The sequence below is a fragment of the Primulina huaijiensis genome, chromosome 14 (assembly GCF_012295235.1).
Source record: "Primulina huaijiensis isolate GDHJ02 chromosome 14, ASM1229523v2, whole genome shotgun sequence".
Taxonomy (NCBI): domain Eukaryota; kingdom Viridiplantae; phylum Streptophyta; class Magnoliopsida; order Lamiales; family Gesneriaceae; genus Primulina; species Primulina huaijiensis.
In genome coordinates, this window is record NC_133319.1 from 16,024,902 (window position 1) to 16,096,990 (window position 72,089).

General features: G+C 37.4%; 3 protein-coding genes and 1 long non-coding RNA gene across 6 annotated transcripts; 2 read left to right on the plus strand and 2 right to left on the minus strand.

The window, feature by feature from the left end:
• The first annotated feature begins 9,839 nt into the window (after positions 1-9,839).
• Positions 9,840-10,210, plus strand: LOC140957627 (uncharacterized). Its single transcript, XR_012171656.1, has 2 exons — positions 9,840-9,922; positions 10,008-10,210. It is a non-coding gene; the product is annotated as an uncharacterized lncRNA (long non-coding RNA).
• A 205-nt stretch (positions 10,211-10,415) lies between these two features.
• On the plus strand, positions 10,416-21,956 carry LOC140957626 (uncharacterized; the record flags this gene model as incomplete). The annotated part of the gene is made up of 2 exons (XM_073414957.1): positions 10,416-10,616; positions 21,616-21,956. Coding segments are annotated over 2 exons (279 nt in total), but the record flags the coding sequence as incomplete, so codon positions are not given.
• Positions 21,957-22,424: 468 nt separating this feature from the next.
• Positions 22,425-26,595, minus strand: LOC140956437 (uncharacterized). Of its 3 annotated transcripts, none has more exons than XM_073413158.1 (4): positions 26,413-26,595; positions 25,152-25,856; positions 23,808-23,861; positions 22,425-22,787 (listed from the first exon to the last, which is right to left on the minus strand). In XM_073413158.1, the coding sequence occupies exons 2-3, from the start codon at positions 25,687-25,689 to the stop codon at positions 23,839-23,841; spliced, it is 561 nt and encodes a 186-aa protein (XP_073269259.1). In that variant the 5' UTR covers positions 25,690-25,856; positions 26,413-26,595; the 3' UTR covers positions 22,425-22,787; positions 23,808-23,838. The 3 variants fall into 3 exon arrangements, with proteins under 3 accessions (XP_073269259.1, XP_073269260.1, XP_073269258.1); XM_073413159.1 differs by lacking the exon at positions 26,413-26,595 and adding an exon at positions 26,279-26,402 and having other exon boundaries at positions 22,426-22,769; XM_073413157.1 differs by having other exon boundaries at positions 22,427-22,769; positions 26,413-26,593.
• A 1,387-nt stretch (positions 26,596-27,982) lies between these two features.
• On the minus strand, positions 27,983-36,119 carry LOC140957834 (uncharacterized). Its single transcript, XM_073415229.1, has 2 exons — positions 34,940-36,119; positions 27,983-28,302 (listed from the first exon to the last, which is right to left on the minus strand). Exons 1-2 carry the CDS (start codon positions 36,108-36,110, stop codon positions 28,274-28,276), a joined length of 1,200 nt encoding a protein of 399 aa, XP_073271330.1. The 5' UTR covers positions 36,111-36,119; the 3' UTR covers positions 27,983-28,273.
• Between the last annotated feature and the right edge of the window lie 35,970 nt (positions 36,120-72,089).

Here is a 72,089-nt window from a genome sequence, read left to right on the forward strand (position 1 = left end):
TATCTTTGAGTAATGGTGTCATGGTATGCGCAAATGAAGAAACACATTTCCAAACTGCACATGTCTTACTCTGGCCAGAGATTCCTTGCAATATTAACTCATCTGACAACATACGATATCTTTACCTTTAGGCAAACGGTGAATCCCCGACTACAATGCATTTGTTCCTATGTATTTCGAAACTACACCCAACCTCGCCACCTAATGACCGTCAATGGAGTCGATAAACGGATCAAAATGAATCCTAGTACGTATAGCCCCTACATTGTCTTGGGTCAAAGGGTTAATGGTGTACAACCATAACTGCGAACTATTCCACTCCATAAATGAGAACCGCTTGGACAGTCCGAGGGAGAGTTGTTCAGTGCATCATCATATGATCACACATCTTTGTGAATGGACATCTCCATGCCATTGCCAATGAAACATGACGTTACATTACATATGCTAGTCTCGAGCTCGAGCGAACTCTATCCTTGTTTTAGACGGCTGATTCGACTAGAAACTTGTTTAGAATATACGGTACACTTTCTAATGAGTTTCAAGATCTTACGTTGCGAGGCAGACCTCATGGTAACTATTGTAGATTCAAGAACTTCATTTATGCAGCTTGCATGGTTATACAGATAAAGTATAATGTCATAATCGAATAGAATCATAAATTTTATTAAAATAAAGATTATTTTACATTAGAGTCAATAAAAGCCTAAGCCACAAGTTGGCTTGCTGGACACCTACTCTAACAATCTCTCACTTGTCCTATAGACAATTACCCATAGATCTTAGACACATTGCTTCACGATGCTTATCAAACAATGATCTTGGCAGGGGCTTCGTTAGTGGATCAACAACATTGCATGCGGAGGCGACTCTATCTACCGATATGTCTCCTCTTCTCACAGTCTCCCAAATAATGCAGAACTTCCTCAGTATATGTTTGGATCGCTGATGAGACTTCGGTTCCTTCGCTTGCGCAAAGGCACCGGTGTTGTCACAGTAGACCAGAACTAGATCAACTGTTTGAGGAATGACGCCCAACTCTTGGACGAAATTCCTCATTCAAACACCCTCTTTTGCTGCAGCCGATGCATCTATGTATTCGGCCTCAGTGGTTGAATCCACTGTGGTGTCTTGTTTGGAACTATTCCAATAGACAACACCACCATTGAGCTTGAATACAAATCCAGAAGTCGATTTCGAGTCGTTCACATCTGATTGGAAGCTAGAATCAGTATAGCCTTCCAATTTCAGTTCTTCACTCCCGTTTACCAAGAACAAATTCTTAGTTTTCCTCAAGTACTTAAGAATGTCCTTCACTGCTTTCCAATGCAATGGACCAAGATTCGACTGATATCTGCTTGCAACATTCGGTGCATATGCAACATCAGGTCGAGTAGATATCATACCAAATGTAAAGTAATCTATGGCAGACGCATATGAAATGCGACTCATGGTTTCTATCTCGTCATCAGTCTTAGGGCACATAGACTTAGAGTCACACCATGAGACATTGAGGGATATCCTCTCTTGGACTTCTCCATAGAGAATCTCCTCAGTATGGTATCAATATATGTGGATTAGGTGAGCCCTAGTATGTTCTTTGATCTATCCCTATAGATCTGTATTCTTAATACATATGATGCCTCACCCATATCCTTCATGGATAACTTACCAGCTAACCATACTTTAGTTGACTGCAACATCCCTATATCATTTCCAATTAATAGTATGTCATCAACATAAAGTACCAGGAATGTTACTGTACTCCCACTAACCTTCTTGTACACACAAGTATGTAGAAAAATATATTTTATATTGAAACGTCTGCTATTCGTTTTGCTTAAAAAGTACTAGAAATTTTTTTTNTAAAAACAATAGACTTGAAAAGTATAAACCTCTCAAAAACCACTCAAAAGCATAAATAAATAGTCTTAAAATATTTTAACGTAAATCATAAACTTAAATCATAAATGCGGAAAAGTATAAGCGCTGGTCCTCGGGTTATGTGCAACTCCAGTCCAGTCAATTCAGACATCCAAGCCTCCCTCAACATTATTATACTCACTTGCATCAATCACACCTAGTGAGTCTAAAGACTCAACACATCATATTCTTGATACCAAATAATACGTATAAAATTAAAACCAACAGTGAAAAATACTTATACGTAAAAATAACTTTTTCATGTCATGCATAAACTTCAACATAATCTTTTCATAAACATTATCATATCATCTTCAACATATTCATATACATATTATCATTAACATATACGTATTCTTTTTTCCTTTTCGTTGAATTCCGATCGTTAATTGTGACGTTCATGTTCATCTATGTCTACGTGTTGGGCGATGGATCCATCTACATGTAACCACAGTATTGGACGGCAGGGACATCAGCAATACTCTCACCGGTCAATTGAGCCTTGGCCTTACATATTAACATATCATCGTATACATATTCGTATCCGTATCCAAGGAAACACGATCGTCGGGCTCCCACTGGGACCATAACCCTCAAGATATCTCCAACATATCATCGTATTAGTCACAATTACTTCACTTCCTTCAACGTTTCATATTCTAATCACTTTATAAAATTTAAACATGCATGTAAAGTATTTCTTTTAAACCAAGCATGCAACATGTATTTTAAATGTCCACGTTAAGTCATAAGATCCATAAACGTTTTTAAAAACAACATTTTAACATATACATATCCATGAACATTTAAAATAATCATAATTTGGCATATAAAAATTCATAAACATTTGAAATAATCATATCAGCATATAAAACAGCATTCAGAACACTGCCATGATGTTTACTAATTTCTAGGTGTAAAATGATCGTTTTACCCCTACACGTAAAATTTCACGTTTTTCACATTTTCTTAATTTCTTCGACTCTAGACCATCCCAAATAATAATTTAAGCTTACATTAATTTTCTCATATTTTTATTTAGCTTAAATTGAGAACTTTTAAATTAATCTTTAAATATAAAATATTACTGCGTTTTAATCCTGAATTAAACCAAACCTTAATATAAAATTCTTAAATTCAAAACTTAGACTTTTTATATTATAGCCCTCGTGAACCACGACTCGACCCCCGTGAGCCGCGTTTTGATTAATTTAACAAAGGAAAGCCCGAACTTGACCCTTATGTTACAACCCCGAGCCACGGTCCGATTTTCTCGAGCCACCCTCGAACCATGCTAGACCAAACCCTGACTAACCCTCTTGGAAACCCTCCTGGACCCTTGGAACCCACAGATTATACCCTTAGCTCAAAACCAAAGACATAACAGCAGCTCATGAACTCGGCCGAGAACTCCCTATGGACAAGGACTCTTGTTTATGTTGCTAGGGCCTAGCCGACCCAACCAGCACTGAACAAGCCTCTCGTGCACCTTCCCAGGACGCTAATGATTCACCCTAGCCCAGCCTTAAGCCCCTAGGCCGAGCCACCTATCCCTTGCAAGCCTGCGCAGCCCTGCGCGTGCTTGATGACTCTCGGGTAGAAGTCCTTGTTGGCTAGGACTCCTCCCAGTCCCTGGTGTTCGAGTCCTAGCACCACCCTCAAATCAACCACGGCCATGGCTAGCCCTGGCCCCAAGCCAAGACCCATCCGATCCCCCATGATCATCACCGAACCCCCATGATATCTTATGACAGAAAGTGGTTCCAACTTGAATCGGTTCTGATGTGCGACGTTGTGTGCATGTTTTAGGACTCTAAACTCACGTGAAAACAAGCTTGATCAATTCCTAACTCATGGCAGCCCCTTAAACATCATGCAAACATGAATTTGGAAATCAAAATCACAAGTTTAGAACACATATGCATGTAGTTACGAAAATTCAACTCGAGTGTCATGTTTTTCCTTTAAAAATATGCTTAAACAATTATTATGGTGTAATGATGTTTGAAGGAAAGAAATATTAGTGCCTTTGCGTATTTAACGCACGATTAATTGTTGACGATTGCGAAGAACGACGACGACAACCTTGGCTTGAATTCCTCCTTGAAACTTTCGAAATTTTCTTCCAAATTGTGGTGTATGTGTGCCGTGTTTTGATGGAGAGAATTTTGGGTGAGAAATTCTGAAAAGTTGCGTGTATAATGTGGGTTAATGGGGAAGGTTTTGAGTATTTTATACTTAATTAATCATTAATTAAGATTAGGCCCATTAAGCATACAAATTAGGCTCATTAGTGCTTAATTAAAATATTAAAAATAGTTTTGTTTAAACAAGTTTGTGAATTTATTAGCCGGGTTGTCAAATGTTCGTATTTTTGTTAAAAAATCAACACCGATAAAATTCACGTCCCGACGTATAAAATCACCTAAAAACCCCTTATTTTTCAAAAATATGAAAANGTTAAAAAATCAACACCGATAAAATTTACGTCCCAGCGTATAAAATCACCTAAAAACCCCTTATTTTTCAAAAATATGAAAAAACATCAACCATATTTTAAAAACAATTATTTAATAAAAACATTTTACATTTTTCAGCCCTCTGTCTCCGTCCCTCGATCGCAACTCGAATAATCCTTAAAAATACAGTTTAATGCATAATGACAATAAAATATTATTTAACATATAATCATGCATATCACATAATCAATTAAGCAATTAAAATAATTTAATTGGTCATTTGTCATATTTCCTAGATTTTCATGCAGTTGAATTGCGTCGTCTTAATTTTGGACCTTACAATTCCTCGCCCCTTAAATAAAATTTCGTCCTCGAAATTCGCTTATCCTAATAACCCAAAGTTTAAGATTCAATTCTAGTATCCCAAAAATCCATGCTTCCGCTGTGCTACTCTGATCAAACTTAAGTTCTAGAATGTCTTTACGTCTCTTTGATCCCAAATAAATTCTAATAACCAATTTAACATTTCTTGCCATTAAAAGCAATATAAAAATGTTAAATGACTAGGTTACTCATAATAAGCGTAGTGTCTGCCTCCTTTTCAGCTTCTTTAGCATTCATAACATATGCTCTTCCAACATTAGGTGCATTCTTCTTCAGGCAATCAGCAGCCTTATGCCCTTCCTCCTTGCATATGAAACTTCGAAAAGATCCCCACATGCACTTGCTAAAATGAAAGCGATTGCACTCCTGGCATGGTTTCCTCTCAACAGGTTTCGGTAGTCCAGGTTGTTGTTGCTTCGGTGGTCCTGGCTGCTGGACTTGACCTTGGGGCTTTTGAGGCCCTTGAGGTCTAGGAGAACCCATATATGGTTTCTTGTTTGGCTGATTATTATTATGATGTTGCTACCTCTTGCGCTGTAACTCAAACTCAATGTCCTTCAAAGATTGCTCAGACTGGAATGCATAAGTAGTAGTAGTAGCATAATCCAAAGGACACATCATCATAACATTATTCCGAATGGTACGTCGTAGACCATCCATGAAATGCCTCAACTTCTCTGCATGATCCCTCGAAATAAGGGGTACAAAGTGACAACCCCTATCAAATTTCTTCACAAATTCAGCAACAGTCGAGTCTCCCTGGCGAAGGCCCATAAACTCTCTCTTCAGTCGCCCTTTAACATCGGTAGTAAAATACTTCTCATAGAATATCTCCTTGAATTGAGCCCAAGTAAGAGTAGCAATGTTAACACCATGCTCGGCTCCTTCCCACCATAAAGAAGCATCATCTCTAAATAGGTAAGTTGTAACGCCCTCGACTGATTTCATAAAATAACCGCGGAATTTAAAAATCTCTTAAAGGAAAGAAGGATTTAAAATTTTCTTGACATAAATACATTGTCAATATATACAATCAAAAGTATAAACATGATCACTAAAGTTGTCTCAAAATACAAAATGTCATTTTGATCATGCTAAACTGATAACAAAATATCTTTCTTCCTTCCATCTCTTGTACATATGACTTCGGCTCCAATCAACGTTCCGACTTGTCACTCTTATCTGCATCACATGAAATAACTGGAATGAGTATAAAACTCAGCAAATGGAACTCTTACATAACAATCTATAAATATCATACTCTGTAAAACATGCCTTTGAAATCATTAAATACCATCTAACTTTTGAAACTTGGAATGACATAGTATAACATAACCATGACGATGGTATTTCTCTTTTCTCTTGTGGATTGATATCTAAATAATATATCTGTCTCTGTACCTATATCCCATCGATATAAATCGATTACTCTGTCGGGATATAAGCCTTTGGTCGTTGATCAACTAATTGCATGTAATCTTTGACTATCTATTTATCAATCCAATAAATCATTTGAACTCTCTCTTGGACATTAAAACAAACACTTTGGATACTCTTTTCTTTTGCATTCCTTTTTTTATAATTGAGACTTATAAAAGCCTCTAATATACAACAAAGTGTATCTATACTTAACATGAATCAAATGGAAGGGAATAGCATATGAAAATCATTGAAATACAATACATATATTTCATGTGAGCACAAGGAATTAATTCCACTTACAACCAATGGAAAGCTTGAGTCTAAGCTCTTGGTATAAATCCTACAACAATAAACCATGTATTGAACCATCAACAACTTAATAATCAAATATCCATACCATCAAACCCATAAAACCAACACAATCATAAGTTCCATACTTTCCCCCAACACCACAATCCAAAATAACTAAACCCACAAGCTTACCTTAGCTCTTTAAACCCAAAATGCTCTTGCTCTCACTTCAATAATCCAACTAGAAGCTTGAATCAAAGGGATAAAAGAAAGAAATGAGAACCCTAGCTCCTACTTGGACTGAAGAACCGAGAAAATGAAGAGGAATGAGGGAAAAATGAGCCAACACTTCTATTTAAGCACATAAAAATAAAAACACGACTTTACTGTTCAAACACCGCGGGTGCGCTAGTCTTTGGACCGCGGGTGCGCTGCGAGTACTGAACCACATCCCAAAATCCAAAAGAAACGACCACGGGTGCACTGTGTTTTCTACCGCGGGTGCAATAACCCTACTGCCCAAACACCGCGGGTGCACTGCATTTTCTACCGCGGGTGCGGTGTCCCCTGAAGCCAACAATATACTTTGCAACTAGAATCGATTCGCAACGTCGCTTCTCCCCATATTTGGGCAACGCTTTCAACATGAAAGTTGCACCTCTGTATCATATCTAACCACTCCAATTGGCCTCATACCAATTGGCTCAACATACAAATTATCATGCATTTAATCGTAACAACGCTACAATATCACTACACATCACCTAACATCACAATACTATAAGTCATAAGTCGAAATTCTTAACATCAAAACTATACTTAAACTTGACTAAGTAGTCAATAAACAAATGAAATCTTAAATCATACCATTCACCAAGCTTGGATATTACATAATTGGTACCTCACACGGTCAGCATCCCCCATATTCAGATAACGAAAGTGTACTTCGAGTGAACGAATCCAACTCTCAGCAGCAAAGGGATTGGTGGTGCTAGAAAATTCCTTTGGCCCTAGCCTCCGAAACTGATCATATATGTCATGCTGTGGCCTTGGTTCCTGCCGCATCTGCTGTAACTGCTGCTGTAACTGCTGCTCAAAGAAACGAGTCATCCCCTCTAACGCACGAGTAGCAGCATCCCCAGGAGGAGGAGGTGGTGGTGGATTNACTATTTTCTTAAAGAGTACACTGTTGGTAACAAAAGCTGTTATTATTTTTTTTTAAAAAAAAACTTCTTTTATTGTGTTTTTAGAAGACAAAATTTATAATTTTTGGGCTTCTAGTTCTATTTGAATAAAAACAAAAATATTTTTTAATATTTATTCAAAGGTTAAAATCGATCATGTTTTTTTTAATAAAGCATTTTTAAAATCTGAGCATATTTAAGTGTTTTTTAAGTTCAACTTCTGTATCCAAACTAACCCCTTAAGCTGAACGATTTGCTTCTTTCTATTATAGTTTTATTTTATACAAAAGTTTATTTAGCTTGATTTTCAAAGAGTTTAAGAGTCATTAAATTTTTTATAAGCTCTAACAATTATAAGTTTCTTATGATAAATTTAAGTAGGTAAACAAGTTTGTAATGTGTCCAATACTCCAATTTTTAAATTATTTATTCATTCTTTTAATTCTCTCTTTCACTACAAAAAAACGGAAGGCTTAGCGACGGTTTTCATAAAACCGTCGCTAACTGTCGCTATTTTAGCGACGGTTTTGATTAAAACCGTCGCCTTTAAACTTAAGCGACAGTTTATTCAAAGCCGTCGCTATTATAGCGACGGTTATATCTAACTGTCGCTTTATTCGCCACGGTTTTTCATAAACCGTCGCTAAACTTGCGACAGTTCTACAAACCCGTCGCCATTTTAAGCGACGGGTTAAACAAACCGTCGCTTAATTTTAAACAAGACGGTTTTAATCAAAACCGTCGCTATATTGCGACAGTTAAAAAACATCGTCGCTAATGTTAAAAGCCACGGTTTTAATAAAACAGTCGCTATATAGCGACGGTTCAAGAAAACCGTTGCTATTGTAACAACGGTTTAAAAAACCGTCGCTATAATTGCGACAGTTTACAAACACTGTCGCTATAATAGCAACGGTTATAAATAAACCGTCGCTGATATTTGCGACGTTTTTAACAAACCGTCGCTCATAGCGACGGTTTTGGGGTTTAGGGTTTATGGTTCAGTCAATTATCTCAACACCACTTCTTTCACTCACATTGCGGGCGATAAAAATCTTCTCTCGTGGAAGATTAAATGTGTAATAAATTAGGATAAAATGGATAACGATAGAAATTGGATGTATCGTCGATTGGAGAATGGATTTCGAACGGCTGATAAAAGTACAAAATTGTTGATGTCAATCGAAAAAAGAGTCTGGGATACTACGAACCATTTGTGTTTCCTACACAAGTCTCGCAAGTTGTGTATTTGACTTATCCAACAACGAAGAGAGCAGAATCAGATTGAATGCATGTGAGTACTCTACGTATGCGAGCTTATGTCACTGATGTTGAGCCAAATACTGAGCAGAATCAAATTGATGCGAACGATGCATTTCAAAACAACGAAAGTTGACCTCGTGACATCTGAACTCAATTTTTTTTGACGTCTCAAAATCTAGTCGATGTTAATGATATGTACGACAACGAAATTGATATGAACGGCACTGAAAGTGAAACAGAAGAGGTTCAACATTCGAGCGACGATGTTCGTGACATTTCCGACGAAAGTGAATCAGGTTGAGTTTATTTATGATTGAATTGTATTTTGAAAAAAATATATTTTATTTTGTGCATATAATTAATGAATTTTTTGCATACCTCTATTTTGTACGTATATATATGGCAGAGAAGCAGCATAGCTCAACTCCGTATGATGGTCGTACTCCGATATGGGTCGCAAATAACATTATTTAAACATTATGATGTATGGTTTTAAAATATTTAACGCTATAGTAACAATAAAACTAAAATGTTGCTAAATAAAACTAAATTTAATTTTAATTAGCTATTAGCGACGGTAATATACAAATCGTCGCCATATTTGCGACAGTTCTTGTTATGCTGTCGCTATTATTGCGACAACTTAAGATAAACTGTCGCTATTTGCGACGGCTTTACAAAATGTCGCCGATCTAGATCAGCGACGTTTTGAAAACACCTGTCGCTATTGGCGACAGTTGAACAAAAACGTCGCCGATCTAGATCGGCGACGGTAAGTGCGACGGTTTTACTCAACATCGGTCGCTATTGGCGACAGTTGAATAAAAATGTCGCCGATCTAGTTCGGCGACGGTTTTCCTTAAACCGTCGCCTTTTGCGACGGGTTTCTCAAAATGGTCGCTACTGGCGACGGATTTTTGTAAACCGTCGCTACAATTTCTATATATACCGAGGCCCCCGAACATTTTCTTCACCGATTTTCGCAGTTCTTCTCTGGTAGTGTCGAAACTCTATCTTTTTTTTCGCATGCAGTTTCGTTTTTTTTTATTAATGCTAACATCTTTTCGTGTTAATTTTGTAGATTTGCTCGTTGGTTTTATCTTCCAGCATTACGTGATTCTGCATATCTTCACGCAAGTCAGATTTTTAAAGCGTTTTTTTTAATGAAAATTTAATAATTATGTGTTACTTTTGCGTAGTAGTTTAATTATAAATTTTAGCGTAATATGTTATTTACGAAATTTAGCGTAGTAGATTATTTATTTTGTAAATCTTAATTTATTTTTGTAGATATTTATTTAATTTTTCGTTGTATAGTTTTTTTATAATATAATTTAATTATATTAAAATTTAAACACTTGTAGGCTTCAAAAGATAACACATGAGATAGAATTTGACCCAAATAAATAATTTAAACACTTGTAGGCTTAAAAATCTATCACGTTGAAAAAATTTCGTTCTAATCTTTGAATCTTTTTAGGAATTTGTTTTAATAATATANGTGAAATTAGTTTACTCTCATTTTTCTGTTAAAAGTGCAGTGAAGGTGGGGATACCGGAGTTCTTGAATGGAGTGGGGAAAGGAGTTGAAAAGCACGTGGAGAAGCTGGAGTCTGAAATTGGGGACTTGAACAAACTTCTCGTCACTCGCACTATTAAGCTCAAGAGACTCGGCATTCCCTGCCAAGATGTAAGAACTATATGTGAAGTTAAAAAGGTTATGCTTTATGGATTTTCATGTTTGCTTGGATGTATTTTTACGTGAGTACCGATATTTGTTTGGGATTCGAGGGAGTGGGAGGTCTCGTGCGTTTCTTTAATTTACTTTGTGATTAATTGATTTTGCAAATTGCATGAGTGATTAACCTTGCTTGTGCTTCGTGATTATTTACTCTATGTATCTTATTTACGGTCTACTTGTATGGTTGTGTGCACGGGCGTGCTTATAATTTGGATCATAGTTTATTACGGCATTAGGTGCACTAACGCGCACATGTTTCCTGGATCCTTAAGGTGCAAAGCGAGGCAACTGTTCCATCAAAGTAAGGCACACTCAGCACATTGTATATATTGTGCTTGATGCTTTTTTAAAACGACTGGACAACGTTAATCGATTTGATTTTCTTAAGTGATAAATGCAGATTGTGTCAAGTAACATAAAACCATGAATTAAATGTGAATAGACTAGTGATGTACTAAATCTTTTTTGTGGGTTTTGTTAAGATTAAGATGGTCAAAAGACTCATTATAGACTAGGATATCTCCAGCGCACTGGTGTTGATTTAAATTCATATCGTGATACGCTGGTTTGATAAACTTAGCACCTTCACTATAACCAGAAACACACTGTCATATAGGCAAAGGAACTCCAACATACATGTCACATTTTAAACATTAATGTTATCTGTTTTCTTTATAACATACTAACGACCGAAGCACACGCAACACGTGTGTAACGTAATGTTGGATATTTGATAGGTTTCTTAATCAATTTATAAAATGAATGTTGGATATGTGTAATTTGATATGAATATTATAGTAAGATATAAATCATACAACGAATTTTTAGCCCTTGCATCAATTTATACAATGACTTTTGGATATTATACATGAAAGTTTAGGCAGTGTATCTGTGGAGACGCGGACGCTAATCATCTTCTTAATCATCATTAGGATCAATATACTAATCAAGTAATTCGGGTCATAAAATTTTTCTTTAAAATGCGGAACGTAATGGAATAAATCAATGGCATAAATCGAATATATATACCATTAGATAAGTACATGTCTTGTACAACATACATTCAAACTAAATTAAGGTTCAACTACTACATATTCAATGCTGAAACCTATCTACATCAAAGTCCGGAATCACCACTCTAATCTCGATCTCTCATCCTCTTCTTCACCCTGATCCTGTCCCACCTGTTGTCATGCACACATACAAACACGACAACAGCCGGATAACTCCGGTGAGAATAAATCCCAGTATAACCATGTATAAAGCGGTCATATGAAAACATAGATAACAGCATGAAACAGATATCATGACATGTATCAGAATCTAAAAACATGAATGGATATACAACTGGAATAACCACATGAATCGTAATCTACGAAACATGAATCAATACAAATATGTAAATCAAACTCATGACTCGATCTCTCAGACTCGACTCATCTCTCATCTAGGGATCCCGATCTGAATAAGAACGTAACAAATCTCCCACCTACTCTCCCGTTCGCGGTGGTGGACCGGTACGTTCTTATTCCGGGACTTTGGTCTGCTCTATATCTATATCGAATCATCAGCAATAAGGACTGTTCTGTCTCTTAAGCACATCGATATACCAAACGTCCAGTGTCTTGGCACATCCGCCAAAGACTTGGCCAATCAGCCAATCCTATTCTGACAATGTGCAATGGGCCAGTGACTAATCTGTCACAAGCTAGCCCCTCTGTCAGTGACTCTCACTCAAGGCACATCAGCCTATGACTCAATATATGCTCTGCTATAAATCAATAGACTAAGCACCACAATCTCAAGAATCACAAACATCAATGCAATAAGTAAAGTATGTGGTTTAGGGAAACTAGAGTCCAATCTGACTCAAGTTCATCTCCCGGTTAACATTGCCTTATACCTTTCTTTTGTTGATCTGACGAAGTCGAGGTCTCGAATTCAAAGCCTGTAAGTACTCAATCTGGCAATGACAATAGCAAGAAGTATAATATCAACACACAACTCCATCAATACTGGATATAATCAGAACTCAATCTACTTCTGTTTCAGTGGTATAACTGCACACTCTCGATATACCCAGCAATACAAATATCAATCTCAATTCATAGTCGATCAACATTCATATTCTGATACCAACTCGGTATAATCGCAATCAAATCAAGTTCGATAAATCATAACAATTTCATACAACATCTGTTCTTCAATCCGGTTTCGATTATACGAGGTCTAATATCTCAAGACTAACATATATCAATTACATCTGATTCCTTCAATATCATATTGTCAAAGCATATCAAAACATAAGAAAACTTACGTCCAGTTGTAGCTTGTGGCGAGAGGAGTCTGAAACTGTGATCGGATCAAAAACAGGAGAAACGGATGCGGCACAATCAAAGTTCTATGATTCAAGGAAATTTGAGGATTTCAGGGAGCTTTCTCGGTTGTTTTCTCATTTCTGTTGCTGAAATGAGAGGAAATGCGTTTATACATATCAAATTGCATGCCAAAGAAACGTGGCTCATTTCTTTACAAAACACGTCTCGCCGCGGGTGCGCTGACTCTTGGACCGCGGGTGTGCTGACTCTTGGACCGCGGGTGCGCTGTGCTTACCGCGGGTGCGGTGTCTCTTATACCGTGGGTGCGGTAGGCTTACTGGACTACGCCCAAAAATTCTGAAGAACTGACCGCGGGTGCGCTGGCTGTCTTACCGCGGGTGCGCTGCCGTCACTCAACACCGCGGGTGCGGTCTCCTTCCTGGCGCAGGTGCTGTACAATAAAAAAAATCGATTTACAACATCGCTTCTCCATGTCGTGTCTTTGCTTTCACTCCCTTATGCTTAAATTGGAGTATCAAACGACAATCTCGGGCATTATGCTATCCCGGTCTTCTCTGTTCCGTCTATAATTACATCTCAATTATCGACAAGTCATAGCAGATGATCATAATCGAACTCTCAGGCCTTACATTTCTCCCCCCTAAGAAATGATTTCGTCCTCGAAATCTCAGGCAATCATATCATATCATAATCACATCAAATGAAAGAATAGGCAGAAAGAATAGAGCTGAACGAAATACGCACATCAGAGAAATATTGCTGGGAATTCTTGTCTCATATCTGACTCTGTCTTGAATCTTCACAAGCGGAATAGTCTTTGTTCTGAGCTGCTTTTCGTTCTTTTCTGACGTCACAATTCCATGGAAATGTAATCCCATTTCCCTTCAGGAATGGACAGACTCTGTAACAACCCTCCTGGTTTCTTTCTTTCTGTTTTCATCTGTTGGCAATTCAGACATTTGGATCCAACTGCTGCAATATCAGCCTTCATCTGTTTCTCCCAAAATCGTTCTTTCAGATCATTGTACCATTTTCAGGATGAATACTGACTCAACTACTGTGCGCTTCTGACAATATCTGTCGTTTCAAATCCGAAACATTTGGCACAATAATACGATTAGTCAAATATAACACACTGTCACAAACCTGATACTTGGATTGCTGTCCAGCTCTGACATAACAATCGAATTTTTGAATGTTCTAATCCACTTTCTGTGCTTCTTTAATTCTGAATTTCAGTTCTGGTTCGACTTGAATAACATATAATCTCACAATCTGACAGTCTGTCTCAAATATCAATTCAGAAAGACATCACTCTTTAATCCAAGTAGAAACACCAATCATCGGTAAGGATAAAGAACATACACTTTCGACTCCGTGCCTCAGCTGCTGCATCCAACTGTCCCGGATAAGAGTCGATTTCATAATCAAAATTTTTCAATAAACACCGTCTTCTATGTTTCATAATCAATTCAGATTGGAAGAATAGATAATTCAACTCATATAATCAGAATACATCTCATATTTTTCACCGTACATATAGTGTTACCAAATCTTTCGTACAAATACAATGGTCGCCAATTCAAGATCATGAATTGGATAGCGAGACTCGTGTAGCTTCAACTGTCTGGAAGCATAAACAATAACAATATATAACAAAATCACCAACACTTGAAAGAATAGATTTAGCCATATAAGAGAAATCTCTTATAGAACGCCTATAATATCCTGCCAAACCCATAAAACGACGTATCTCTGGCACTGATGTCGATCTAGGCCAACTAATCACGGCCTCAACTCTACTTGGATCAACATAAATCCCATCACCAGATATAAAGTAAGCCAAAAATACAACCTGTCTCAATCAAATTTATATTCGACAGCTTTGCATATAATTTCTCAGTTTTCAGGATTTTCAGCATAAACAATCCTATTATTTGCATATATCAGAAGATCATCGATATACATAATCCTGAAATCATCAAAATACCTCTGAAACACATAGGGTATCAACCCATAAACATAACTGGAGCATCTCAAGGAGACACATTCGATCTGATGTAACTCTGGCATCAATTCCATGCTACAATCTCTTTCTCTGTTTGTAGGCTATCCTGGAATCTATTCTTGGTACACATCATTAACTTCACACACCACTGGCAAATCAGCCAATGATGGGCTTAATTTCAGTAAGTCAACTGAATACACAAGTCAGAGATACTACGAATATCAAAGGAATTCCAAATCTAGAATCCTTACCGTACAATATTCATTTTGCGGCCATTTCAGGTCCGCCTCTTACCATCTTCTGGAATCAGTCTACCGTAATTTTGTACTTGATCAGCGTAGCAATATCAGTCATGCCTTCAGAATCAGACAACGCAAGTACAACACACGCTCACTCAATCTCATTCCCATCTTACTGCAGTATATGATGTTTCACAAAATTCATTGATATCAAAACTCTCCCCAGAAAGGTAAAGAGATAAATACTACAGCAGATACGGAGTCAACAGATAAAGCACACATCAATGCAATTCATTCAGAAATCATGGATAGGATGTACATAAGCAAAAGAATCATAAAAGATCAGTTACCTACCACGGTATCATCAAGTGCATCCTGGGTCTGTTCCTTGGTCATTACAACCCATCTGGCTTCCTTCGGGCCCTGGTTGTGTCTGAGAAGAGGGTGAGGACTGGAAAGAGTGAACACCAGATGATCGTCTTTCAATTTGAATCACTGATCCAGATGATTCAGCTCTCATCTTTGAACATCTCTCTGTGGACATACTCTAGCAAAATGTTCTGATCGTCGGCAGATGCGGCAACTACCAAGCACTCCTTAGCACTGCTCTGTGGGATGTCTCCCTCCACAGGTGTTACAATACACTCCAGTATACTTTTGTCTGGAACCACTGGAGCTAGAAGAACTGCTTCTCAATTTCTTAAACTGTTTCTTTCGAGCTTTCAGATGTTCTTTCTCCACACCGCTGTTGCTACCACTCTCACATCTGGGAGGGGGTTGTTGTGGTCTCGATACTGGAGGAACATACGAAGCTCTCTTCTGTCTCATCAGAACTGCTTCTGCTCTTTTAGCTCTGTTCAGTGCATCAGTAAAAGTATGGGGTCGCTCCACATTTACCAATGTAATTATCTCAGGATTCAATCCTTTGGTGAACTGATCAGTTACAGCTTCATCATTCCCAGCCACTTGAGGAGCAAAACGTAGCAAGGTACAGAACTTGGCTACATATTCCTCAATATTCTACTGCCCCTGTCTCAGAGTGGTAAACTCTGCACTCTTGTCTTGTCTGTATGATACTGGGAAAAATCTTTGATAAAATTCAGTTTTAAAGAGTTCCCATGTAAGCATCGTACCACGCTGTTCTAAGGCCTCCTTGGTTGCGAGCCACCAACTCTTCGCGACATCGTGTAACTGATGCCCAATCATTTTAACTCTACGTTCATCTGTACAATCAAGGAAATCAAACAGCATCTCTATCTCATCTAACTAATTCTCACAATCACCAGATGTCTCGGTATCCTTCAGAATCGGCGGGTGAAATGACTGAAACTTCTGTAACAATGTTTCCATCAGAGTTTCTGATACATCCATCTGAGTAGTCGGAGTATTACCCTGTTCTGGGATTCCTCGAGAAGAGAGATCTGATTATCAAAAGGGTTAGCAATCACATGAGACAAATCTGGAATCGAGTGGATATCTCCAGCATCATCAAGAGACATGTTTATTTTGGAGCATGGATCTCTCACAGGAAAGAGGTTTAAAGATTTTTGGTGCATAATAGTTCATTGTGTCTTTTGGACGATTTGGTTGGAGCGCAATAACAGAATATTCAGTGACATAGAAGAATCGAGAGATGACGTTTGGGGAAAAATCAGATTCAGGGTCGCCATGTGGACGATTAACGTACCAATGTTTCGGACTTATTGTATCTCGGATTTAGCTAGGGATTGGTGTTATATTTTCTGTTGAACGAATACTGATTGTAGGTTGATGTTGTTTTTCGTGGATGGCTCATCCACTTGCTTTGTAAACTTACTACCTTATTATTCTAATAAAATATAGTTTCTGAAAAAAAAAAAGAACGTAACAAATCTCCCACCTACTCTCCCGTTCGCGGTGGTGGACCGGTACGTTCTTATTCCGGGACTTTGGTCTGCTCTATATCTATATCGAATCATCAGCAATAAGGACTGTTCTGTCTCTTAAGCACATCGATATACCAAACGTCCAGTGTCTTGGCACATCCGCCAAAGACTTGGCCAATCAGCCAATCCTATTCTGACAATGTGCAATGGGCCAGTGACTAATCTGTCACAAGCTAGCCCCTCTGTTAGTGACTTTCACTCAAGGCACATCAGCCTATGACTCAATATATGCTCTGCTATAAATCAATAGACTAAGCACCACAATCTCAAGAATCACAAACATCAATGCAATAAGTAAAGTATGTGGTTTAGGGAAACTAGAGTCCAATCTGACTCAAGTTCATCTCCCGGTTAACATTGCCTTATACCTTTCTTTTGTTGATCTGACGAAGTCGAGGTCTCGAATTCAAAGCCTGTAAGTACTCAATCTGGCAATGACAATAGCAAGAAGTATAATATCAACACACAACTCCATCAATACTGGATATAATCAGAACTCAATCTACTTCTGTTTCAGTGGTATAACTGCACACTCTCGATATACCCAGCAATACAAATATCAATCTCAATTCATAGTCGATCAACATTCATATTCTGATACCAACTCGGTATAATCGCAATCAAATCAAGTTCGATAAATCATAACAATTTCATACAGTATCTGTTCTTCAATCCGGTTTCGATTATACGAGGTCTAATATCTCAAGACTAACATATATCAATTACATCTGATTCCTTCAATATCATATTGTCAAAGCATATCAAAACATAAGAAAACTTACGTCCAGTTGTAGCTTGTGGCGAGGGGAGTCTGAAACTGTGATTGGATCAAAAATCGGAGAAACGGATGCGGCACAATAAAAGTTCTATGATTCAAGGAAATTTGAGGATTTCAGGGAGCCTTCTCGGTTGTTTTCTGTTGCTGAAATGAGAGGAAATGCGTTTATATATATCAAATTGCATGCCAAAGAAACGTGGCTCATTTCTTTACAAAACACGTCTCGCCGCGGGTGCGGTAACTTTGGATCGCGGGTGCGCTGACTCTTGGACCGCGGGTGCGCTGTGCTTACCGCGGGTGCGGTGGCTCTTATACCGTGGGTGCGGTAGGCTTACTGGACTACGCCCAAAAATTCTGAAGAACTGACCGCTGGTGCGCTGGATGTCTTACCGCTGGTGCGCTGCTGTCACTGTCTCAACCCCGCGGGTGCGGTCTCCTTCCTGGCGCAGGTGCGGTTTTGTACAATAAAAAAAATCGATTTACAACATCGCTTCTCCATGTCGTGTCTTTGCTTCCACTCCCTTATGCTTAAATCGGAGTATCAAACGACGATCTCGGGCATTATGCTATCCCGGTCTTCTCTGTTCCGTCTATAATTACATCTCAATTATCGACAAGTCATAGCAGATGATCATAATCGAACTCTCGGGCCTTACAGTATCTATATGGAAACTTAGGAAATTGAGCGATTATTGAAAATGAACACCTAATACAAAAAAAATAATTGCCATCACCTTGAATAATGTTTTCATTCCCTCACTTTTAGTTATTTGAGTCAATTGTTCAAAAGTTTATGTAAATTTGGAGCAATATTAGACACATTCAAGGTGGAATCTTCGGGTACAATCCCATATCTTCGTTGTTGATAGTTTGTTCTACGCCCAGAAAGGTATTCTCGTCGTCGTTCATCTGTCATTGATTGTCTTCTTATTCGTTGAACTTGAAGCGTTGTGCTTAATTGACGTCTATGATTGTTGTTGGGATTAGCATCAGTGGTAGCACGTGGAGTAGAAGAAATCATTGGTACTATGATAGTCTTTTAAATCTGTATTATACCAACAAAAAATTAAAATGTAATGCTTGAAGATATCATCGGAGGAGAACAACCAAGATGAACTGTACAATTAATAATTTTCCTCATCAATGAGCTCTCATCGACGACTGAAGAACGGCGACGACAAAGACAAATATTACCCGTATACCAACTCCGTAGTTTTCTGGGTTTGATCCAGATGAAAATAGGCGAATTAATCAATATTTCCCCTGCACACTAAATTGTGGTAAGGACTGAGGAGCTTGTGTTGACAAAACCTATTATCTAATTAAACTTTAATAACATCTTGCATATTAGCTAACCGTTAAAGCAATTAACAACCTCGTCAACCAAATCCATCTCCTTCACCCCATTCTCATTTTTTCGTGCAACATTACCAATTCTGGTGAACATGCACACCAATCTAGTGTAAGGAATGAGTGAGTGCCTTGATTTCCCATTAATAATTTAAAAGATACATAAAAAACCATTGATTCCATTCAAAAGAATATATCTAATCGATACCTAATTTCATTCTGAGCTTCTGTTCGAACATATAGGCAGCAATCTTCGATCAAAGTCGAAACGCCAATCGTCGATAAGCATAAAGAACATACCTTTCGACTCAGTGCATCAGCCGCTGCATTTGATTTACCCAGATGGATGGATCTTGCACAATTAAATTTCTGATTACCAAACTAAAATCTCGGGCATTGCATGCATGTATGCAGGTTTGAAACAATAAAAACATCTTTCCACCACAATTAGTTCAAAAATAGAATTTGTTTTTTATGTATCTTTTCAAGTATTAGTTCAAAACATAATTTGAACAATTAGTTCAAAAACATAATTTGAAACAATAGAAACCACATCTTTCTACCACAATTCTAAAAAAAGGAACTGAAAAATACAGATGCGAGAATTGAAGAATAAATCACCACACAAATCTTATGTCAAATAATTAGTGAGCGTCAAACATACCATTTGAAACAAAAACAAAAAGAACTTCAAAATCAACACATAAAAGTGCAATCAGAAATTGGAAAACGAAGAGAAATTCTCACCGTGGTGGGTTTCTGCATGTATTACAAATCTGTTGATGTAGGGTCATAACAAATGCATCGCTCTGTGGTTGCAAAAATAGAGGAAGGGTTCAAAATCAATTTCATGTAGTGGAAGTTGGAAGAATGGAAACATTTACAGAAGTGCAGAGAGGAAGGGATAAGAAAATGAACATTAAAAGAAAATAATGTTCATAAGCAGTTTTTCGAGTTTTGAAAATTTAAACTTAACGTGAAAAATGGAGAGTGGAGGGATTGTGGAGTGGAAGTTAGAGGACTTCTAAAGCAAAAGCGTGATTAAGTGAAAGATGTATTATTTTGACCATTATGTCAAGGGACAATAGGATGTAAGGGGTAAATTTTTGGGTTATCAAGTCGGACCAAATCAGTTTCTGTATGTGCTAGAAGTTTTATAAAATAGTAGAGATATGGTCTTTTACACTTAAATTAGGTTAAATAAGTCTAATTTAATGGAGTTTTCAATGTTTCTATGAAATTAACTAATTCACCTGTAATATGAACAAAACAACTTCAGCTATTTAGTTCAAATAGTTCAATTGATTTGTAACTCCAGTGCCAAATGTTTTCCCTGCCACGGTTGTGTTATTCATATTCTAGTCATATTTGACATCAAGGAGAAGGTTGATATTGTGAGTGCATAAGAAAATTTGGAAAATGTGACAAGTTAGGTTGTAGTCATGATAGTAGCCGATCTTTATGGCTTGCCTGATGTAAATTGTGTCTGAACAGTTACTTACACGAAGGTCCATATACTAGAAAATTAAGAATGTTTGATTGCTGAGTAAAATAAAGTTGAATTTAATATTTTAGTAGATAAATGATGAGGAACTTTGACGAATACTTTCTTCCCTATATTTTTTTTTCGGGTTTGGGGTTGTTGAGGAACTTTACGAATATTATTCATCTCCTAATTATTTTTGGGATTTGGGTGGATTTTTGAGAAAAATGGAGAAGGAACCACTAGAAATGTCTAATTTTTTACTAGTGACTGAACCTCTTTCTTGTTTTACTTTCAATTCTAGAAACTTTTCTGCTTATTTATCATTTTCAATTGCCGTGGATGTGTCAAAGTCTTGATGCATCATCCTTGTAGAGACAACAATGCCAATTGCATTTATCACTGTTCTACCTATTTAACGCCAAAAATGAGGGATCTGTTTGTTAACACTGATATTATATTATTTGAAAAAACATTGTTCAGTCATCTTACTTTTTCATCAAGGTACGTGACCCTTTGTCCATGTGATCTGACGTGAATGTTGATTCATCTGTGGCTCTCTCTTATGTTTTATCAGAAGTTTAGGTTCTCTATTGACTACTTTAGGATAAAGCTATTTCTATAGGGATACTATCTTGTTCATTATCCTACAAAATTTGGAAATATGAAAGATTTTTACCCTTGTTATTAGTTGGATTTTATTTTCTGATTGGGGGAGCTCTGAACATGAAATTGCATTCAATTACAAACATTTATCAAACCTTTTGATGTCTTCTAATGTCGTGGTATTAATAATCTGTGTTGTGCAATTCTATAAATTTTGCAGAGAAAGTTGATATTGAAGTTTGCCCACAAGTATCGACTTGGACTGTGGAGGCCAAGGACCGACCTTTTGAAATCTTAAGGAGCAGGATGGTTGGGTGGTGCATTTTGTATTCTGTTGGGAAGCCATCATACGCTGGCAGATGGGTTGTCACTGAACTTACCTTTTGTAATCCCAAACTAAAGATCATGAGAAAAAAAAAAACGATCCTTGAGGCTCAAGTGCTGCACTAGTCTAATCTGAAATAATCATTACCAAAGATCATGAACAACTTCAAGATATCTACTTCCTCCTGTTAACATTTTGTTTGGATCATGTTTTAATTTGGATTTGCTTTCCGTTTTTGCAAAACCAGACCTTTTGTTTTGAGTTAGACCGACACTGCCAACGTGACAAAAGCTTACTATTGTGCAGATACTATGATTTTAAATCATAGTATGAATTAAATGCACGTATCAAATACTGGACACTTAAGATCATTTAGATCGGGCTTCTATAGTTATCAGCTTCTCGAGTGCTTCCGGAAAACGTTGCGAATTTTACCTTCAATTCAGCGAGAAATTCTGAAATGTTCAGTTTGATATATGTTATAGCTGGTGTTATGTATTTGGTTTTAACATGATTCCCAAGTGTTTGAAAAATTGAGATCCCCATTGTATATCATTGTGTTGCCTGGCATTTTTTTTATAAAACGAAATTTTACAGCCGAAAAAATTCACCCAATCACCCGTTTTATCCATTCTACCATTTTTAGTATAAAAGTGTATAATATTAGGATAGTTGCTCTGACTATGCCTGTAGACAGCAGGATGGAAAAGGTATGTTTCTATAAATTGAGTCGATCATTGAACAACACATGGGAAGGACCACATTGTAAACTACGAGTAAAATTTCCCGAGAAAACTTAACAGTATCTAATCCAAAAACACACGAGATCATCAGACTCGTTAAAAGCTAGTCTAAAAACAACATAAAGGTGATTTTAATTACAAGTGACCAATATTAGACTTGTTAAACGCTAGTCTAAGCTCCCCCAGATCCTTCGTCTATGCAAAACTGCTGTACATAAAACAGATGTTAGTTTCACCGGTGTCCATTTATCTTGCGACTCTTCCAACTCCGTGAGCATTCTGACCATATCCTCTGATCAATAAAGCCTAAAAAGACAAAAACACCTGTTGGAAAGTTATAAAACACCAGACACTCGCAAGCTTCCAAACAATATGATCAACAGTTTATACAGTAGTGCACTAAAAAAGTTCGATGCACACGAGAAAGAAATGGTGGACTATCCAGGCCTAAAAATGGGCAACTATCGTCGTTGATAGAAAGTGTCACCACATGAGGTGGTCCATGGTTGTGAGTTTATATCTCAAGGTAGCGTTTAGCATTAAGGATTACAGCTTGATAATCAAATGCCCGGTTTCAAAATGCAACACCAATGAAAAACCTTGGTATACAGTAACACACTGGTTCTATTTGGTTTTTGAAGTGATTTCTATTCCCAATTTAAGCAGTTTCTCTAAGAGTGTAAAATGACAAGTCTGCCATATCTTCATTATTCGTCTTTAACTGTTTGAGCTACACAGATGTTGGCATAATGATCATTTTACTTCACAAACATAATATACTCACATTCAATCATTTACAACAAATACTTCACTAATTATCCAATTCCACTTTTCCAGTTATGTTATGAGCACAAGGCCCAACAAAATGTCAAACTACTCCAGTTATCTGGAAAGGCGTTCGCAAGAAAAAATCTGCACAAAGTCCATGGATGTTAACATTCATCAGAACACTGTCCAGCTATATTAGTAAAGTAAGGTTGGTGAAAGCCAGAGATGGAGTGGGATCAGAGTCCTCTCGGATAAAATCAGATTTTACTTCATGTTAAATGTTTTGAGCACTCTTCTTTTCTCCACAAGGTAAATCAATAAATGAGACGTGATATCGGTGTATACGTTGTTTTTGTTTCCATGGTTTATGCCATATCATCAGTCACTTTTGATCGAACACATCAATTTACTATTATACTATATGCGTCTGTTGATGGATACTAGTAATTTGTATGTAAATCCATGCATGGGCCAGTAGCCCTTAACCCAGAAGATATCTGCCAACCTCTCATCGTTAAGACCATGCCATTCAAATTTAAATATTCTAAAGTTAAAAGAGAATGATCAAGAACTTACTGGAGAATTTGGTAAGGCAGTAAAATTGGCATCATGCTCGTGAACCCAAGAGACCTGAAAATCAACAATGGGAGATCACATCATGTCAGAAATACTAGACTAACAATAGTTCATCTGATATGCATGATATGTCAACATGTATGATATCAAACCTTCACAGGTTTCATCAAGTCCCTACCATCTTACCAACTTTTCTACCACTCCTCTTTTTTTATTCTTTGTGTTGTGGAAACAACCTTGATATTGAACAATACAAAAGAATTTGGATGTAATTGAATTGAAAAAAGACGAAGAGAATAGAGCGAATCCTAACTATACCGCAACACAACTGACTCCTAACCCAATTGGGACACTTGATTCCTAATTCTACTGGGACTCTTAGGCTAGATTTTCACGGTTATCCAAGTTGCAACATATTTCATCTTGATCTGTCCGCGTGCTTCCTTTTGTTCCAACAAAATCTAAGTCAACTCTTAACACTTCGCAATTTTCATAAATGACAGTTCACATGGTTACCGCTTGAAACATGGAACAAGGCAAAATGAAAATTAAGCTGAAACAAAAAAATTAAAGAGTTTGCCGCTTCATGAATAAATAGTTGCAGGCCCATTACAACACCCTTAAACGGCACTATTGACCAGCCTTCTAGAGAGATTAAAGATTTAAACATATTCTCCTCATATTATCCATGACTGAACGCACAGGTTCATCCTGTAAAATAAAGAGCTAAGAATGATCTGTGAGTTGGTGATATCGGGCTTTGAGATTCTATAATCATATAAAGTATGATATATGTGTGTATATATATATATATATCGATTTCTTTGCCTTCCAAATTTAACTCAGTTAATTCGTTAAATTTAACAAGCTTCGAGTATTTTTCCTTCTCACGTAAGTATTTTGATTGACATCAAAACAATAAACATCAACAAAGACCCAACATAATGGTCTTATAGCTTAACATAGCAATGTGGAGAGGGGAAGAACTATGCAAATTGTCTTCAGAGGTTTTCTCAGTCATAAGTAAACTTAGTCTGATGCGGATAAGCATAATATGTGATTCTCAGATACATGCATTTCGATTCCGGACTTCTTAACTGAAAGTGGTGTAGAGATGGATAAGATGTAGTCTTGTCTGCTACATGTATTCTCCAGCATTATGAGCTGGATGTCCTTTTGACTTAGTAGTTTATTGACTAATGTTTCTCGACTTCAAAAGCAAAACAAAATGAAGGGATGGAGTATCTAATTCAGACATTATCCATATATTTAAGTATAAAAATATGGACTTTCCAATGTAGAGAAGAAAACTAAAAAAACAAGAAATCAATGCCAACATTGTACCTTGAAATACAATCACCAAAAGGAATATCACAGTAACCAACAAGGCAAAAAGATTACTAATCGACGAAGATGCCTTCTCCTTTTTCATTTTCTTCAAGGTCCTGATTCTTTCCATTCTTTTACGTTTTAAGTTAAGCTCAGAGATTTCTTTCAGCAACTTCATATCAGAAGCATCCAATGAGGGACCTCTAGGAGGTCTTGGTGGCTTTGGAGGCTTTGCAAGATTCTTCTTCTTTGACTTTTCCTTATCCGAAGTCTTGTCTTCCCTAAACCTACGGCATTGTGCCTCTTCCCCGTTGGCAGAAATCTCATCTGAATTTAATAATTTGTCATAGGAACTAGAACTATCACTACAGTTAGTAGATCCATAAGGCGATTCCACTCTAAGATTCTCACACCTTATCCTTCCTGTCAGATTCTTCACATCTTGACCATTCATAACAGTGTCTTTGCGTACATCTTCCTCACTTGTTGCTTCTCCACTCTCCAAATCAAGGTCCAGGTCTAAATCACTCCCACTCGAGTTCACCCTGTCCATACTCCCAAAACTCTTTCCTAGCTCAGAGGTCCACAAAAGCCTATAGATAGTTTTTCCGAAAGCAAAAACAAAAGGCAACAGCTTTCACATTAGCCTAATAAACACCCTACATTCCACTAAATTCTAATTCTGCATCGAATCACGATCTCTGGATTCTAAACACCACCCTGGTTCAGAAGCATGAGACACAACAAGAATAATTAAAATGCACAATATGGTAAAAAAAACAGCAAATCAAATGTATGCCAAGTTCCTCACTGAGATAATTTCCTATCTTGAGACCAAATTATTTTTTGGGGAAATTCGACCTTAAACAAGAATCATGACAGGAACCCAAAAAAATTACAGAAAATAAAATGAAGAAAAAAGTTATTGATAAATGCTGCCCCATTTATCACCATTAGAATTTTTGTCTCAACTCCCAAGATCAAAATTATAATCCAATTAAACAAGACACCGATTTGGGAGATTTCTTAAACCAATAAGGGGACAGAAGGGGGAAACACAATGAAAGACGCATCAATCAACAAAAAGTAGACCCTTTTAAACACAGATGCAGATAAACTTCAAACTGGAAGAAATTGCCAACCATATATTGATTTATATGAGTAAAATTCTTTCAATTTGCAAAAATACATATTTCCTGCATGAACTTCTGCCTATGCGCGTCAATAATTGAAAAAGGGACAAAAACAAAAACAAAGAGTAAACTAATCGACTTACATTGATTCGCCGAGGAATGGAAGAGATCGCGAAATTTTGAATGCTTGGATTTTGTTGTGTCATGTTCTTGGATCTTTTCATTGTGTTGGCGACAAAGAGCTTGTGTCCGGATCGGGGCAAAGCGGTCCCAAAAAAAAGGACAGTTTAAATTTTGAATAATTATATTTTAAAAATATAATTTTTGGAGATAACCCAACAAAATTGAACAAGATTGCTAGGAGAACAATTCAAAAATTTCATATAATTTTTAGAGAAGTTTCACTCGTATGAAGGGTAGTCGGAATTTGATATTAACTAAGGTTGTGCTTGGTTGATTTCGTTGAGACATCGAATTCTCGCACAAAGATGCATGAGAAGTTTAAAAATTTTACTTGTCGAGACGGTGCTTGGACGTCGTGTATTTAAAATCATTCATAAGATATTTATAATTATACTTTCGCGTACATAACGTTGGACTCCAAACTATTCCGGATTTTAAGCGGGGATAGCCTTCTTGTAATTCCCTAGGAACGGATCTTCGAACTTGATCGTCTAATTAGGTTCACGATCAGAAGCTATGTTCCTCACTTGGATTGCACTAGAATCGCAAGCGATTTGTGCGTTGAGACTATGACCTCCATATTTCTAAAATTCGGAGTCGGTGCAGCGTCGGAAAGACACGGCGATGGAAGAAACAACTGGCCGAAATTTTCAACCCGGCCTCACAGGGGGTCGAGTCGTGGTTTACGAGGGCTAAAATAATATAAAAAGCCTAAGTTTTTAATTTGGAAATTTAAAATTAAAGTTTGAATTATTTCGGGATTAAACGCATTAAAAATGAATAATTAAGGAATAATCGAAAAGTCTAGAATTTAAGTTAAATAAAATTGTGGTAAATTTAATTTAAGCTTAAAAATTTATTTGGGATATTCTAGAGTCAATGGAATTAAGAAAAAAATCAAATTCGAGGGTTTTTACGTCTAGGGGTAAAACGGTAATTTTACACCTAGAAAATTGCAAAAGTCATGGCAGTGCTCGGAATGCTGTTTTATATGTTAAAATGATTGTTTTAAATGTTTATGGATTGTTATGATTTAATATGGACATTTAAAAGATATGTTGAATGCTTGGTTTTAAAGAAAAATGATATTAATATGCATGATTTTATAAAGTGATAGAAATATAAAATGTTGAAGGATGAGAAGGGATTGTGACTAATAAAAATATGATGATATGTTAATACGTAAAGCCAAAGCCCAGTTGACGAGTGAGAGTGTCGCTGATGTCCCCATCGCCCAGTACTGTGTGAAACGTCTGCTATTCGTTTTTTTTAAAAAAGTACCATATTTTTTTTTTCCAAACCTCACATAGCATTCGTTCGAACCATAAAATATTTTTGACATCATTTTAAAATAAATGAACCAACTATAATTTGAAAATCAAAAGAAATAGTTTAGCATAAAATTATCAAACATTTTACTAAACCTAAAAATAATATTTGAAAAGTATAACTTATACTGTAACTGAAACGTCTGCCCTTTTTATTGCTTTAAAAGTACTAGAAATTTTTTTATATATATATATTTCGGCCATCATAAATAACCCATAAAAATATTTTCATAAAATATTTTGCCCTCTTTAAAATAAATGTCAACCAAATAGCATTTAAAAATTCAAGTGAAATAGTCATAAAGTAAAAACGTCTACTGTTTTACAAAACCTAAAAAGCAATAGTTTGAAAAGTAAAGCCCATACTAAACCTCTCAAAAATCTCTCAAAAGCATAAATAAATAATCTTAAAAATCTTTAACTTAATCATAAAGCATAATGCGGAAAATGTAGCGCTGGTCCTCGGGTTGTGTGCACCTTCAGTCCAGTAGTATCACCCGTCAAGAACCCCTTCAGTACCACCTGCATCCATCACACCTAGTGAGTCTAAAGACTCAACACACCATAATCTTGATAACGAGTAATAAGTATAAAACCACATGCAGCAGTGAAAATACTTTTAAGTAAAAATAACTTTTCATGACATGCATATAAAATCTTGATCGTTTTCCTTATCATGACATAAAACGTATTAACTTGATCATAATCATTTTTCTTTTCCTTTTCCTTTGTTGAATTCAGATCGTTAATTGTGACTTTTTTTATCATGCTCATGAAGGTCGATGGATCCATCTATATAACCACAGTACTGGGCGGCGGGAACATCAGCGACACTCTCACCGGTCAACTGAGCCTTGGCTTATCATTATCGAATAGAAATACGATCGTCGGAGCTCCCTCTGGGGCCTTTTCCCATAAATGGGCTCCCTCTGGGGCCTTTTCCCTTCACGATATTCCCATTCTTCCGTTACCACAAAACCGTTACCACTTTTCCGTTACCACATATTCATAATGATGGAAATACGATCGTCGGGCTCCCACTAGGACCATAACCCTCACGACGTAACCAACATTAACGAATTAGTCCCAATAACTTCACATCCTTCAACCTTTTTCATTCGCATTACTTAGAAAAATCATGAATAACATTTACGTTTTTCCTTTTCGAAACCAAGCATGCAACATGCATTTTAAATGTCTTGTTAAATAATGAAAATCCCTTAGACATTTAAAAATCATAATTAAATCATGAGAAATTCATAAACATTTGAAAATACCATATTTAGCATGAAAATAGCATTTCGGGCACTGCCATGACCTTTACTAATTTCTCAGCGTAAAAAAACCGTTTTACCCCTGGACTCGACAATTTACGTTTTCGACTTTTTTCTTGATTTCATGACTCTAACATGTCCCAAATAATTATTTAAGCTTATATGAATTTTTTTGTAATTTTATTTGGCTTAAAACTTAGACTTTTTCAATTATCTTTTCTTAATTATTTTAACGGTGTTTTAATCCCGAAAATACCAAACTTTAATATAAAATTCCTAAATTCTAAATTTAGTCTTTTTATATTATTTTAGCCCTTATGGATTACGACTCGACCCCCGTGAGCCGTTTTCCAAATTTTCTTTATTTTAAAACTCAATTTGGCACCTAAACTTCAACCCCGAGCCATCTCCTAATTTTTGCGAGTTACCCCCGAGCCATGTCAAGCCAAAAGGTGCCCAACATGTTAAATTAGCCTACTGGACTTTAACTTCACCAAGAAACTAGCCCAAACCATCAAAACGAAAATCTCTTAGTTAACCCTATGCTGGCCGAGAGTTGTACACTACAAGGACTCTACTTTCTTATGGTGTCTAGACTCTAAGCCGCCGTCCAACCCTGGAACCAACCCATTAAGCACCTTCTTAGGACCCTATTGAGCCACTCCTACCCAGCCCGTGGCCCCCACATCGAGCCCCTGGACCCTGAAACTGTGCGAAGTCCGCAGCAGCTTGATGCCCCCCTCTCGGGTAGGAGTCCTAGTTGCGTAGGACTCCTCCCAAGCCTCCCAACTCGAACCCTAGCCTGGTTAACACTCACCCCTCGACTGAACCACGTGTCTGGCTAGCCCTGACCACCAGCCAAGACCCCGCCAGCCCTTGCACGTGAAAACCCGACCCTGGCAACCCCCATGACAGTTTTTTGCACCAGCATGCCTCTTTCGATTTGGCAGTGTTTAGGGAGTGGTTCTATGACTCTAACTCATGTAGAAACTTGGCTTGGTCATGACCTAATCATGGCAGCCCCTTTGAAGCACATAAAACATGAATTAGGAATCAAAAAACTTGTTTAAACATTCATGCAATACTCAAAAACGAATATACATCAAGGTGTCACTTGTTTTTCATATTTTTCATGCATACAATAATTCAAACAAATATTATGACATGATGGATGAGAAAAGGGATATTAAGGTGTGCCTTTGCGTAATTTACGCTTGAATATCCTTTGACGACGAAGAACGGGACGCAAACGTTGGCTTGATTCTTCTTTGCTACCTTTGAATATCCTTCCTAAAGCTATGGTGTGTGCAGCCGATATTTAGAGAGGGGTGGGGTTTTTTTTTCAGAATAGAAAACCTTGTGGCCGATTTTTGCTTCAATGGTAGACTAGGGTTTGTGATTTTTTTTTAACAAATTAAATACTAAGCCATAACATTAAGCCCATTAGTTAAATTAGGATTTAAATAAAATAATACCAAAGTTTTTCTTTAATTAAAAATGTGAATTTATTAGCCGGGTTGCTAAAAAGCTCGATTTTTTGTTGGAAAACCAACACCGATAAAATTTACGTCTCGGCGTATAAAATCACATCACAACCCTTAATTTCGAAAATACTAACAAGCATCGGCCATATTTTAAATAATGAAAAATAATCATTTAATAAAATCATTTTACATTTTCAGCCCTCGGTCCTCGTTCCTCGATCGTCACTTGAATATTCCTAAAAAAACCATTTTAATGCATGATGACCATAAAATCTTATTTAGAATATAATCAAATATGTCACTTAATTAATTAGCAACTAAACTCAATTAATTATTCTATTTTCATAATTTCCTAGATTCGCATGCCGTTCGATTACGTCGTCTTAATTTTGGACCTTACAATTCTTCCCCCCTTAAATGAAATTTCATCCTCGAAATTAGAACTTACCGAAAAGATCTGGATAGCGACTCTTCAAGTCTCTCTCGGTTTCCCAAGTAGCTTCCTCTTCCGAGTGATTCAGCCACTTGACCTTGACCATTGGAATGACTCTGTTCCGCAATCGCCTTTCCTGCCTTGCTAAGATTTGGACTGGTTTTTCTTCATATGTCATATTTGGAGTTAGTTGGAGAGGCTCATAATTAAGCACATGCGACGGATTTGACATGTACTTCCGCAGCATTGAAATGTGGAACACATTGTGAACTTCTGAAAGCGCTGGTGGCAAAGCCACTTTATATGCTAGTGTCCCGATCCTCTCCAAAATCTCGAACGGACCAATAAATCTTGGACTAAGCTTGCCTTTCTTGCCAAAGCGCATAACCCCTTTCATGGGTGCTATCTTCACAAACACATGATCGCCCACTGCAAACTCTAAGTCCCTTCGCCTTTTGTCCGCATAACTCTTCTGTCGGCTTTGTGCAGTCTTCATTCTATCACGAATTTTGACTACAAGCTCAGCTGTCTCCTCTATCACGTCTGGACCAATATCTCTTTTTTCCCCAACCTCGTCCCAATGAATAGGAGATCTACACTTTCTTCCATAGAGTGCCTCAAAAGGAGCCATCCCGATTGATAATTGGAAACTGTTATTGTAGGTGAACTCCACTAGAGGTAAATTCGGTTCCCAACTGCCTTGGAAATCGATAACACATGCTCGCAGTAGATCCTCCAAAATCTGTATAACTCTCTCTGACTGACCATCGGTTTGAGGATGGAATGCTGTACTGAATAATAACTTGGTCCCCAACGCTGCATGCAGACTCTTCCAAAAAGATGAAGTAAATCGCGGGTCTCTGTCAGAAACAATAGATACTGGAATCCCATGCAGACGAACTATCTCCCAAATATATAACTCTGCATACTGAACCATGGTGAATGTCGTCTTAATAGGTAGAAAATGCGCTGATTTCGTAAGACGATCAGCTATCACCCAAATGGCATTCAGTCCTTTAACAGTCTTAGGCAATCCCACAACAAAGTCCATGGTGATATTTTCCCATTTCCACTTGAGAATAGGGAGTGGCTTCAATTTTCCCGCTGGTCTCTGATGTTCTGCTTTGACTTGCTGACAAGTCAAACACTCGGATACGTATCTCAGAATGTCCCTCTTCATGCCTGGCCACCAATATAACAACTGCAAATCTCTATACATCTTGGTACTGCCCGGATGAATGGAATATGGTGTGTCATGGGCTTCCTTCATAATAAGATTTCTCAAGGAATCGTCACTAGGAACCCATAGACGGTCTCGATAACGGACTAAACCATCCACTTCTGAATATAAATTCCGGCCCTTGGCTTCATCTCTAGCTCTCCACTTTTGCAACTACTCATCAGTGGACTGTCCATCGTGGATTTTATCTCTCAATGTCGACTGGACTGTTAACGTGGCAAGATTAGGGGCCTCGCCCCTGGCATATACGGCAAGCTCAAACCGCTGCATCCCGGACTGCAACGGTCTTTGGAGTGATAACTGAGCGATAACTGCTGCCTTTCTACTCAATGCATCCGCCACTACATTAGCTTTTCCCGGATGGTAGCTAATTTCACAGTCATAGTCCTTTACCAATTCGAGCCATCTGCGCTGTCTCATATTCAACTCCTTTTGGGTGAAGAAGTATTTTAAGCTTTTATGATCGGTGAATATTTTGCACTTCTCCCCATAAAGGTAGTGTCTCCAAATTTTTAGCGCGAAAACTACTGCTGCAAGCTCAAGATCATGAGTAGGATAGTTCTTTTCATGAATTTTTAACTGTCTTGACGCATAGGCGATAACTCGGTCATTTTGCATAAGAACTACGCCTAAACCAAGCTTAGAAGCGTCGGTATAAAGAACATAATCCCTTTGCCCTGATAGCATAGACAGCACGGGCGCTGATATCAAGGCTTGCTTCAACTTGTCAAAACTGTCTTGGCACTCGGGTCCCCAAATAAACTTTGCATTTTTCTTTGTCAAGGCGGTCATGGGTACCACTATAGATGAGAATCCCTGAATGAACTTGCGATAATAGCCAGCTAGTCCCAAGAAACTGCGAATCTCGGTGACGCTTTTCGGTACTGGCCACTCTTTCACTGCTTCCATTTTACCTGGATCGACTTCTACTCCACTACTGGAAATGATGTGGCCTAAGAATGCCACTCTATCAAGCCAAAACTCGCACTTACTGAATTTTGCATATAGATTTCTGTCTTGCAGTACTTGCAGTGCGGTTCTCAGATGACGGCTATGCTCTTCTCTGCTCTTGGAGTAGATCAATATGTCATCAATGAAGACAATAATAAACTGATCCAGATACGGCTGAAATACGCGATTCATGAGATCCATGAAGATCGCTGGCGCATTGGTCAACCCGAATGGCATGACCATAAACTCATAGTGCCCATATCTCGTGCGAAACGCTGTCTTGTGAACATCAGACTCCTTGACTTTCAATTGATGGTATCCCGATCGCAGATCGATCTTAGAAAATATCGATGCTCCTTGCAACTGATCAAACAAATCTTCAATTCTTGGTAGTAGGTACTTATTTTTGATAGTAACCCTGTTAAGCTCCCGATAATCGATGCAAAGATGCATGCTACCATATTTCTTTTTCACAAATAATATCGGAGCGCCCCATGGAGAGTAACTAGGACGAATGAAACCCTTGTCTAGCAATTCTTGAATTTGATCTTTTAATTCTTTCATTTCGGCGGGTGCTAGACGGTAAGGTACTTTTGATATAGGAACAGTGCCCGGCATTAGATCAATAGAAAATTCCACTTCACGGTCGGGTGAAATGCCAGAAACGTCTTCGGGAAAGACGCAAGGAAATTCTCTCACAATTTCTACATCTTCCAACTTCTGACTGATAGACTCATGTGAAGTGGTGACACATGCTAGATAGGCTTGGCATCCACGCTTAATAAGCTTCCTCGCACATATACAAGAGATAATGTGCGGCATTTGCTTGTTTCTCGCAGCCTGGAAAACAAAATATTAGATACTAACCGCTGAAGAAAATCAATCGAAGCTCCATTCGCTGATAGCCAATCCATCCCAAGTATGATATCGAATTCGGGCATAGGAAGGATGATAAGATCTGCCCGGACAACATCTTTAAATAAACGAAGCTCCAGATTCTTGACAATCTTAGTCGTGAGCATTTGTTCACCGGAAGGAATAGTAACTTTGAAACCCAAACCCATATCTTGAGGAGAAATTTTCAATCTTTTTATGAAGGTTTCAGATATGAAGGAATGTGTAGCCCCTGAATCTAGCAATGCATAGGTAGCTACACCTAGAATGATGATCCTCCCTGCGGTGAAAGGTCTTTTAATTCATTTTGCGTTGAATCTTAAGGATTTACTATCATTAATTCCCAAAGTTATATGAAGGTTTCGTGTTGAACTTAAACATTTCTTGAAGAAATTGCACTTTAGTCCCTTAACTTTCGAAATTTGCAATTTTGACCCATAATTTTCGAATTATTGCACTTACGTCCATAACTTATTTTGAAATTCTGATTAAGTCCTTCATGTCTTGAGAATTACATTTTGATCCTTAAGAATTAATAAATTGCACTTAGGTCCTTTAATTTCGATTATTTGCATTTAAGACCCTTAAATTTTCGAAAATTCCAAATTGACCCCCCAAAATTTCGAAATTCCCTTTTTATGATTTTCGTTAATTTTGGCCCTAGAACTTTTTATTTGGAATCATAACATCCTTCACATAAAATAAGGCACAAAATTTCAAATCATTTCTCTAAGGTTTCTAAAATCAACACCTAAATCCAACTAGGTAGAACGTGCAACCTAATTTATTCTAGGTTGAAACTTGATCCCAAAACAATTCTAATAACCAATTTAACATTTCATGCATAAATAAGCAATATAAAAATGTTAAACGACTAGGTTACCCGTGATGAGCGTACTGTCTGCCTCTCCTTCAGCTTCCTTGGCGTTCATAACATAAGCTCGGGCCGTAGCAACTGCTTTCCTCTTTGGGAAATCAATAGCTCTGTGCCCAGCCTCCTTGCAGTAGAAGCATTTATAAGTTCCCAACTCGCATTTGCCAAGATGAAGACGGTTGCACTGTTTGCAAGGTTGCCTCTCAGCAGGCTTTGGTGCTCCTGGATTCTGTGACTTTGGTGGTGCTGGCTTATTGACTTGACCTTGGGGCTTTTGAGGCCCCTGAGGTCTAGGAGGACCCGTATATGGTTTCTTGTTAGGCTGATTATTATTCTGATATTGTTGCCTCTTGCGCTGTAGCTCAAAGTTAATGTCCCTCAAGGATTGCTCAGCCTGGTATGCAAATGTAACTGCAGTAGCATAGACCCTCGGACGCATAATCATGACCTTATCCCGAATGGTAGGTCGAAGGCCATCCATAAAGTGCCTCATCTTTTCTTCCGCATCCCTGGCAATAAGGGGCACAAAATGGCAACCCCCATCAAACTTCTTCACAAATTCAGCAACAGTGACATCTCCCCGACGAAGAGCCATAAACTCCCTCTTTATTCGGCTTCTAGCATCCGGAGTGAAATATTTCTCATAAAACTTCGTCTTGAACTGAGCCCAAGTGAGTATGGCAAGGTCAACACCGTGCTCGGCTCCTTCCCACCATAAAGAAGCGTCATCCCTAAACAGATAAGTGGTACATCTCACTCGGTCCGCGTCTCCCTTATCAAGGTAGCGAAGATGCACCTCAAGTGATCGAATCCAACCCTCCGCAGCAAAAAGATTGGTAGTGCCAGAAAATTCCTTCGGCGCTAGCCTCCGGAACTGATCATAAACGTCGCGTGGTGGCCTAGGTGGCTGCTCTTGATGCTGCTGCTGCATCTGCTGTAACTGCAGCTGCAACTGTTGCTGCTGTAGCTGCTGCTGCTGTAATTGTTGCTCAAAGAGACGAGCCATACCCTCCAATGCACGTGTAGCAGGATCCCCTGGAGGAGGGGGTGGTGGTGTTGGTGCATTTCTTGGACTGTTCCCACGGCGATTAACACTGTTCTCAGCTTGATTTTCATGAACGGGTGCACGTCTGGGAGGCATTATATCTGAACGTTTTCCAAATTCTAACGTAACCAACATGCATTTAAATTTAAGTTCTCTAATCATGTGACAAATCTTGACTTAATTAGCAATTTAAGCATGCATATCAAAATACTTGAAAAGCTAGTAAACATGTAGCATAATCATGATATTCATAACGACATGCAGGTAATATCATACTGTAACACACAAAGCAAGTAAAACTTACAACTTTGAGGCTTGACGACTGATCTTCTCGGCGCTGACGGTGGCACAACCCTTTACAGGAACCTGGCTCTGATACCAACTGAAACGTCTGCCCTTTTTATTGCTTTTAAAAGTACTAGAAATTTTTTTTTTCTTACTTAAATTTCGGCCAACATGCTTCACTTAAAAATATTTTTATAAAATATTTTGCCCTATTAAAATAAACCTCAACCAACTAGCATTTCAAAGATCAAAAGAAACAACTATAAATAAAATCGTATACTGTTTTACCAAACCTAAAAAGCAATAATTTGAAAAGTAAAGCCCATACTAAACCTCTCAAAAGCATAAGTAAATAGTCTTAAAATCTGTAACTTAAATCACAAAGCATAATGCGGAAAATGAAGCGCTGGTCCTCGGGTTGTGTGCACCTTCAGTCCAGTAGTATCACCCGTCAAGAACCCCTTCGGTACCACCTGCATCCATCACACCTATTGAGTCTAAAGACTCAACACACCATAATCTTGATAACGAATAATAAGTATAAAACCACATGCAACAGTGAAAATACTTTTAAGTAAAATTAACTTTTCATGACATGCATATAAAATCTTTATCGTTTTCCTTATCATGACATACAACGTATTAACTTGATCATAATCATTTTCCTTTTCCTTTTCCTTTTCCTTTGTTGAATTCAGATCGGTAATTGTGACTTTCTTGATCATGATCATGAAGTTCGATGGATCCATCTATATAACCACAGTACTGGGCGGCGGGGACATCAGCGACATTTTCACCGGTCAACTGAGCCTTGGCCTATCATTATCGAATAGAAATACGATCGTCGGGGCTCCCTCTAAAGCCTTTTCCCATAAATGGGCTCTCTCTGGGGCCTTTTCCCCTCACGATATTCCCATTCTTCTGTTACCACAAAACCGTTACCACTTTTCCGTTACCACATATTCGAAATGATGGAAACACGATCGTCGGGCTCCCACTGGGACCATAACCCTCACGACATAACCAACATTAACGAATTAGTCCCAATAACTTCACATCCTTCAACCTTTTTCATTCGCATTACTTAGAAAAATCATGAATAACATTTACGTTTTTCTTTTTCGAAACCAAGCATGCAACATGCATTTTAAATGTCTTCTTAAATCATGAAAATCCCTTAGACATTTAAAAATCATAATTAAATCATGAGAAATTCATAAACATTTAAAAATACCATATTTAGCATGAAAACAGCATTTCGGGCACTGCCATGACCTTTACTAATTTCCCTGCGTAAAAAGATTGTTTTACCCCTGGACTCGACAATTTACGTTTTCGACTTTTTTCTTTATTTCATGACTCTAACATGTCCCAAATAATTATTTAAGCTTATATGAATTTTTTTGTAATTTTATTTGGCTTAAAACTTAGACTTTTTCAATTATCTTTTCTTAATTATTTTAACGGTGTTTTAATCCCGAAAATACCAAACTTTAATATAAAATTCCTAAATTCTAAATTTAGTCTTTTTATATTATTTTAGCCCTTATGGATCACGACTCGACCCCCGTGAGCCGTTTTCCAAATTTTCTTTATTTTAAAACTCAATTTGGCACCTAAACTTCGACCTTGAGCCATCTCCTAATTTTTGCGAGTTACCCCCGAGCCATGTCCAGCCAAAAGGTGCCCAACATGTTAAATTAGCCTACTGGACTTTAACTTTACCAAGAAACTAGCCCAAACCATCAAAACAAAAATCTCTTATTTAACCCTATGCTGGCCGAGAGTTGTACACTACAAGGACTCTACTTTCTTATGGTGTCTAGACTCTAAGCCGCCGTCCAGCCCTGGAACCAACCCATTAAGCACCTTCTTAGGACCCTAGTGAGCCACTCCTACCCAGCCCGTGGCCCCCACATCGAGCCCCTGGACCCTGAAACTGTGCGAAGTCCGCAGCAGCTTGATGCTCCCCTCTCGGGTAGGAGTCCTAGTTGCGTAGGACTCCTCCCAAGCCTCTCAACTCGAACCCTAGCCTGGTTAACACTCACCCCTCGACTGAACCACGTGCCTGGCTAGCCCTGACCACCAGCCAAGACCCCGCCAGCCCTTGCACGTGAAAACCCGACCCTTGCAACCCCCATGACAGTTTTTTGCACCAGCATGCTTCTTTCGATTTGGCAGTGTTTAGGGAGTGGTTCTATGACTCTAACTCATGTAGAAACTTGGCTTGGTCATGACCTAATCATGGCAGCCCCTTTGAAGCACATAAAACATGAATTAGGAATCAAAAAACTTGTTTAAACATTCATGCAATACTCAAAAACGAAAATACATCAAGGTGTCACTTGTTTTTCATATTTTTCATGCATACAATAATTCAAACAAATATTATGACATGATGGATGAGAAAAGGGAGATTAAGGTGTGTCTTTGCGTAATTTACGCTCGAATATCCTTTGACGACGAAGAACGGGACGCAAACGTTGGCTCGATTCTTCTTTGCTACCTTCGAATATCCTTCCTAAAGCTATGGTGTGTGCAGCCAATATTTAGAGAGGGATGGGGTTTTTTTTTCAGAATAGAAAACCTTGTGGCCGATTTTTGCTACAATGGTAGACTAGGGTTTGTGATTTTTTTTTTAACAAATTAAATACTAATTTAATCCCTAAGTAGGCTTTAGGCCTATCAAGCCATAATATTAAGCCCATTAGTTAAATTAGGATTTAAATAAAATAATACCAAAGTTTTTCTTTAATTAAAAATGTGAATTTATTAGCCGGGTTGCTAAAAAGCTCGATTTTTTGTTGAAAAACCAACACCGATAAAATTTACGTCCCGGCGTATAAAATCACCTCACAACCCTTAATTTCGAAAATACTAACAAGCATCGGCCATATTTTAAATAATTAAAAATAATCATTTAATAAAATCATTTTACATTTTCAGCCCTCGGTCCCCGTTCCTCGATCGTCACTTGAATATTCCTAAAAATACCATTTTAATGCATGATGACCATAAAATCTTATTTAGAATATAATCAAATATGTCACATAATTAAATAGCAACTAAACTCAATTAATTATTCTATTTTCATAATTTCCTAGATTCGCATGCCGTTGGATTACGTCGTCTTAATTTTGGACCTTACAGTAACCTCTCAAAACCACTCATAAATAAATTGTCGTAAAAATATTCTTAGCATAGATCATAATCAAAACTAGTGCGGAAAACTAGTGTCGGTCCTCAGGTTATGTGCACCTTCAGTCTAGCAAAGTCAACCATCAAGACCTCCACTAACATTATTATCATAATCACCTGCATCAATCAGACCTAGTGACTCTAAAGACTCAACACACCATAATCTTGATAACAAGTAATACATATACAGATCACATGCACCGTAAAAATACTTGCACTTAAAATATCATTTTCATGAAGATGCATAAACTTTAAACATAACCATTTTCATAAACATTTTCATGATGCATAAACTTTAAATAAAAACATTTTCATAAGCATTTTCGTAAACTTTTCATATCCTCATAAAAATATCCATATGAACATGCAAAACTTAAACCTCAACATTTTTCGTTTACTCATTTCATAACATATATCCTTTCATCATGATCGAAATTTTTTTTTTTCTTTTTATTGAATTCAGATAGTTAATTGTGACTTTCCTCAATCCTCAAAAAGTCGATGAATCCATCTACATGTAACCACAGTACTGGGCGGCATGGAAATCAGCGACAATCTCTCGTCAACTGATCATTGGCCTATCCTCATCGAATGGAAATACGATCTTCAGGCTCCCTCTAGGACCTTCTCCCATAAATGGGCTCCCTTTGAGCCTTTTTCCTCACGATATCCCCATTCTTATCCTCATATCCTCGATAGTCACAATTACTTCACTTCTTTCAACGTTTTTCAATTTCATCACTTTATAAAAATCATGTATTTAATATCATTTTTCCTTTTAAAAACAAGCATGCAATATAACTTTTAACTTTATCGTAAAAATTCCATAAATAATCATATCATTCCATAAACATTTAAAATCATAATTTAACATGTAGAAATTCATAAACCTTTGAAATAATCATAATATTATAAAACCCAGCATTCAGAACACCGTCATGACGTTTACTAATTTCTAGGTGTAAAATGCCTGTTTTAGCCCTGAACGTAAAATTTCCCATTTCTGACATTTTCTTAATTTAATTGACTCTAACATTTCCCAAACAATTATTTAAGCCTACATGAATTTTCTCATTTTTTTATTTAGCTTAAATCGAGGACTTTTAAATTGATCTTTAAATAAGACGTATTACTGCGTTTTAATCACGAATTAAACCAAACCTTAGTATAAAATTCCCAAATTAAAAACTTAGACTTTTAATAATTATTTGAGCTTAAATATAATTTTCTATAATTTTATTCCGCAAAAAAATAAGCTTTTCGTTAAATTCATCGATTGGTTTTTAAACTTAGACGTACACCTTTAAAGCTTGGTTTAATTCGGGATTAAAACGCAGTAATATGCTATATTTAAAGAATAAATTAAAAGTTCTCGATTTAAGCTAAATAAAAACATTAGAAAATTCATGTAGGCTTAAATAATTATTTGGGACATGTTAGAGTCAATGGAATTAAGAAAATGTCAAAAACGTGAAATTTTACGTCGATGGATAAAACGGTAATTTTACGCCTAAAAATTAGTAAACGTCATGGCAATGTCCTGAATGCTATTTTATATGCTAATATGATTATTTCAAATGTTTATGAATTTTTATATGTTAAATTATAATTTTTAAATGTTCATGGATTTTATGGTTTAATTATGGACATTTAAAAGATATGTTGTATGCTTGGTTTAAAAGAAAACGATATTATATGCATGTTTTTATCAAGTGATGGAAATACGAAATGTTGAAGGACGTGAAGGGATTGTGACTAATACGATGATATATTGAAGATATTGTGAGGGTTATGGTCCAGTGGGAGCCCGACGATCGTGTTTCCATGGATACGGATACAGATACGAATACGGTAATAAGTTAATACGTTGGCCAAGGTCCAGTTAACCGGTGAGAGTGTTGCTGGTGTCCCCGCCGCCCAGTACTGTTGTTTTTTATAGATGGATCCATTGCCCAATACGAATACGAAGACGAGTCACAATCACGATCTGAATTCAACAAACACGAATATGAATATGAATATGAATATGAATATGAATATATTGATATAAATATGTATACGAACAAATATGAATATGTTTATGTTTAAATGAAAATGTTTATGTTTAAAGTTGATGCATCTTTATGAAAATGTTTACGAAAATATTTATGTTTACATTTGATGCATCTTCATGAAAATGTTATTTTAAGTACATGTATTTCCACTGTTGTATGTGTTCTGTATATGTAGTTGAAACGTCTGCCCTTTTGATTGCTTTAAAAGTACTAGAAATTTTTTTTTCCTAAATTTCGGCCATCACATGAAAATATTTTTATAAAATATTTGCCCTTTAAAATAAAACATCAACCAACTAGTATTTTAAAAATCAAGTGAAATAGTCATAAAAATGAAATCGTCAACTGTTTTACCAAACCTAGAAAAGCAATAATTTGAAAAGTATAGCTCATACTAAACATCTCAAAAATCCTTCAAAAGCATGAATAAATAGTCTAAAAATCTTTAACTGAAATCATGAATCATAAAACGTAATGCGGAAAAATAGAAAAGCTGGTCATCGGGTTGTGTGCACTGACAGTCCAGCAAAATCATCTGTCAAGCCCTCCCTCAAACTCACCTGCAACCATCACACCTAGTGAGTATAAAGACTCAACACACCATAACCTTTATAGCAAATAATACGTATAAAAGCACATGCAACAGTGAAAATACTTTTACGTAAAAATAACTTTTCATGATATACATAAATAAACCTTAACTTTCCCTTTTTCCTCAACATGACATAACATAAAACATTTTTCATGATCATAAACATTTTCCCTTTCTTTTTCCCTTTTTCCTTTGTTGAATTCAAATCGTTAATTGTGACTTTCCTCATCATGACATAAACCTCAAAAGTCGATGGATCCATCTACATGTAACCACAGTACTGGGCGGCGGGGACATCAGCGACACTCTCACCGGTCAACTGAGCCTTGGCCTATCCTTTTTCGAATAGAAATACGATCGTAGGGGTTCCCTCTAGGGCTTTTTCCCACAAATGGGTTCCCTCGGGGGCCTTTTCCCCTCACGATATTCACATTCTTACCGTTACCACAAAACAGTTACCACATATTCGTAATGATGGAAACACAATCGTCGAGCTCCCATTGGGACCATAACCCTCACGATATCTCCAACATTATCGAATTAGTCACAATTACTTCACTTCCTTTAATGTTTAACATTCTCATCACTTTATAAAATCATGCATAACATCACATTTTCCTTTTTGAAACCAAGCATGCTTCATGTATTTTAAATGTCTTCTTTAAATCATAAAAATTTCCTTAGACATTTAAAAATCATAATTTCATCATGAACATTTTATAAACATTTAAAATAATAATAATATCATAAAAACAGCATTTAGGGCACTGCCATGACCTCTACAAATTTTTTTTAGTTGTAAAAAGACCGTTTTACCCATAGACTCGACATTTTACGATTTTGACTTTTTTTCTTGATTTCTTGACTCTAACATGTCCCAAATAATTATTTAAGCTTACATGAATTTTTCCATAATTTTATTTAGCTTAACATTAGACTTTTTAATTTATCTTTAATTAATTGTTTTGACATTGTTTAAATCCCGAAAAAAATCCCAATCTTTAATATAAAATTCCTAAATTCAAAATTTAGTCTTTTTATATTATTTTAGCCCTTATGAACCATGACTCGACCCCCGTGAGCTGTTTTTCAATTTTAATTAGTTAAAAACCCTAACTTAACACCTAAACTTTGACCCCGAGCCAACTTTCGATTTTCACGAGTTACCCCCGAACCATGTCAACCCAAAACTTGACCAACATCCTAAATTAACCTACTGGACCCTTAGACAACTAAGAAACCCAAGCCACACTAAAAAACGAACCACCCCAAGTCACCCCTAAGCTGGCCGAGAACCCTTATGGACCTAGGACTCTTTGATTTGCTTCCCAACCCTTACCAACGAGCCCAGCCCTTGAACCAACCACCCGTGGACCCTCCTAAGACTCTAGTGCACCACCTTGACCCATCCCTTGAACCCCAGACCGAGCCCCAAGCCCCTCGAAGCCTCCAGCTTCCTGCGCATGTGCTGCGCGCCTTCTCGGATGGAGTCCTAGCACTCTTTCCCCAGCCCTTGGTTCGAGTCCTAGCATGGATAGGACTCCTTCCTCGACTCATACCCATCCCTGGCTAGCCCTGACCACAATCCAAGACCCTACCAGCCCTTTCACGTGAAAGCCGAACCCCTTTGCACCCCATGACAGAAAATGATTCTCGCTTGTTGCTTCTTTCCTTCGACTGTGATGTGGTTTAGACGTGTGTGTGTGACTCTAAAACAGGTGTAAACCACTCTTGATCCTACCTTATGTCATGGCAGCCCCTTAACCAAACAATATACAAGTTATTGGATTCAAAAATCATGTTTCCTCATGTATACATGCCATATACCGAAAATTCTGAAAAATATTTCATGTTCTTCATGCATACAATAATTCAAACAACAATATGATATGATGGATGAGAAAAGGAGATGTATGACGTGCCTTTGCGTTATATACGCACGAAAATCCGTTGACGACGAAGAACGGGACGCAACCCTTGAACTCCTTCGAAAAACCCTTCTCCAAAGTGTGTCGTGTGAGCCGTGAGCTTGAGAGTGTTTGGGAGAGAATTTTCAGAAATAAAAAGTGGGTGGCCATGAGAATGAATGGCTTGTTTAGGGTTTTAGGTGTTTTATATTTATTAAATACACTAATTAAATTACTAACTAGGCCTTATGCCTATCAAGCCTTTAAATTAAGCCCATTAGTTTTATTTAGGATTTAATAAAATATTAACAAAGTTTTTGTTTAAATAAATTTGTGAATTTATTAGTCGAGTTGCCAAAAAGCTCGTATTTTAGTTGAAAAACCAACACCAATAAAATTTACGTCCCGACGTATAAAATCACTTCAAAACCCCTATTTTTTCAAAAATATGAATATCCACCAACCATATTTTAAATAATTAAAAATTAATTATTTAATAAATACATTTTACATTTTCAGCCCTCGGTTCCCGTTCCTCGATCGTCACTTAAATATTCCTTAAAAATACTATTTTATGCATGATGACAATAATATCCCATTTAGCATATAAACAAGTATGTCACATAATCAATTAGCAATTAAAATCCATTAATTACTCATTTTTTATTTTTCCTAGATTTGCATGCAGTTGAATTACATCGTCTTAATTTTGGACCTTACAGTAGTACTTTTTATCAAGATTATGGTGTGTTGAGTCTTTAGACTAACTAGATGTGATTGAAGCAGGTGATTATGATAATGGAGGTCTGGATGGTTGACTTTGCTGGACTGAAGGTGCACATAAGCCGAGAATCGACACTATTTTTCCGCACTAATTATGATTTATGATTTTAAGTTATGTTAAGGATATTTTATGACTTTTATTTATGGTATGAGAGATTTTTGAGAGGTTATAGTATGGGCTATACTTTTCAAATAATGTTTTTAGGTTGGTAAAACGTTTGACGATTTTATTCTTTAAACTATTTCCTTTGGATTTTCAAATGGTAGTTAGTTGTTTTATTTTTAAAATGGTGTCAAAAATATTTTATGGTTCGGTCGAATGCTAAGCGAGGTTGAAAAAAAAATTTCTAGTACTTTTTAAGTAAACGAGTAGCAGACGTTTCAGTTGGTATCAGAGCAATGATTCTGTAAAGGGTTGTGCCACCATCAGCGCCGGGAATCTCAGTCGTCAAGCCTCAAACTTGTAAGCTTACATGCTTTATATGATTTTATGATGATACCTGCATAATTATATGAATCACATGTTCACGTCACATGTTTAATAGCTTTATGATAAGATACGATTTATATGCTTTAGAATTTTTATACGTGATACAATATGAAATAAGAAATTATTTGATTTCAATGCATGTTGGCTTTGTGATGGAATTGGAATATGTTGATTTTTGGGTTTTAGTATTGACGTTATACTGTTTGGGTCATAAGTTAATCGTGAATATTATGAATGCTTTTGGGACACGTATATTTTTCTAAGAAAATATTTATGATTTGGGGTTACTAGTTGAATTAATTTTTGGGAATTTCTCATAAATAATAATGATTCGAAGACTGCGATTATATTTCGAAGTAAGAAAATGTATAAATTGGGATTTTAAGTTTGATGAAAGGTAAGATTGGTTATAGGAATTGATTTTGGGTAAATAAGTTTAAATTATCGAAATTTATGTTATGAGAAACCCGTAGAAGGAAATTAAGAATGCCAATAACTTATGGGTTAATCGTATGATTTTCGAAATTAAGGATCAATTGGATAATTTTTGAGGAAATTAAGAATTTATTCTGCAATTTTTAAGGAATTTGGGAACTAGTTTAACAATAAGTGCGGATTGAATGAGTTAAATGATAAGAATTTTTAATGATTTAGACTTTTAAGAATATTTGGAACCTTGAGATATCTTGGTTATAATGTTATAAGGGATGTTAATCAAGGGTATTATAAGATGAATCGATACTATGCTTCAAAATCTAAGAATTTATAGGTGTGTTTGAGATTTTAAGATTGAAATTTGATAGGGTGATGAACATTTTGGGTATAAAATAAGGAAAGTAATATACGATAAGTATGGTCATCGATCTTTGAATATTGGAAATTGTAAGAAAAGTTGAAATTCGAGATTATAATATTAACAACACTAAGTCATTATGGGTCTTTTTAAGTTGCAATTCGAAAATAAAGATTTAGAAGGAAAATTTAATTGGGATCAATGAGACGTAAGGACATTCTAGAACTTAAGTTTTATCAGAGTAGCGCAGCGGAAGCATGGATTTTTGGGATACTAGAACTTAGTCTAAACTTTTGGTTATTAAGGATAAGCGGATTTCGAGAACGAAATTCAATTTAAGTGGGGAAGTGAAACGTCTGCCCTTTTTATTGCTTTAAAAGTACTATAAATTTTTTTTTTATTAAATTTCGGCCATCTCAAAATATTTTCATAAAATATTTTTTTCCCTTTTTTCATAAAACCTCAATCAACTAGCATTTAAAAATTTGAGTGCAATTGTCGTAAAATAAAATCATCGCATGTTTACCAAACCCAAAAAGCAATAAATTTGAAAAGGTAAAGCCCATACTAAACCTCTCAAAAATCTCTCAAAAGCATAAACAAATAATCTTAAAATCTTTAACTTAAATCATAAAGCATAATGCGGAAAATGTAGAGCAGGTCCTCGGGTTGTGTGCACCTTCAGTCCAGTAGTATCATCCGTCAAGAACCCCACCTGCATCCATCACACCTAGTGAGTCTATAGACTCAACACACCATAATCTTGATAACAAATAATAAGTATAAAACCACAAGCAACAGTGAAAATACTTTTAAGTAAAAATATCTTTTTCATGACATGCAAACATGAATTTCCCTTTTCCTTAACTTGACATGACATAAAACCTTTAACATGATCATGAGCATTATCTTTTTCCTTTGTTGAATTCAGATCGTTAATTGTGACTTTCCTGACATGACATGACATGAATTTCGATGGATCCATCTACATGAAACCTCAGTACTGGGCGGCGGGAGACCCCAGCAACACTCTCACCGGTCAACTGGGCCCTGACCTATCATGATCGAATAGAAATACGATCGTCGGGGTTCCCTCGGGGGCCTTTTCCCATACATGGGTTCCCTCTGGGGCCTTTTCCCCTCACGTCATTCCCATTCTTACCGTTACCACAAAACCGTTACCATAAATTCGCAATGATAGAAACACGATCGTCGGGCTCCCACTGGGACCATAACCCTCACGACGTAACCAACATTAACGAATTAGTCACAATAACTTCACGTCCTTCAACGTTTTTCATTCACATTACTTAGAAAAATCATGAATAATGTTTACGTTTTTTCTTTTCGAAACCAAGCATGCAACATGCATTTTAAATGTCTTCTTAAATCATGAAAATTCCTTAGACATTTAAAAAATCATAATTCAATCATGCGAAATCCATAAACATTTAAAAATATCATATTTAACATGAAAACAGCATTTCGGGCACTGCCATGACCTTTACTAATTTCCCGGGATAAAAAGACCGTTTTACTCCTGGACTCGACAATTTACGATTTCGACTTTTTTTCTTGATTTCATGACTCTAAAATGTCCCAAATAATTATTTAAGCTTATATTAATTTTTCCGTAATTTTATTTGGCTTAAAACTTAGACTTTTTCAGATATTTTTTCTTAATTATTTTAACGGTGTTTTAATCCCGAAAAATACCAAACTTTAATATAAAATTCCTAAATTCTAAATTTAGTCTTTTTATATTATTTTAGTCCTTATGGATCATGACTCGACCCACGTGAGCCGTTTTCCAAATTTTCTTTATTTTAAAACTCGTTTTGACACCTAAACATCGACCCCGAGCCATCTCTTAATTTTATCGAGTTACCCCCAAACCAAATCGAGCCAAAAGGTGCCCAACATGTTAAATTAGCCTACTGGACACTAAGTTTGTCAAGACAACACCCCAAAACCCAAAACAAAACCCTCCTTGGAGATACATAAGCTGGCCGAGACTCCACCTGTGCATGGACCCTAGAATTAGAGTGCTTAGTCACGCAGCTGCCCCTCTAGCCGTGAACCAAGCTGATGTTCACTTCCTAAAGACCCTAAGGACTAGACCTAACCCAGCCCAGACCCCCTGAACCGCGCGCCCACGCCTGCCCAAAGAGTCGAACCCTGCACGCGATTCTGTCATTCTCTCGGGTGGGAGTCCTCATGTTTCAGGACTCCTCCCAGCCTTCACTATCGAGTCCTAGCATGGCTAGGGCCCTACCCTAGACTCAACCAAGCCCCTGGCCGATACCCTGGCTCAAGCCAAAGCCCAGCCGGCCCTTGGAACAAGAAACCCGATCCCACTAAGAAATTGACAGCAACTTCATGTTCGGTGGTTTGGATGCGGTTTCTGTGTGTATGGTGTGCAAGCGTGACTCTTCAACATGCATAAGCATCATTAGTTCGATTCATGCATAACAATTTTTTTTTGCATCAAAACAATCATAAAAATCGAACCTCACATAAACTGCCATTCGAAAATCAGAACAAGACTCGCATGATGTTTATGCATACAAATATTCAAAGTATAATATGATATGATAGATGAGCAGAGGAGATTAGGGTGTGCCTTTGCGTAATTTACGCTCGAATATACGTTGACGACGAAGAACGGAGGAACCCTTTGGCTTGCTCTTGCTAATACCTTCGAAAATCACTTTTGAAATTTGTGTGCAAGTGTGCCGTGAGGTTGTGCAGAGAATTTTCAGAAATAAAAGTGTGTGGTGGCGTGAAAGTGAGGTAGGGTTTTAGGTGATTGATAATATTAAATAGCTAATTAATTACTAATAAGGCTTTAGGCCTATTAAGCCTCTAAATTAGGCCTATTAGTTTTAATTAGAATTTAATAAAATATCAACAAGGTTTTTGTTTAAATAAATTTATGAATTTATTAGCCGGGTTGTCAAAAAGTTCGCATTTTAGTTGAAAAACCAACACCGATAAAATTTACGTCCCGGCGTATAAAATCACCTCAAAACCCCATATTTTCAAAAATTACTTAAAAGCATCGACCGCATTTTAAATAATTAAAAATAATTATTTACTAAAAATCCTTTTACATTTTTAGCCCTCGTTCCCCGTTCCTCGATCGTCACTTGAATATTCCTAAAAATACCCTTTTATGCATGATGACAATAACAATATAATTTAGCATATAAACAAGTATGTCACATAATTAATTAGCAACTAAAACCAATTAATTATTCCATTTTCATAATTTCCTAGATTCGCATGCCGTTGGATTATGTCGTCTTAAATTTGGACCTTACAATTCCTCCCCCCTTAAATGAAATTTCGTCCTCGAAATTAGAAATTACCGAATAGATCTGGATAGCGACTCTTCAAGTCTCTCTCGGTTTCCCAAGTAGCTTCCTCTTCCGAGTGATTCAGCCACTTGACCTTGACCATTGGAATGACTCTGTTCCGCAATCGCCTTTCCTGCCTTGCTAATATCTGGACTGGTTTTTCTTCATATGTCATATTTGGAGTTAGTTGGAGAGGCTTATAATTAAGCACATGCGACGGATTCGACATGTACTTCCGCAGCATTGAAATATGGAACACACTGTGAACTCCTGAAAGCGCTGGTGGCAAAGCCACTTTATAAGCTAGTGTCCCAATCCACTCCAAAATCTCGAACGGACCAATAAATCTCGGACTAAGCTTGCCCTTCTTGCCAAAGCGCATAACACCCTTCATGGGTGCTATCTTTACAAACACATGATCGCCCACTGCAAACTCTAAGTCCCTTCGCCTTTTGTCCGCATAACTCTTCTGTCGGCTTTGTGCATTCTTCCATTTATCACGAATTTTGACTACAAGCTCAGCTATCTCCTCTATCACATGTGGACCAATATCTCTTCTTTCCCCAACCTCGTCCCAATGAATAGGAGATCTACACTTTCTTCCATAGAGTGCCTCAAAAGGAGCCTTCCCAATTGATGATTGGAAACTGTTATTGTAGGTGAACTCCACTAGAGGTAACTTCGGTTCCCAACTGCCTTGGAAATCGATAACACATGCTCGTAGTAGATCTTCTAAAATTTGTATAACTCTTTCTGACTGACCATCGGTCTGAGGATGGAATGCTGTGCTGAACAGTAACTTGGTCCCCATCGCTGCATGCAGACTTTTCCAGAAAGATGAAGTGAATCGCGCGTCTCTGTTAGAAACAATAGACACTGGAATCCCATGCAGACGAACTATCTCCCGAATATATAACTCTGCATACTGAACCATGGTGAATGTCGTCTTAATAGGTAGAAAATGCGCTGATTTCGTAAGACGATCAACTATCACCCAAATGGCATTCATTCCCTTCACAGTCTTAGGCAATCCCACAACAAAGTCCATGGTGATATTTTCCCATTTCCACTCGAGAATAGGGAGTGGCTTCAATTTTCCCGCTGGTCTCTGATGCTCTGCCTTGACTTTCTGGCAAGTCAAACACTCGGATACATACCTCAGAATGTCCCTCTTCATGCCTGGCCACCAATATAACAACTGCAAATCTCTATACATCTTGGTACTGCCCGGATGAATGGAATATGGTGTGTCATGGGCTTCCTTCATAATAAGATTTCTCAAAGAATCGTCACTAGGGACCCATAGACGGTCTCGATAGCGGACTAAACCGTCCACCACTGAATATACATTCTGGCCCTTGGCTTCATCTCTAGCTCTCCACTTTTGCAACTGCTCATCAGTGGACTGTCCATCACGGATTTGATCTCTCAATGTCGACTGGACTGATATCGTGGCAAGATTAGGGGCCTCGCCCTTGGCATATACTGCAAGCTCAAACCGCTGCATCTTGGACTGCAACAGTCTTTGGAGTGGTAACTGAGCGATAACTGCTGCCTTTCTACTCAATGCATCTGCCACTACATTAGCTTTTCCCGGATGGTAGCTAATTTCACAGTCATAGTCCTTTACCAATTCAAGCCATCTGCGCTGTCTCATATTCAACTCCTTTTTGGTTAAGAAGTATTTCAAGCTTTTATGATTGGTGAATATTTTGCACTTCTCCCCATAAAGGTAGTGTCTCCAAATTTTTAGCGCGAAGACTACTGCTGCAAGCTCAAGATCATGAGTATGGTAGTTCGTTTCATGAATTTTCAACTGTCTTGACGCATAGGCTATAACTCGGTCCTTTTGCATAAGAACTGCGCCTAGACCAAGCTTAGAAGCGTCGGTATAAAGAACATAATCCCCTTGCCCTGAAAGCATAGATAGCACTGGCGCTGATATCAAGGCTTGCTTCAACTTGTCAAAACTGTCTTGGCACTCGGGTCCCCAAATAAATTTTGCATTTTTCTTTTTCAAGGCGGTCATGGGTACCGCTATAGATGAGAACCCTTGAATGAACTTGCGATAATAGCCAGCTAGTCTCAAGAAACTACGAATCTCGGTGACGCTTTTCGGTACTGGCCACTCTTTCACTGCTTCCACTTTACTCGGATCGACTTCCACTCCACTACTGGAAATGATGTGGCCTAAGAATGCCACTCTATCAAGCCAAAACTCGCACTTACTGAATTTTGCATATAGCTTTCTGTCTTGCAGTACCTGCAGTGCGGTCCTCATATGACAGCTATGCTCCTCTCTGCTCTTGGAATAGATCAATATGTCATCAATGAAGACAATAATAAACTGATCCAGATACGGCTGAAATACGCAATTCATGAGATCCATGAAGATCGCTGGCGCATTGGTCAACCCGAATGGCATGACCATAAACTCATAGTGCCCATATCTCGTGCGAAACGCTGTCTTATGAACATCAGACTCCTTGACTTTCGATTGATGGTATCCCGATCGCATATCGATTTTAGAAAATATCGATGCTCCTTGCAACTGATCAAACAAATCTTCAATTCTTGGCAGTGGATACTTATTTTTGATAGTAACACGATTAAGCTCCCGATAATCGATGCAAAGACGCATGCTACCATCTTTCTTTTTCACAAATAATACCGGTGCACCCCATGGAGAGTAACTAGGGCGAATGAAACCCTTGTCTAGCAATTCTTGAATTTGATCTTTCAATTCTTTCATTTCATCAGGTGCTAGACGATAAGGTGCTTTTGATATAGGAACAGTGCCCGGCATTAGATCAATAGAAAATTCCACTTCACGGTCGGGTGGAATGCCAAAAACGTCTTCGGGAAAGACGCAAGGAAATTCTCTCACAATGTCTACATCTTCCAACTGCTGATTGATAGACTCATGTGCAGTGGTGACACATGCTAGATAGGCTTGGCATCCACGCTTAATAAGCTTCCTCGCACATAGACAAGAGATAATGTGCGACATTTGCTTGTTTCTCGCCGCCTCGAAAACGAAAGATTTACCACTGGGTGGTCTGATAGATACTGACCGCTGACGAAAATCAATCGAAGCTCCATTCGCTGATAGCCAACCCATACCAAGTATAATATCAAATTCAGGCATAGGAAGGACGATAAGATCTGCCCGGACGACATCTTTAAATAAACGAAGCTCCAGATTCTTGACAATCTTAGTCGTGAGCATTTGATCACCGGAAGGAATAGTAACTTTGAAACCCAAACTCATATCTTGAGGAGTAATATTTTCAATCTTTTTATGAAGGTTTCAGATATGAATGAATGTGTAGCCCCTGAATCTAGCAGCGCATAGGTAGCTACACCTAGAATGATGATCCTCCCTGCGGTGAAATGTCTTTTAAATCTTTTCGAGTTGAATCTTAAGGATTTACTATCATTAATTCCCAAAATTATGTAACGATTTCGAGTTGAACTTAAACATTTCTGGGAAAAATTGCACTTTAGTCTCTCAACTTTTTGGAATTTACAATATTGACCCATAACTTTCGGATTATTGATCTTAAGTCCATAGATTAATCGAAATTCGGATTTAGCCCTTGAGGTTTTGAGAATTGCATTTTGATCCTTAAGAATTCAGAATTTGCACTTAGGTCCTTTAATTTCGATTATTTGCATTCAAGCCCTTAAATTTTCGAAAATTCCAAATTGACCCCCCATAAAATTCGAAAATCCCTTTTTGATTTTCTTTTAATTTTTGGCCTTAGAACTTTTTATTTGGAATCACAACATCCTTCACATAAAATAAGGTACAAAATTCGAATCAATTCTCTAAGGTTTCTAAAATCATCACTTAAATCCAACTAGGTAGAACATGCAACCTAATTTATTCTAGGTTGACACTTGATCCCAAAACAATTCTAATAACCAATTTAACATTTCATGCATAAATAAGCAATATAAAAATGTAAAATGACTAGGTTACCTGTGATGAGTGTAGTGTCTGCCTCTTCCTCAGCTTCCTCGGCATTCATAACATAAGCTCGGGCCGCGGTAGCTGCTTTCTTCTTTGGACACTCAATAGCTTTGTGCCCATCCTCCTTGCAGTAAAAACATTTATAAGATCCCCATTCACATTTGCCAAGGTGGAAGCGGTTGCACTGTTTGCAAGGTTGCCTCTCAGCAGGCTTTGGTGCCCCCGGATTCTGTGGCTTTGGTGGTGCTGGCTTATTGACTTAATCTTGGGGCTTTTGAGGCCCTTGAGGTCTAGGAGGGCCTGTGTATGGCTTCTTATTAGGCTGATTATGATTCTGATGCTGTTGCCTCTTGCGCTGTAACTCGAAGTCAATATCCCTCAAAGATTGCTCAGCCTGATATGCAAAAGTAACTGCTGTGGCATAGTCCCCCGGACGCATCATCATGACCTTATCCCGAATGGTAGGTCGAAGGCCATCCATAAAGTGCCTCATCTTTTCCTCCGCATCTCCAGCAATAAGGGGTACAAAGTGGCATCCCCTATCAAACTTCTTCACAAAATCCGCAACAGGTACGTCTCCCTGGCGGAGCGTCATAAACTCCCTCTTAATCCGACCCCGGACATCCGCAGTAAAATACTTCTCATAGAATTTGGTCTTGAACTGTGCCCATGTGAGTGTAGCAAGGTCAACACCATGCTCCACTCCTTCCCACCATAACGAAGCGTCATCCCTCAGCAGATAAGTAGTACACCTCACCCGGTCGGCATCTCCTATGTCTAGATAACGGAAGTGTACTTCTAGGGAACGGATCCAACTCTCAGCAGCAAATGGATCGGTGATGCCAGAAAACTCCCTTGGCGCTAGCCTCCGGAACTGATCATATACGTAGCGCGGTGGCCTAGGTGGCTGCTCTTGATGCTGCTGTTGCATCTGCTGTAACTGCAGCTGCAACTGCTGCTGCTGTAGCTGCTGCTGCTGTAACTGTTGCTCGAAGAGACGAGCCATACCCTCCAATGCACGTGTAGCAGGATCCCCTGGAGGAGGGAGTGGTGGTGTTTGTGCATTTCTTTGACTGTTCCCACGGCGGTTAACACTGTTCTCGGCTTGATTTTCTTGAACGGGCGCTCGTCTAGGAGGCATTATATCTGAACGTTTTCCAAATTCTAACGTAACCAACATGCATTTAAATCTAAGTTCTCTAATCATGTGACAAGTCCTAACATAAATGGCAATTTAAGCATGCATATCAAAATATTTGAAAAGCTAGTAAACATGTAGCATAATCATGATATTCATAATGTCAAGCAGGTACTAACATACTGAATCACGTAAAGCAAGTAAAATTTACAACTTTGAGGCTTGACGACTGATCTTCTCGGCGCTGACGGTGGCACAACCCTTTACAGGACCTTTGCTCTGATACCAACTGAAACGTCTGCCCTTTTTATTGATTTAAAAGTATTAGAATTTTTTTTTTTATTAAATTTCGGCCATCTCAAAATATTTTCATAAAATATTTTTTCCCTTTTTTCATAAAACCTTAATCAACTAGCATTTAAAAATTCGAGTGCAACTGTCGTAAAATAAAATCGTCGCATGTTTACCAAACCCAAAAAGCAATAAATTTGAAAAGGTAAAGCCCATACTAAACCTCTCAAAAATCTCTCAAAAGCATAAACAAATAATCTTAAAATCTTTAACTTAAATCATAAAGCATAATGCGGAAAATGTAGAGCTGGTCCTCGGGTTGTGTGCACCTTCAGTCCAGTAGTATCATCCGTCAAGAACCCCACCTGCATCCATCACACCTAGTGAGTCTATAGACTCAACACACCATAATCTTGATAACGAATAATAAGTATAAAACCACAAGCAACTGTGAAAATATTTTTAAGTAAAAATAGCTTTTTCATGACATGCAAACATGAATTTCCCTTTTCCTTAACTAGACATGACATAAAACCTTTAACATGATCATGAGCATTATCTTTTTCCTTTGTTGAATTCAGATCGTTAATTGTGACTTTCCTGACATGACATGACATGAATTTCGATGGATCCATCTACGTGAAACCTCAGTACTGGGCGGCGGGGGACACCAGCAACACTCTCACCGGTCAACTAGGCCCTGGCCTATCATGATCGAATAGAAATACGATCGTCGGGGTTCCCTCGGGGGCCTTTTCCCATACATGGGTTCCCTCTGGGGCCTTTTCCCCTCACGTCATTCCCATTCTTACCGTTACCACAAAACCGTTACCATAAATTCGCAATGATAGAAACACGATCGTCGGGCTCCCACTGGGACCATAACCCTCACGACGTAACCAACATTAACGAATTAGTCACAATAACTTCACGTCCTTCAACGTTTTTCATTCACATTACTTAGAAAAATCATGAATAATGTTTACGTTTTTCCTTTTCGAAACCAAGCATGCAACATGTATTTTAAATGTCTTCTTAAATCATGAAAATTCCTTAGACATTTAAAAAATCATAATTCAATCATGCGAAATCCATAAACATTTAAAAATATCATATTTAACATGAAAACAGCATTTCCGGCACTGCCATGACCTTTACTAATTTCCCGGGATAAAAAGACCGTTTTACTCCTGGACTCGACAATTTACGATTTCGACTTTTTTTCTTGATTTCATGACTCTAAAATGTCCCAAATAATTATTTAAGCTTATATGAATTTTTCCGTAATTTTATTTGGCTTAAAACTTACTTTTTCAATTATCTTTTCTTAATTATTTTAACGGTGTTTTAATCCCGAAAAATACCAAACTTTAATATAAAATTCCTAAATTCTAAATTTAGTCTTTTTATATTATTTTAGCCCTTATGGATCACGACTCGACCCCCGTGAGCCGTTTTCCAAATTTTCTTTATTTTAAAACTCGTTTTGACACCTAAACTTCGACCTCGAGCCATCTCTTAATTTTATCGAGTTACCCCCAAACCAAAAGGTGCCCAACATGTTAAATTAGCCTACTGGACACTAAGTTTGTCAAGACAACACCCCAAAACCCAAAACAAAACCCTCCTTTGAGATACATAAGCTGGCCGAGACTCTACCTGTGCATGGACCCTAGGATTTGAGTGCTTAGTCACGCAGGTGCCCCTCTAGCCATGAACCAATCTGATGTGCACTTCCTAAAGACCCTAAGGACTAGACCTAACCCAGCCCAGACCCCCTGAACTGCGCGCCCATGCCTGCCCAAAGACTCGAACCCTGCACGCGATTCTGTCATTCTCTCGGGTGGGAGTCCTCATGTTTCAGGACTCCTCCCAGCCTTCACTATCGAGTCCTAGCATGGCTAGGGCCCTACCCTAGACTCAACCAAGCCCCTGGCCGATACCCTGGCTCAAGCCAAAGCCCAGCCGGCCCTTGGAACAAGAAACCCGATCCCACTAAGAAATTGACAACAACTTCATGTTCGGTGGTTTGGATGCGGTTTCCGTGTGTATGGTGTGCAAGCGTGACTCTTCAACATGCATAAGCATCATTAGTTCAAAACCTAAGCCCATGGCAGCCCCTTTATTCATGCATAACAATTTTTTTTTGCATCAAAACAATCATACAAATCGAACCTCACATAAACTTCAATTCGAAAATCAGAACAAGACTCGCATGATGTTTATGCATACAAATATTCAAAGTATAATATGATATGATAGATGAGCAGAGGAGATTAGGGTGTGCCTTTGCGTAATTTACGCTCGAATATACGTTGACGACGAAGAACGGAGGAACCCTTTGGCTTGCTCTTGCTAATACCTTCGAAAATCACTTTTGAAATTTGTGTGCAAGTGTACCGTGAGGTTGTGCAGAGAATTTTCAGAAATAAAAGTGTGTGGTGGCGTGAAAGTGAGGTAGGGTTTTAGGTGATTGATAATATTAAATAGCTAATTAATTACTAATAAGGCTTTAGGCCTATTAAGCCTCTAAATTAGGCCTATTAGTTTTAATTAGAATTTAATAAAATATCAACAAGGTTTTTGTTTAAATAAATTTATGAATTTATTAGCCGGGTTGTCAAAAAGTTCGCATTTTAGTTGAAAAACCAACACCGATAAAATTTACGTCCCGGCGTATAAAATCACCTCAAAACCCCATATTTTCAAAAATTACTTAAAAGCATCGACCGCATTTTAAATAATTAAAAATAATTATTTACTAAAAATCCTTTTACATTTTAGCCCTCGGTCCCCGTTCCTCGATCGTCACTTGAATATTCCTAAAAATACCCTTTTATGCATGATGACAATAACAATCTAATTTAGCATATAAACAAGTATATCACATAATTAATTAGCAACTAAAACCAATTAATTATTCCATTTTCATAATTTCCTAGATTCGCATGCCGTTGGATTACGTCATCTTAAATTTGGACCTTACAGGAAGATTGTAACGCCCCGAAAATTTAAAGGTCCACGTAAACCACATGCATGCAAGCTATTAAATTCTCTTATTTTAATTAATTGGTTTTATTGCATAAATTAATTATGTTGTGCATGTTGACACGTTTGAATTATATTTTTATACATGGTTGCATTAAAATGTATTTCTAAATGTTATTCGAATTGCGATCAAGGAACGGAGACCGAGGGCTGAAAAATAGAAAATATTTTTATTAAATAATTGTTTTTAATTATTTAAAATATGATTGATGATTTTTCTTATTTTTGAAAATATGGGGTTTTTAGATGATTTTATACGTCAGGACGTAAATTTTATCGGTGTTGGTTTTTCAACAAAATACGAACGTGTTGGCAACTCGCCTAATAAATTCACAAACTTTTCTACTCAAAATAATTTTTATATTTTAATTAAGCACTAATGAGCCTAATTAAGTTTGTTAATGGGCCTAAGCCTTGTTAGTGGATTAATTAAGTATATAATATACTAACCTACCCTAAACCCCATTAAACCAAACGCCTCTTTCCCCCACAATTCCAAACTTCTCCCAACACAATTACACGGCACACACAATAATTTTCAAGGGAAGCATCGATGTTTCTTCAAAGTTTCAAGCCAAGGTCCCGTCGTCATCAATCTTCGATTCGTCAATGTTTATTCGTGCGTTAAACACGCAAAGGCACGCCATATTCTTTCCTTCAAACATCTATCACACCATAGTATTTATTTAATTGTGTTTTACATGAAAAACAAGTGCATCATTAAATAAATTCGTTTTTGTATCATATGTGATGTTTAAGGCTTGTGCTTTCATCCAAAAATATGTATATTATGTTGTTAAGGGGCTGCCATGACTAGAGCATTGATCAAGGATGTTTTGCAGGAGTTCAGAGTCCTAATAGCACACACAAAATGCTGCAAACTCGAAGGGACAAAAGCTGGAACCGAAATATGTGATTGTTGGCTTAGGTGATCGGGTTGGGGGCTAGGCCTTGTATGGATCGTCTGGGGTCAGGGCTGGGTCATGGTCTGAGTCAAGGAAGAGTCCTATCCACGCTAGGACTCGAGACCAGGGGCTTGCTAGGACTCCGCCCGACAGCCCAAAGGAAAGTAGCGCAGGTTGGCAGCAGGGGTAGGGAAGAAATGGCTCGACCAGGGGGCTCTGGGATGGGCTAGGCTAGTTTCTTAGGGTCTTAAGAAGGTTCACAAGGGCTGGGCTAGGGGTTGGTGCGGCTGGGTCGCTGCTGGCTCGAGGGAAAAGATGGAAACGTGAGGGAAGTGCAGGCAGGGAAGTTGCGCGAGGCTGCTGTCTTCGTGCAGGGCTTCGTGCGTGGCTCAGTGGCTCGGGTCTGGGACTGGTCTATGGTCAGTAAGGGTCGAGAAGGGTCAATAGGTCCTAGTTGGGTTAGGAGTCCTAGAAGTGCAAGGAGGATAACACACACACACACATGCAATTGGTCTATTGTCCAGCAGGGTTTGAGCGAGTTAGTGGCTAGGTCCAATGGTCAGGGCTGGTCAGGAGGGTGACTAGGTGGGTTGGCTAGGATTTGGCTTGAGGTGGCTCGGGCGTGGCTTGAGTATTTTGGGAGATGGCTCGGGGTGTCCTTATATGTGTCAATTTCAAAAATTAAAGAACAAAAATTGAATCCATGGGTCCACGGATGTGACTCATGATTTGGAAGGGTAGAATAAATATTAAAAATGTTATGTTTAAATTTGGGATTAAAATAATGAGTTTTGGATATGTCCGAGATTTAATCGATTCACGAAACGGTAATTAAAGAATTAATTGAAACACCTAGTTTTAAGCGTAATAAAATTATGAAAAATTATATTTAAGCTCAAATAATTATTAAAAGTCTAAGTTTTTAATTTGAGAAATTTTATATTAAGGCTTGGTTTAATTCGAGATTAAACGCAATAATATGCTATATTTAAATAATAAATTAAAAGTCCTCGATTTAACCTAAATAAAAAATTAAAAAATTCATGTAGGCTTAAATAATTATTTGGGACATGTTAGAGTCAATAAAATTAAGAAAATGTCAAAAACGTGAATTTTTAAGTCCAGGGGTAAAACGGTAATTTTACATCTAAAAATTAGTAATCGTCATGGCAATATCCTGAATGCTGTTTTATATGCTAATATGATTATTTCAAATGCTTATGAATTTTTATATGTTAAATTATGATTTTTAAATGTTCATGGATTTTATGGTTTAATTATGGACACTTAAAAGATATGTTGTATGCTTGGTTTAAAAGAAAAACGATATTATATGCATGTTTTTATCAAGTGATAGAAATACGAAATGTTGAAGGACATGAAGGGATTGTGACTAATACAATGATATGTTGGAGATATCGCAAGGGTTATGGTCCTAGTGAGAGTCCGACGATCGTGTTTCCATGGATACGGATACGAATACATTAATATGTTAATACGTTGGCCAAGGCCCAGTTGACCGGTGAGAGTGTTGCTGGTGTCCCCGTCGCCCAGTACTGTCGTTTTTTGTAGTTGGATCCATCGCCCAATACGAATATGAATACGAGTCACAATCACAATCTGAATTCAACAAACACGAATATGAATATGTTGATATGAATATGGATACGAATATGAATATGTTTATGTTTATATGAAAATGTTTATGTTTAAACTTGATTCATCTTTATGAAAAAGTTTACTAAAATGTTTACGTTTAAAGTTGATGCATCTTCATGAAAATGTTATTTTAAGTACAAGTATTTCCATTGTAGTATGTGTTCTGTATATGTAGTACTTGTTATCAAGATTATGGTGTATTGAGTCTTTAGACTCACTAGGTGTGATTGATGCAGGTGATTATGATAATGGAGATCTTGATGGTTGATTTTGCTGGACTGAAGGTGCACATAACTCGAGGACCGACGCTAGTTTTCCGCACTAGTTATGATTTATGATTTTAAGTTATGTTAAGTATATTTTATGACTTTTATTTATGGTATGAGAGATTTTTGAGAGGTTATAGTATGGGCTATACTTTTCAAATAATGTTTTTAGGTTGCTAAAACGTTTGACGATTTTATGCTTTAAATTATATTCTTTGGATTTTCAAATGGTAGTTAGTTGTTTTATTTTTAAAATGGTGTCAAAAATATTTTATGGTTCGCCTGAATGTTAAGTGAGGTTGAAAAAAAAAATCTAGTTCTTTTTAAATAAACGTGTAGCAGAAGTTTCACGTGCACTCTTCTGCCCTCTGCTTCACGCCTCTTTTTATCCTCCACAATGGGCCTCACTCCTCAAATCTTTTTAAGTACATGTCAAGTTAAAAAATGTAGATAAGATTGTAGATATTTTATTTTCAAGTGTGAGACTTTATTTTTATCAAGATCTACGAAGATTTTTTTCCAATACTTCAATATTATCAAGGAATAAAATATAAGAATATTTTATTTCCTTTCTTTTGTATTTTTTTCTTTGAAGTCTTTTAAATTTATCTTATCTTCCAATTTAAGCATTTTTCCAATTTTATTCAAATCTATAATTTTCAATTCAAATAAGCACATAATTAAGGATAAAAACTCTAGATAAGCACAAATAAAATCTCTAAATCTCTATAAGATTTAGGCTTTATCACTAGTCTAGGACATATTTCCCCAAAAATGATGTACAAGCTAGTGGGAGTGGGCATGTTTGACTCGTCAGACATAAACTCTCTAGAGACATGTGAGTTGATAGGTGTGGTTTTTACATGTTTTATTGCATTAGTTTGTGTGTGTTTGCAATGTGCATGCGTACATTTCTTTTACATCTTGTTCATTTTAGAGTAAACATTTTCATTTGATCATGTCTCACTGTTGTGTGACAAATTTGCAGGAAAAATGACCGGAAAGCCGAATCTGGAGCAAAGTGCCAATCGAAGAAGAAAATGAGCAGAAAAGGTGGCGCTCGGGCGGTAGAAAATTACCGCCCGGGCACGAGAGGTGAATACAAAAAGTGACGTCCGGACATGTGGCGCTCGGGCGGTAATTTTCTACCTCCCGAGCGCGAATGCCGCATTCTCCAAAGCAGATTACAGAAGATGTGGCGCTCGAGCAGTAATTTTCTATCGCCCGAGCGCCGGTTATTTTTGGAAAAAATTCTGGACGATTCAATTCCTTATTTTCTGAAGGTGGATGATATGGTAAGGGGTTGGGAGACGAAAATCGGATCTCTCGATCATTATTCAGCAGCCAAGAAGCAAAGGAGGAGATAAAAGCTTGGAGAAAGCGCTTGGATTGAAGATTCGAAGATTTCCGAGCACCGTTCTTCGAGTTTTTCGTCAAATCTAGTATTTCTAATTTAGTTTTCATCTTTTAAACATTGTGTTGTTTATTTTCACTATGAATTCTAGTAGCTAATTTTAAATATTTGTTGGGATTTAAGGGGATCCTACCCCCAAACTTTGTTTTAATTAATTTATGTTTCAATAGTTGGTGTGTTTTTTATTATACTATTGTTTTATCGTGTTGTTAGGGCGTAGCTAACTTTAACAGCATTTTTATATTGCGAGTGAGTTCGAGAGAATAAACTTGTGATAGGAACGAGTAGTATAATCCGTGGATCTACAATTTGCATAGATATATGAAAATGGATACGCGCCGATAGTCATAGTCCGGTAGGGCGAAAACTAGGGGATTTCAGAAAACGACATGTGATTCACTCTTGATAAATAATTAAAGATATTTAATTACTTCATTGAGTAGAATTAGTTTGGAATAGCTCGAGAGAGTGTGTTCAATTAAATAGGAAATCCCGTCGGAAGTATACAATCACTGTCGAACGAATTAATTAATTAACGAGGGGTAGGTGAACCGATATTCCCATCAAATCCATTTCTCATTGAATTTTAATCAACCATTTTGGATATTACCTTTCATCATTTAATTATTGAATCTTTCTATTTGCATATTTATTCGAGAATAGTAGTGTTAAAACAATCAACTCAATTTTCGTTGCTAAATGTTTAATAACTGAAAATAATAATTGTTAAATACAGTCTTCAGTGGAACGATACTCGTACTCACGTATATTATACTATTACTTGACATCGTGCACTTGCGATTAATTTTAGCATATAAAATCATATTTTTATTGAGGATTCCACAGTGCAAGTTTTGCTCGATCATGAGTCATGTCTGAAAGAAAAAATGACCAAGCCCTTTTCTTAGGGAAAGTGGAACGTGTATATGATCTATTGGATTTGATCCATACAGATATGTGCGGTCCGCTAAATGTTAGTACAAAATTTGGTCATCCTACTTCATTATCTTTACCGATGACTATTCGAGATTTGGGTTTGTGTATTTAATAAAATACAAGTATGAAGCCTTTGAAAAGTTCAAAGAATTCAGAGCATAAGTATAGAAACAGTTTAAAAAAGTATTAAAACACTACGATCAGATCGAAGTGAAGAGTACTTGAGTATCGAGTTTCAATACTACCTTAAGGAGAATGAGATTCTCTCACAGTGGACTCCGCCTGCAACACCCAGTTTAATGGTGTGTCAGAACGTCATAATCGGAAATTGATGGACTTGGTCCGATCTATGATAGGATTAACTGAATTGCCGCCATCTCTTTGGGGATATGCGCTTGAAACAGTGGCAAGGTTATTAAATCAAGTTCATACAAAAGCACTGGATAAAACTTCACATGAGATATGAATGGGAAATTCGCCCATATATTTTTACCTAAGAATATGAGGATGCCTTGCTTACGTGAAGAAGGCAGTGAGAGAAAAATTTGATAGTAGAGCCAATTTGTGCTATACTGTAGGATATCCAATGAGCTCTGTTGGATATTACTTCTATTATCCAAGTGAAACAAAGGTGTTCATTTCAAGGAAATCCACATTTTAGAGAAGAAGTTTCTATTAGACAGAAAAAACGGGATGATAGAACTCGATGAGATTCGAGAACCACCGATTACACAAGTAGTATAATGAAATGACCTCTACTTTTAAAAAAAATTATAAATCATAAACTCAAAAATAAAAATAAAAATAACTAAACATATCCATAAATCAAAATAATTTAAAATTTTAAATCTCAAGTGCATCATAAAATCTCTAAATCATCAACTAACCAAAATTCTATATTGACCTTTAAAAAGATCAACTAATAATAAAATAAAACATAAAATCTCTAATAAAAATCAGTAACACAAATCCTTTAAATCTTTTATCTAACAAGCTAGTGCGGAAATAAATGGCTTTCGGGAGTGTACTGCTGCACTCGATCCACTCAATTGTCAACGCCTCCCATAATATCATCCTATCCTGCATCATACAAACCTAGTAAGTCTAATGACTCGGCACGTTTTAAACATTAATAGTGAATAATACATATACAATCACATGTATTGGATATCATACTTTTATTTAAAATAGCTTTTGAACATAAATAAACCATTTAAAATAGCTTTAAGTATAAATAAATCATATATCATAAAATCATTTTAATCATAAAGCTTTCAATCCTTTATCATTTTGGGTGAAGTTTGATCCTTCAAAGTAAATAGCTTTTATCCTCTGGTTGACTGATCAGTCTTCAGCTCCACATGGCCCAAGGGGATGGGCACTAGGCTCCACCATGGAAATACGATCGTCGGGCTCCCTCGGGGGCCTTCTCCCATAGACGGGCTCCCTCTGGAGCCTTCTCCTATAAATGGGCTCCCTCTGGGGCCTTTTCCCTCACGACATCTCCACAAAGATGTAATTTCACTGTTCCTTCTTAAAACGGATACCCCACATATCATATATCATTTGTCACAGTCAATTCACATCCCTCAAAATATTTTTTCTTTTCTTTTAAAAGCATAAAATATCATAGCTTTCCACAAATAGCATTTTAAACAGTAAAATTGCACAGCTTTACCATAAATCATAAAATATTATATTTTCATCAAAATCATCATTTTAAATCATTTAACATGCATTATGATCCTTCGGGACACTGCCAAGCTTTTATGTAATTCCCAAGTGTAAAATGATCGTTTTGCCCCTAGGCGTAAAATTTCTCGATTTTAACTTTTTCTTACTTTTAATGACATGTGTTATCCCAAATAATTATTTAAGCTTAAATCTAATTTTTAATAATTTTATTCAGCTTAATTCGAGGCTTTTCGATTAATTCTTTAATTAACTATTTGTGAAGCGTTTAATTCCTGAATAAATTCATAACTTAATATTTTCTTCCTAAATTTTAAACATAGACTTTTTATTACCTAAAATACCCTTTGTGAGCCATGAACCACACCTGTGGACCAATGGTTCCAATTTTTATTCATTTATTCTCGTTTTTTACCCTTACTTGAAAACACCGAGCCATCTCATGATTTACTCGACCCACGCCCGAGCCACCTCGAGCAAAATCCAAGCCAACCCATCTAGGAACCCTACTGAGCAACTATGACCCTTAGAACCTAACCCTAGCTTGCGCACAAGCCCAGCAACCGAGCCCTACAATCTGCGCGCAAGCTGCTTCTACACTTAGGACTCTTGATCGAACTAGGACTCCTCTAGCCACTTAGCCAGCGATCACCTCGGACCCTCACCGAACCTAGACCATGCCCAAACCCAACCAAGCCTATCCTAAGCCCCTGAACCCATGCAGCGAGCCACCTAAAACAAGGACAGCAGCCGCGCATGATTTCTCTCCATGGTGCTATGAATTTTCTACTTAGGCTAGGACTCTTTGCTCGAGACACCCTCGAGTCCCAACCTTCTTGACCCTCTCTAGAACCCCCTGAGCCACCTCCTAGACAACCTAGCCCTGCCCTTAAACCCTTCGAATGTTACAGCTCTCGGCTGCGCCAAGCACATGCAAGGGAAGAGTCCATGCGATCATGGACTCTTCCTAACTTACTAGCCTAGGATCCTACCAGACCTTAGAAAGGTCCCTCACCAATCCCTCAACATCCTTGTTCGAGCCTAGGCCTAGCCGAGCCCTCACCCGAACCCATGACCCATAACATACAAGGAAACCCTCCCCTCTTCTAGCCACCTTACACAGCCCTTGACTCTACGGTTCCAGCCTTGTTTTCCTTAAAAATTAATCATGTTTTAACCATATTTCATGTTGCTTTTGCAGCGTACTCATTGGAAATCATACCATGATCACATATACGTAAAAAAGTTGAAACTTTTGAAAATATTTGACAAACGATGAACCAATCATACAAACATATTTTTCAAACATAAACAATTAAAACATGCATATTATGATTTGAATGATGCTTAAAAGAGTTTAAAAAACGTGTCTTTGCGTTTAAAACGCTCGAATATTCAATCGTTGGCGAGGGTGCGAAGTTTCCCAACCTAAACCTCGAATTTTTTGTGTGTGTGTGTGAGTTTGTATTTCGGCGACAATAGGTTGAATTGTGGGGTGGAAGAAGCCCTAAGTTCTTATTTATAATTTTAATCAACATGTTAATGGGTTTTGATTTTGGGCCTCCAAGTATAGGACCAATTGAGCCTACTCAATTTGGTTAAATTTGACCCAATAACTCTTATTTAATTAAAATGTAAAAGTTTATAAAATTAGTTTCCCAAAAATAATATTTTTGATCTTTTAAACACTCCTCGTTTGCCCAAAATTGGCTTCTAGGGAAAAATCGAGCTCGACTCGTAAAATAATTCGAACTCCAACATCTTTAGGAAAATTAAATCATTTTTAATCATATTAGGAAGCCTTGCATTTATTTAATGAAAAATAAATATTCTTGTCTTGGTTATCATCGATCTCTTTTCCCCTGCCTATTATCGAATATTCGGGTAAAATCTTTCAATTTCATGAATTCATGTCATATAATCATTTAATCATGCAATCATACATTTAATCATATCATATGCATCAAGTAAGAATTTAAAACCAATTAAATAAAACAATTAAGTAATTAAAATAATTTGCATGCATGTGGTTTACGTAGGTTGATTTTTCGGACGTTACATAGAATCCACACCCCAATAGCCAATCAAAGAAACACAAGCTCCTATGAGATCCGAAAGGATATCATAGCCGCCTAATAGGTTGATCCTGCTTCTTAAAGAGGGCCAAGGTTAGCCCATTCCTAGATGTGATCCAAGAAATTTCAAGGAAGCATTGTCTGATGCTGATTCATCTAAATGGCTTGAAACCATGCAGTCTGATATGGACTCCATGTATTCGAACCAATTATGGTCCATGAGAAAACTTTTTCTCCAGTCGCAATGTTCAAGTTCATTAGGATACTGTTAGTCATAGTAGCATGGTATAACTATGAAATATGGCAAATGGATGGGAAGACAATGTTCCTGAATGGGGATATTAAGGAAGATATTTACATGTCTCAATCTGAAAGATTCACATCAGTAGGAAATGAGGATTAAGTATGCAAACGTCATATATCCATTTACGGACTCAAAGGGGAATCAAGGAGCTGAAACATCATATTTGACAACATTATCAAAGATTTCGATTTTGCCAAGAATCCTGAGGAACCTTGTGTGTACAATAAGGTTAGTGGGAATACAGTAACATTCCTGGTGCTTTATTTTGATGACATACTACTCATTAGGAATGATTTAGGGATGTTGTAGTCAACTAAAGTATGGTTAGCTGGTAAGTTCTCCATGAAGGATATGGGCGAAGAATCATATGTATTAGGAATACGTATCCATAGGCATAGATAAAAAAGGATGCTATGGCTCACTCATCCATATATATCGATACCATACTAAGGAGATTCTCTATGGAGGAGTCCAAGAGAGAATATCTCTCAATGTCTCATGGTGTGACTCTATCCATGTCTATGTTTCCTAAGACTGATGAAAAAATATAAACCATGAGCCTCATTCCATATGCGTATGCTATAGGTAGTAAAATGTATGGTATGATATCTACTCAAACTCATGTTGCATATGCACTGAGTGTTGCGAGCAGATATCAGTCGGATCCTGGACCACTGCATTGGAAATCAATGAAGGACATTCTTAAATACTTGAGAAGAACTAAGAATTTGTTCTTGGTATACGGGAGTGGAGAACTAAAATTAGAAGGCTACACTGATTCTATCTTCCAATCAGATGTGGACGATTCGAAATCGACATCTGGATTTGTATTCAAGCTCAATGGTGGTGATGTCTCTTAGAAGAATTCCAAGCACGACACCACAATGGATTCAACAACTGAGGACGAATACATACTTGCATCGACTGCAATAAAGGAGGGTGTTTGGATGAGGAATTTCATCTAAGAATTGGGTATCATTCCCAAACAGTTGATCCAATCCCGATCTACTGTGACAACATCAGTGTCGTTGCGCAAGCGAAGGAACCAAGGTCTCATTAGCGATCCAAACATTTACTGAGTAAGTTCCACATAATCCGGGAGATTGTGGGTAGAAGAGACATATCAGTAGAGAGATTCTCCTCCGCAGATAACGTTGTTGATCCACTTACGAAGCCCCTGCCATGACCATTGTTTGAGAAGCATCGCAAAGAAATGGGTCTAAGATCTATGGGTAGTTGGCTATAGGGCAAGTGGGAGATTGTTAAAGTAGGTGTAAAGCAAGCCAACTTATGGCTTGGACTTTTATTGACTCTAATGTAAAACAATCTTTATTTTAACAATATTTTTCGAATTGGTTCTATTATTGTATTATACTTTATCTGTATACTCATGCAAGCTGCATAGATAAAGTCCTTGAACATACAATAGGTACCATGAGGCTTTCCTCGCAATGTAAGATCATGAAACTCATTAGGAAGAGTACTATTCTAAACAGATTATTAGTCGAATCAGCCGCCTAAAACAAAGATAAAGGTAGCTCGAGCTCGAGACTAGCATCTGTGATATAAACGTCATGTTTCATTGGCAAGGGCATGGAGATGTCCATTCACACAAATGGGTGATCATATGATGATGCACTGAACAACCCTCTATCAGACTGTCTAAGTGATTCTCACTTATCAAGTGGAATAGTCCGCAGTTATGGTTGTACACCATTAGTCCTTTGACCCGGGACAATGTAGAGGCTATACGTACTAGCATGCACTTTGATCTATTTACCGACTCCATTGAGGGTCATCAGGTGGCGTGGTTCGGTGTAGTTTTGAAATACATAGGAGAAAATACATTGTAGTCAGGGATTCACAGTTTATTTACGGGTGAAGATATCATATGTGATCTGATGGGTTAATAGTGCAAGGAGTGTATGGCCAGAGCAAGAAATGCACTTTAGGGAAATGTGTTTTCCTAGTTGCACATACCATGCCACTATTAGTACTCAAAGAAAAATTGTATCGTTATCAAATTCATATGCAACTCTCGATATACCAATGGTTGTAGATTCGATCGAGATATATGCGTGGAAAGGACCGTACTGTATGCTAACAATGACTAAAAGTTCTTGGAGGCAATATCAGTGATACCTAGGGGATCATGGGGCGATGTTACAAGACGATCTTACCATAATCCGATGGGTGCAATCAGAAATCAGTTCTGACATTCTTAATCAAGGATTGATAAAAAGAATGGGGCTAACTAGGGTAAGCCCAAATAACAATAAATGTTATTTTGAATCACATGGAGATGTGAACTCATAGTTAGTTGTATCTCTGAACCATTAAGAGTCACACAAATATCGAATTCTGTGTTCCCGTTGAGAAAGTCAAACTTCAAGGAGTTAAAATTTGGTGACTTACAGTTTGATGGAGATCAAATAAGAATCTTATAAAAGCAAGTCTAATGCATGATTTTGATTCCAACACCACCAAATACCTCTACATCATCAAATCTCAATCCAACAACAGCACTCCACAGTACTTCCAAGTCAAAATAAATAAAGCAAGCCTAATGCACGTGTTAGAGTAGGTGTCCAGCAAGCCAACTTGTGGCTTGGGCTTTTATTGACTCTAATATAAAACAATCTTTATTTAAATAATATTTTACGATTTCATTCGATTATGACATTATACTTTATCTGTATATCCATGCAAGATGCATAGATAAATTCTTTAAATATACAATAGGTACCTTGAGGTCTGCCTCGCAACGTAAGATCCTGAAACTCATTAGGAAGAGTACTATTCTAAACAGGTTTCTAGTCGAATCAGCCGCCTAAAACAAGGATAAAGGTCACTCGAACTCGAGACTACCATCTATGATGTAAACGTCATGTTTCATTGGCAAGGGCATGAAGATGTCCATTCACACATGTTGGAAACTAAGTTCCGGCATTTGACAAAATAAGAACAAACTGATACGCAAATATATTCAGCAACTGAACTTAGCTACAAAGAAAACTGATCAGTTGGAAACCGATCAGTTAATACATTCAGCTAAGCATCCTTCAACTGAAGATGTCTCGGGAAAGAACATTCAACCGACAAAGAGACATAACATATTACAACTGAATATGAAACACCGCACCACAACCAAGACAGCTTAGAACAACGTATTTCGGTGGAAGCAGTTAAGACGCCGCATTACAATAAATAAAGCAAACAATGTCCAAGAAATAATCAAGTGGAAATCAACGGATACAAAGATTCAAATTCATCTCTAGTTACCGTTGAAAAAGAAGATTATAAATATAACAGAAGAACAGCTGAACAACAAGAGAAAGATAAACTATTCAAAAGCTTGCTGTCATTCTGTCAAAATCTAAGCTCACTCTTTCTTGTTTTATTCGTAGCAGTCAAGGCTACAAGTTGAGCTTACTAGCACTCTGTAATATTTGCTAAATTCAATAGTGCTAAGATCAGTTACGCACTGAGAACATTCTGTTAAACTAAGAGTTTCAGTTTTTGGCAGTGTTAAGTCCAAACTGAAGTGGGTCAGTACACATCTTGTATTTGATCAAAGTTTTTTAGTGGAAATCCTATCCTTGTGATAGAAGGGGTGACGTAGGAGTAATTGAAATCTCCGAACATCCAGAAACAATCCTTGTCTACTTTATTTCAGTTTCGTATTCTATCTTTCAGTCAGTTATTTTCCGCAACTACTTTAGTTTAACTGATTGTCATTGACCAACAAGATTCCGAGAATCAGTTTGTCACCAAACTGAACTCAAAATTCGAAAAGACCAGTATTAATTGTGAGTGTTTATTCAAACCCCCCTTTCTAAACACTCTTGATACGTTAATCGATCCTATCGAGTGGTATCAGAGCGGTTGAATCTTGTTCTTGAATACTTTTGATCTATAAACTTACTAGCATGACTTCATTCAACAAAATTCCTATGTTCTCCAGAGAAGATTTTGATGATTGGAAAATCAGAATGCAGGCTCATTTAGCTGCACAAGATGATGACATATGGTATTTCATAACTGATGGACCCATGAAAATTCTAAAAACAAATACAGCAGTTGCCGTAACAGAAGGGGCGCCACAAAGAATAGAAAAGCCAAGAGAAGAATGGACAACTGAAGATAAAAGAAAAGCAAATCTTGATAATGTGGCTAAAGACATTCTGTACAAAACTTTGGACAAAGTAACCTTCAGCAAAATAAAAATTTGTAAGTCAGCCAAAGAAATTTGGGAAAAGCTGATCCAGCTATGTGAAGGAAATGATCAAACCAAAGAAAATAAACTTTCTGTTGCTGTTCAAAAGTTTGACAACATCAAAATGAAAGTAGGAGAATCAATGCACGAGTATGATGAAAGAGTAAGCAATATCATAAATGAGCTAAATGCACTTGGAAAAGTGTATACCAACAAAGAGGTTGCACTGAAAGTAATGAGAGGTCTTCCCAAGGAATGGGATGTCAAGACCATGGCATTGAGAGAATCCAAAGATCTGAACCAGATTGAACTTCATGATCTGTTTGCTGATTTAAAAGCTTATGAATTTGAGCTGCAGACCAGAGAAGGAGAACCATCTACCCCTACAGCCACAACTGCTCTTGCGGCTGTCAGAACAGAACAAATAAGTTTAGTCGAGAAATTTGCTGATTAGTTAAGCAATGATGCTATGTCATTGTTTATCAAAAAATTTGGAAGNACAGAGAAAGAGAACCATCTACCCCTACAGCCACAACTGCTCTTGCGGCTGTCAGAACAGAACAAATAAGTTCAGCCGAGAAATCTGCTGATCAGTTAAGCAATGATGCTATGTCATTGTTTATCAAAAAATTTGGAAGGTTCATGAGAAAGAATCAAGGGAACTTCCAGAAGTCATACCAAAGGAACAATTTCAAAGATGTACCAAATGCCTGCTATAACTGTGGCAAATCAG

What these genes read in the sequence shown, in the direction of transcription:
- LOC140956437 (XM_073413158.1), bottom strand. Translation starts at nt 25,689, where the DNA reads ATGGACAGGGTGAACTCGAGTGGGAGTGATTTAGACCTGGACCTTGAT. An exon ending in TTTGGTGATTGTATTTCAAG is followed by an intron (nt 23,862 to 25,151) that starts GTACAATGTTGG and finishes GTTGATTTTCAG; the next exon opens with GTCTCTTGGGTTCACGAGCA.
- LOC140957834 (XM_073415229.1), bottom strand. Translation starts at nt 36,110, where the DNA reads ATGTTGGTTACGTTAGAATTTGGAAAACGTTCAGATATAATGCCTCCC. An exon ending in AGACAGTACGCTCATCACGG is followed by an intron (nt 28,303 to 34,939) that starts GTAACCTAGTCG and finishes TGATGGATGCAG; the next exon opens with GTGGTACTGAAGGGGTTCTT.